General features: G+C 42.4%; 1 protein-coding gene and 1 long non-coding RNA gene across 4 annotated transcripts in view; both read left to right on the top strand.

Moving 5' to 3' along the window:
• The window catches only part of DYRK2 (dual specificity tyrosine phosphorylation regulated kinase 2), a 29311-nt gene extending 28957 nt beyond the window's left edge, over window positions 1-354 (top strand). For all 3 annotated transcript variants that reach the window (XM_081211642.1, XM_081211644.1, XM_081211643.1), the window contains one exon: window positions 1-354. This exon is cut by the window's left edge and continues 8080 nt beyond it. The gene's annotated coding sequence lies outside the window, so the exon portion shown is untranslated.
• Window positions 355-32835: 32481 nt separating this feature from the next.
• LOC308596692 lies at window positions 32836-60424 on the top strand. Its single transcript, XR_014012659.1, has 3 exons — window positions 32836-32953; window positions 52750-52878; window positions 59028-60424. It is a non-coding gene; the product is annotated as an uncharacterized lncRNA (long non-coding RNA).
• Window positions 60425-72089: the final 11665 nt, after the last annotated feature.

Here is a 72089-nt window from a genome sequence, read left to right as displayed (position 1 = left end):
ACTGCTACAAGTATGTCTAAGGTGTACATTGGATTTCTTTTTCTTGAAAAATAAAGAGCAACAACTTAGACACGTGACTGTAATATGCTGCAACTGTGTGTACTGAAAACATGTGAAAAAAAATGACTGAATGTGGATTGTGTATATATGTATGTAAAAATTTGTGTGAGATGCTGCTGCTGTCGACAGCCACTTCACATTAAATATGTTGTAGTGGGTTTTAATTCTAGTGGCCAGTTTTATAATACTTACGTATTGTATAGCTGATGACAGGAGTTAAGACTGTTTTAGTGAATGTTTGTTACATTTATTGTTGTGGCCAGAGATCATTTCAGAATAAAAAATTATGTCCTACATGACTCTCTTTCTGTTTTAAAACTAGGTTTGTTTGTTTGTTTGTTTGTTATCAGATGTGCTAGTGGACCTAGAAAAAATAATAATGTTATTATCAGTTATAACTGATAATTTTTATTTTGTGTTAATCATACCAAGAGTGGCAAGGAAAAAAGACATTTTTAATGCATAAATTGGCAGCTTCTCTCAACCATAGGTTTGGAGAAGCAGACAAGCAAGAAGTGTACTCTCCTGAGTTTGAGAACTATGTACAATGGACCAAGCTGGTGCTGGTTCCGTTTTGTCAGTGGAAACCCAGAGTAAATTGCTCCAATTAATGTAGCTCAATTCAGGTCAGGTCAAATTTTGATTGTTCGTAGCAAAAGAAAGCCACAACAAAATTTCAGATGAACTCAAGAAATCAAATTTTCAAGTAGAAATATTGCAAATATTATGTATATGAAACACAGCAAGTAAAAGGCAGAATCAAGGATAAAGAAGCAATACAACGAAGGATAAAATAGCTATAAAGTAAATAATAAAGCTAGGAAATAAGGGCATTATCATAACCATTGATATCTTTAGAAGCACGTATGGAGGACTCTTTGCAGCAGCCAGTTAAAAGAGACCCCCAAAAAGTCAGTATCTGACAATAGGTAAAATATCTTTTCTTGTCAATTAATACATTTGTGGAATGTGCGAATATCCTGGCATCTTTTCTATCTAATCTGCCCAAACTCAAGCACCATTAGATCCCATTGCTTTTAATGGGTGAGATGAACATCTGTTTAATTCTACCATTAAAATGAGTGGGGATTATGAATACCTATTAACTTTTACCTGTGTAAATTTACAGTTTAAGAAAAAAGGGGAAGCAACTTCCCCAGTTCATTGAAACTGGATGCCCATTTCACACAATGAATTTTGCGGTGAAATCTGCAGTAGCCACAGATCTTAATTTTGCTTACTCTCAAGTAAGTGTGTTAATGACTGGAGTCCAAGAGACATTTTGTGTTTAGTGGCAGTGCTTTTTTTCAGGAGCTACTCATGGGTAAGCAGTACCTGCACCACTTTTTTTGTTGTTGTTAAAAAGTGTGGCACTTTTTTTAAAAAAGGAGACTTGAAAATCCGCCATTTTCTCTTCCAGCAGCTCATATCTTTTGATGCCAAACCCAATATTGCTGTGTTTTGTTTATTTTTAAGGCTTCCCTTTGCAGGTTCCCCTTTGTTCATTTTCTGCATCTTGCACAGCCTTCTTTTCTGCAGACAACTCCGTTGCCTCTTTCTTCTCCTGCTCCCTCATTAGCACATATCAGAATGTGTTAAGTAGCATTTTCAATACAAACAAGAACAACAACCCCACACATACAAAAAAGGCAGGAAGAGGAGGGGAGAAGAACAATTAAATGTCATTCCTGCTGTTATTTTTGTCTGAACCAGAACCCTTGCCAAGATGCTTTCTAAATTATTTCCCACATTTTGTTTTCTTAGGTGTGGTGGATGGTGGAGGGGTAGTGAATGTTGTTCTAAGAGGGGCCTCCTCATGCCCCTTTGCAAAAGCCCAAATGTTCAGCAACGCAAAGAAAACAATAATCAGTGTATCCCAGAGAGAATGGGCCTGGAAGTTGCCTCAGGGCTTTGCATGGCTTTGGCCAATGTGGAGGGAGAGAAGGGGCAGATTCCAGATTCTTACTAACAATGAGTAGTTGGGATCTTTTAATAAGCACCCTTGTAGAGGGTGAGGTGTGTGTAGTTTTAAAATCGACCGATACAACAATACAGAATTACAGAAATAATACCAAACTAGCAGGTAAGTCACACAATCACCTTGGGGAAGGTGTTAATACTTTCTGTTTCTCTACTGAGACCCAACCTGAACTCTTCTGAGGGGGGAGACAAAAATCTATGCAGTGCTTTATATTCTGGGAATATTATTATTATTATTATTATTATTATTATTATTATTATTATTATTATTATTATTATTACATTGCCTCTTGTTTGACTGGACTCAAGGCAACTTACAGATAAAAACAAGGAATGCTAAAAACTTAGAAAAAAATATCATTAAATAAAATTAAACATTGATAGAATTAATACTGTATACATACAGTTAGCATTTCATCCCTCTGATATGCCTATAATGTAGTGATTACTATTATTATTCCCAATTTAAAAATAGTGAACTGAGGCTGAGAACTGAAATATAAGTTACCTTCTAAACCCATCATTCTTATCTGCCTAAATATGCTGGGGATATTATTTTACACAATATTTTTCACAACTTCCCTTTATACCTTTCAAGAGTTGTTTGGCTCCACTAAATCCACTGTGGTACCTAAATACTGTGGTACTAAATACAGTGGTACCTCAGGTTACAGACGCTTCAGGTTACAGACTCCGCTAACCCAGAAATAGTACCTCGGGTTAAGAACTTTGCTTCAGGATGAGAACAGAAATCGTGCGGCGGTGGCACACCAGCAGCAGGAGGCCCCATTAGCTAAAGTGGTGCTTCAGCTTAAGAACAGTTTCAGGTTAAGAAGAAACCTCCAGAACGAATTACCATAAGTTCTTAACCCGAGGTACCACTGTAGATGGGATACGATTCAACAGTTTTATGGTGGAAATGTATCTGTATGGGGAGAGTGTTGGCCACACAAAGATGCTTGATAATAGTATGCCTTTATGGGGGAAAACAACGGACCCACTGCACCCACTGCTGATCCACAAAATATTTCCCAAGTTGCGGTAATGCATTTACTCTGAGGAATTGTGAGCCCACTTCTAAGCAGTGGCTTAAAGTATTTAAGGCTGCAATCTTGCCTGGGAGTAAATCCCATTGAATTCTATTTGGTTTAATTTTGGTAATAGTACTGGTGAGGGTGGGAATTTGGCAGATTATTGTGGTGTGTGGTAGATATGTATAGGATTGCACTCTTTGTAAGGAAAGTGAAAAAATCTTTTAGGGTTACTGCTGCCTCCTTTTAGTGAGATACAGGTTGACTATGAAGAAAAGGCACCTCATTGAAAACTCAAGGAATGACAGAAGATTAAAGGCTGAAATGTTGCAATGCTAAAATGTTTCAAGTAGAGAAATGTTGTCAGCATTGGTGAACTGTCATTTTACAGCCCACGCTAATAATTAGTTGGTAGTTATAAAATTTGTCTATGTGTTGGGTGGAATTATAGTACATTTCTCATTTTGCTGCTAAATTATAATTGTCTTTCAGATAATTATACTGTTAGCATATTGGATGCAATACTTTAAAGGAGGCTGCTGGATGAATATGAAACTTACATTGGTTTAATCGACACTGTGTGATGAGAACACAGTTTTTTTTAAGGTTTAGATTTCCGTTTTTAGGTATAGATTTCCTACCAAAAACAAGGCTCAACAGGGCTCACAAATTGGAGAGAGATAAGTCAACAAAAATCAGAATAAAGGCATATAAATAAACATTTCAATTCCCAAATATTTCAGTTTTAAACAAAATCAATGTGACAGTCTTTTCAAACAGTAAAAATTAATGGGGGCTGTTTATCAAGTGCAAGGAGGGGTATTAGACATCTTTGGTGTAACACTGCAGAATTAACTAAGGCAATTCAGTTGTTATTTTGAGTATGTTTATCTGGTTGTAATTGTTGCATGTGCCTCAAAATACAGTTTCAGGAAGGAACTACTATGTTCCTTATCTTGGAAGTACTTTTGTATTAACCCCCCCACACACACACACACAAAAAAAAACCCCTCTGGAAATAGTTTGCGTTCAGATCCAGCTTTTAAGTCCAATATCTAGAGCAGTGGTTCCCACGATTTCCTCACAGACCTCTTGAAAATCACTGAGGTGGACCACTTAATTATTTTTCTGCCTGTTGCAGCAATTGTTATGCACTGTGCTAGATGCTGTATGATTTTTAATTGCATTTATATCTATAGAATTCAGATTGGTAATAGAATTTAAAAAGACGCAATTAAAATTTTACAATTAAAGATAATTGTGAATATTTAATATAGACATTCTGTGGATTACCTGAATGAAGCCTGTGTGCCACAGTTTGAGCATCCCTGCTCTAGAGCCATTAGTCACCTGATTCCTTCCAGGGTGTTCTGAAGAAGTTAAGTACCAGTTGATGTGAGGCACTGAGGCTATGTGCCCAAAAGGTCCAAAGAGCATGACAGCTACATTTACACGAAAAACTTGAAAACTATATAGTGGTCATTCTGGATGTTTTGTGTCTCTCAGAAGTCTAACAAACCTCTCTCATAAGGCCAAATATGAATTGAGACCTCCTGACTAGGCTTTTTGTGTGTGGCGGTGGGGAGATACTTGGGGATTGACGGCCATGTCATCATCTTCCATTGAAGGGCTATCAAGTCTGATGACTTGATCTGCACATTCCAGGCAGGACCACCTTCTTCACATCTCTGCTATAAAACGTGCAGCCTGACTCCTACAACATAAACATATTCTATTAAATTACTGTCATAGGGATTAATTGTGGCTATCCGAGGGCATCAAAGCTCAATGCTCAAAATCTCCAAAGTGCCTGCTTCCTGCCAGAGTCCTCAATATCCTGATATCTCCTGGACTAAAATTATGAAATTGCTTTAAAAAATAAATAAATGGGAAGAATGAGATACTTTTAGGAAATTTAATAAGCAACCATGGTGCTTTAGCACAGTCATTAATCAAAACAGGTGACTGTTTTGTTTCAGTTTGGTTTGTAGAGAGATGTTAAACCAGTTTTGGACTTGACAAGCAACCAGCTGAAGAAATCAGGAAGTCTCCACTAGAGGAAGGAAATGGGTGTGGGAGAAGGACCACTTGAGCTTGTCACTCAACTGCGCTCAAATAAACCATGGTTTGTGGGAACAGCCCCACTGCATATGAACTGGACCGTTGAGCTTGGTTTTGACAATGGTATTTGCCTCTCTAGATGACAAAGTGAGTGTCTATTTTTTAAAATCTTTAAGGCTATATTTGCAGGAGGCAACAACATATTTTCAAATTCAACATCAGGGAGAAGCTTACAGATCTGCTTGATCACATAAAATGCTGGATGTGCATACAGTACTTCTTTGAGTGTGGTCTGAAGGCACACAAGGCTGAAGCTGAGCAAATCTGGGTCTAGTCAACGCCTCGGTGGGTGGCTGCTTGGTCACTGTGTGACCATCGCCTTGCGTTCCATGACAGAAGATGGGTGGGATATAAAGACAGCGGGATAAAATTGTTGGCTGTTTCAAAGCAAGTAAGTTACCAAAGAGATGTGTGTCAAATCCTGTCAGCAGCTGTGCTGCTGGTGAAACTCAGTAATAATCTGTGAGCAATAGAAACTCTAGGAAATACAAGTAGCAAATCCCCAGGGTGATGAATACATACATTTGAATCCATTGTATTTGATGGATCAGAAACAAAAGAACTCTGAGAGGTAACACTGATTTTTCTTGGCTGCATTGACACAGCATCAATGCGTATTCTAAAATATACAAGTTGAGTAAATGATACTTTTACCTTTAAAGAAAGAAACTTCTAACTGGGCAAAGGAAATGAAGAAGGTCTAGGTTGAAAAACTACTTTGAAATAATCTTTTAAGAATGGACATGACAATGGGCTGGTCAATATGTGAAACCCTTCCCCCCTCCTTTATAATGTGCCCTGTCTTCCTTGCTTTTTAAGACACCTTCTACAAGTGATGACCAATGTGATGGTGTCATGATATGGGATAAGTTATAGGGGTTACAAGTTTGTTTTTGTTTGTTTTGCTGGTGGGGGAATCAGTATTCAACACAGGGGACCCCTTTTTGGCCATGGCCTCATGTCAATTGAAAATGTGTAGATTCACCCTGATAAGAGTCGGGGGGGGGGGTTACAGTGGGATTTTTTTTCCCTTATGCAAAACATGGTTAACCATATCTTGACAAGTTTATTTTCCTCACTTATTGAAGGTGGAAGCACATGGAAGAAATTAACTATAGCCGCCACTATCTGATCCTTTAATTAAAACTTCAAAAAACCCAGCTCTACTTCTAATGCCTCATCTTCATGTATGATATATACAAACAATGTCTTTCAGTTTCCCGCACAGGAAGCAAGACAGGCAGCACATTTCTGTTTCTATAAAGAAATGTGTATTGCTGGAATGAAAGAGATCTGAAGTAAGCACTTTGGTCTGGAGGCCAGATAAAGCACTTATCTCATAGGGGCCAGAGCTTCCAAAAATAATCTCCCTGGCTGTCTACTGAAAATATTTCACCGAGAATGTAGTTCAGCGGAAAGCTGATAAATCCTTTTAACACATGCAGTTCATTTTGCTTTGCACATTATGCAAGGTTCAGATCATCCATACAATACGGGTTTTTTGATAAGAGTCAAGATAAAATATTAATTTAGATTTCCATGTGCAACAGTCATGACTGTCAGTGATTTGATCATTTTTATATCAGCATCTTCCATATAACTACTGCTTGGCTTCTCTTATACATTCCACTATCTATGAATTTGAAAATTGACCTAGTGCCACATAAGAATACAGATATTTGTACTTTCTCAGCTACAGTCCCTCTGTAGCACTAGTGCCTAAGCTGTGGCCCCTCAGATGTTATTGGACTACAACTATCCACAACGACAACCAGGGGCCAGGGAAGATGGGAGTTGTAGTTTAGCACCATCTGAAGTGCCACAAGTTCACCACCCCATCTGAAAGCTGAACTCTGCACTGGGATTCCGTGCTCTTCCCCCCCCCCCCCAAAAAAAAAATGTTTAAGGGTACTCTCATTTTGACTCAAGAAAATCACCATTTTATAGTTCAAATCAGCAAAAATAAACACAGTAAATGGACAAAAGTACAAAGATTCACAAAATATTTAGGGGTATGCATACCCCTGCGTCCCCCCCCCCAGAAAGAAAACACTGCTCCTAAGACTCAAACTGAAATGGGATTACTTTTAGCTTAATGAAAGTAAGGGATTTTAAAAGACTGCAATGGTTCTTGTCTTTAAACTGTGATCTCTCACATCTTTCTGCCCGTATAGATAATGAGAACCAACTTCAGTTTGAAGCCTTTCTCACTTGCTCAGTTGTAATGAATGGTTTAATTTACAAAGGTTCTCAAATTGATCCCATTAAATGTGTGTGCCGTTTGAGAGATCAATGCTAAATAGCTAGCCTTTCCTTTGTAATAATTTCACCAAACCAAAAAGTCCCTTGTTAAATGAACCCTTTGCCCTCATGGGGGATGTAAATGCAGCGCTGTTTTAACTGTCAAGGAAAATTGGAATAATAGGAAAATTATCTGAGAAACTGCAAGTTCAGCCATGATGTGCCTCTGTGCAACTCTCTTGCAAGACACCTGCCATTTCTGAAATAGCTCATTAATATAGGTCAGATTCTCTCTTTCTTATGCATGTTTATTTCAAATGATGTACTGTATTTTAGATACCCAAAACAATTAATAATGATGATAGTTATAATCATATTTTTTATATTTAGTTATCGTTTAAATGGACGTGGGTGGCGCTGTGGGCTAAACCACAGAGCCTAGGACTTGCCGTGACGGGGTGAGCTCCCGTTGCTCGGTCCCTGCTCCTGCCAACCTAGCAGTTCAAAAGCATGTCAAAGTACAAGTGGATAAATAGGTACCGCTCCGGCGGGCAGGTAAACGGCATTTCCGTGTGCTGCTCTGGTTCGCCAGAAAGGGCTTAGTCATGCTGGCCACATGACCCGGAAGCTGTACGTCGGCTCCCTCGGCCAATAAAGCGAGATGAGCGCCGCAACCCCAGAGTCGGCCACGACTGGACCTAATGGTCAGGGGTCCCTTTACCTTTACCTGTACTGTTTAAATAGCTGATTATAGATTCTGGACATGGCTGGCATCTTTCTGGTAATCCAGCAATATGCAATTTTGCAGCCTAGCCATCAGTGCCAAGTTTACTGAGAGTTGTCTCTGCGAACTGGTAGGATCTAGCTCCTTATGTATTATTTATTTATTTATCATGTATTAAGTCGTACAATTTATATACCGCTTGATTAAAAACACCTCAAAGCAATTTCCAAAACAGAATAATAAAGAGAGAGAAAATGTGAGAAGGGGAACACACTAAAGAATACATATATCTGTACTTTCTCAGCTACAGTCCCTCTGTAGAGAGGAAGAAAACAACATGAACTGAGGATACAAGTCAAACATGTTCTCAGAATGACAATTTAAGCACTGGCTTAAGGCTTATATCAGAAGTCTGAAAGCTATGAATAGGCCAGTCTTATACATATTTCCCCTTCGCAAAATGTTTGAATACAGATCTCTCTGGGGCAATGTATTCGGTACCGAGACTGAATCATTATTTAAGTTTTAAGAAAACAGCACATACACAACAATGATTCCAGAGTTGGCAGAGAGGGTACTTTCCTCAACAGAGTTATGTTGCTTGGTGCAGGAACAGCAGTGACATGGGAAAGTCGGTCTCCATATAGCCTGTAGGAATTATTTTTGTTCAGCAAGAGCAGGCACAGCTGCAAATCTGAAAGCCTGCAGAGAAAGTGTTCTTAATGATTCAGCTGCTCCACCAACGTTAAAAATATCAAAGTCACACATTGCAAGAGATGCCCACATCCAAAATGGGTTCTAGATTAGTCTAAAGAAGGGTTGTCTAGTTTCATGATCTATGCAATCACTAATTGCAGGACTATGTGATAGCTCATGAAAATGGGGGTGAGGAGGAATATGGATGGCTAGACTCAAGGACTGAGCTGAAGTCATGAATAATTGGAAATTATTGATGTCCCCTCTCTCCACCACTCCCTGCTCTAAGAATAGATGTGAGTAGACAGCATAATTAATCTTATCTGACTTTTCAGTTTCTCATCTGGCTTTTTGACTCAGGTTTGACCTCTATTAAGAGAGTTTGGGCATTTCAATGTACATATTAAGGTAGCAGAAACATACCCTCCATCATTCCTCAGATGAAAACAAGGACATTATCAGCTGCACTGACACCTCTGCCCCAGCCATCCCCTCTCCCAGTTGCACTGGGACTCCCCTTCACCCAAATGCACAAAATGGGCAGACTAATCCGATTTTAAAAGTTGCCTCTGATTCAGCGCAGGAGAGAGATCAATGCCCTTTTCCTGCCCACCTAAGAAAAAAGGCAGGAAGTGGCTTTGGAGGGTGGCATTTTTGCTCCGAAGGACCCCTCCCCAAATCTCCTTCCTCTAGGAATCTAGTCTTTCATTTTAGTCATAGAGGGAGCCAAGCTGCAGGATTTGATCTCTGCATCTCCCACAAAGCAGGAGCCAAAGTGGAAATGACCGCTATACACAGGCAGTGACGACTCAGTGATATTTCAGGTTCTCAAATGAAACTGGCAATGAAAGGTGAGGCAGCAATGCGAAGGAGAAGAAGAGGAGGAGGAGGAGGAGTTTGGACTTGATACCCCACCTTTCATTCCCCTTAAGGTGTCTCAATGCGGCTAACATTCTCCTTTCCCTTCCTCCCCCACAACAAACACTCTGTGAGGTGAGTGAGGCTGAGAGACTTCAGAGAAGTGTGACTGGCCCAAGGTCACCCAGCAGCTGCATGTGGAGGAGCGGAGACGTGAACCCGGTTCAGCAGATTACGAGTCCACCCCTCTTAACCACTACACCACACTGGGCAGGGACCTAAGAGGTTTGGATGCAGAGCAGATCCTTCTCATTGTGCGTGCTGTTTTTGAGCAGCTCATAAGAGCAAGCAAATGAGAACCCAAAGTAGATTGCTGCTTCTCTCTTTCCCTGGCCAGAAGATGGAAGGAGCAATGAATGAAAAGGTGGGGAAAGATTTGAGTTTCTCTTGGGGGGTGGGGTGGGGGGAAGGCTTGCATTTGGGAATTTGGGATTCTGCATGACAAAGTGAGAAGCAGTGATGGTTTAGGGGTTTTTGTGACAGTCTCAGCATTTTCGGGGCAATTGGAGAAGGTGCAAATGAAGATGTAAAAGTCTCCAGACTATTTAGTAGTCAGAAGAGGAGGAGGAGGAAATGTTCCACTTTAAAAAATACAAAAACAAATTGTAAGTACATGAACAAAAAAGACAATAAAAATATATCACATAAAGCAGGCTTTCAGTCAGTTTCCAGGTCCAATTAAAGGTGCTCCTGTTGGTAGCTAGAGCTGAACTATATGCAGCAACTTAGGCCTATACCATCTGAAAGAATATCTCCTTCCCTACAGACCCTCTTGGGCGTTAAGATTGGCAGAGGGTGTTCTCTGTGGAATTCCCTCCCCACAAAGGTACATATTTTTTGTGGTATACTGAAGATACACATCTTTAGCCTGGCCTTTGACACCTGAGGTATATATTTTAGAACTCTTGCAATCTGTTTTAACTGTTTTCTGGTACTATTTTTTTTTAATAGTCGTAAGCTGTCCTTGAAGGGTAAAAATAATAATATTTAAGAATAATGATAATTCTAATAAAAAACATAGCAGGATTAAAACAAAGGAAGACAGCAAAAAAGTAGGAGAAACAGATCCTAAAATGCTTGATGAAATTAAAAGGGCTTTCTAAAGCACACACCCAGAAGCAGAGAGGGAGCTTACAAGGAAGACACAGTAAAAAGGTAATTCTGCCCCGCATGCATCTTTCCCCAGAAGCCACCTCTCTTTCCTCTTTTAACTGAACCCTTAAGAGCAAATTAGAAAGTCATTAGAATCAGCATCGACTCCCTCATAATTAGATACATGATGTGTATAAAGTGCCGGCAAGCAATATGCCCCATTGTCATGCCTGGCACCCCAACACAGCATGGTCAAGCAAATCCTATTGCTTGCTGACCCTGGGTGCCCTGCCATGGTTGATGTTGGCATCCCTTAATTATTATTATTCTTCTTTCACTTATGATGCACAGATGTTGCAATATGTAGATATGATGATGATGGATGTGGTAAATCACTCCGGACTCCACATCCTCCCATCACTGAGGCAAGACTTTGGAGCACAGTTGCAGCATGCTTTCTTGAATCTAAATATGGCAAGCCCCAGTTCTGACTGTGTGAAATTGCCTGCTGACTTCCTTTTGACATACTTTTACCATGTCATTTTTGTATTGGCAATGTGCTGACATGACATATTGCACTTTTGTCAGATGACAAATTGGAAAAAAACCTCCCCTCCATTATTTTATTTTATTATCCAAGTAGCACTCAGCAGGTTCAGAATTCACATAATATCCCTTGCCCCCTTTCTTTGATTAGAGGGTGAGTTCCCTAAATTATTATTCTCATGGTGCTAAAATGCTTCCTTTTCTCTGTCTGTGTTATTAAAATGTACAGTGCTGTATAGTTATGGTTAGCCTAATATTTTTATTGAATTTTGGCATATTACAGTTGACTGCACTTGGGTATTACTCATTCTTATAACTGTAACGAACTCCTAAAATTAATGCAGCTTCATTTTGTATTAAAAAAATGTAATAAGCCTTTGAGTCAGTCTCTGAAAGGTTAACTTCTTATTAAATTCAATACATTAAATAGGGGAGCTTTGATTTAAAAATATACTCCTGCAGCATAAATTGTAGTAATTCCCCTTAATTATTGTAGCATTTTTGTAATATGTACACTAGAGTTCTGTGGTAAAAATCTGAATCTAAAGCCATTATCTGTAGGCTTTCATTAACGCTTGATAATAAGCTCTAGGGTCACACTAAATTTTCACGATTTTCTATTTCTGTGTTGGAATTAATCCTTTTTTGTTGGGTTTGGATTCTTCACCCAACTATCAGACAAATGATCTCACAAAACTCTTTTATACCCTGCATTTCACTATAGTTGCCTTTAAGTTCTGTTGTTTAATTAGACATCACACGAGACCAGGTCACACCAAAGAATGCCTGTCAAAAATGAACCCTCATCAAAAGTAAAGCCATCACTATTAATTTTCTGTTGCTCACATTCAGGGTGTCCACCACCACTGGAACCAAACCCATGAGACCATCTGTTAGGGACCGTGCTGAGGAGGGCTGCATTGATGAAGAATGGTGGAAGTCTCTGCCTCCCCCTGCTCCTGTTCAGGATCCTAAATCTTCCCAGGAGCAGTAGGACAGTATAGATTTGGAACAGTGGTTCACAGAGGGACATAGTTCAGAAGACAGAAGTTGGGAAGAACTGGGTGGTGAACAGCTAGGAGAAGAAGAACTGGGAAAGAGATACTTAACAGACTCCCTTTCACTGAAAAGTGTCTATCCACTCAGCCCAAGGTCAAGGAGGGCAGATAAGGTGGCTGCACAGAAAGCTCAGTGGTTGCGAGATCAGGTTGCAAGATGCGGAAGTGACTCGGGTAACTCGGGGGGAAGTGGGTGGAACCCTTAATTGGGAGCACCTTCATTCCTAGAAATGGATTATTTGTTCTTTTTCCATGATCATTAAAATCTTTAACTGGTAAGAGCCTCCTTTTTTGTTGTTCCGCTTATCTACGGCCAAAGGGGGGCAGGGGTGGGAGGAAGCCATGTCCCAGAAGCCTGACACCATCCCTCCAGAAATATCTGCCCGTGACCGATGGATCTATGTGGCTGTGAGGGTTACTTACTCTAAACCACCACCCTTGGCCACACTCGCCCCTGTGCACGTGCACACACAGTTTTAGACATGTCACAGTACTTTTGAGATGAGCTTGCGTGAGGGTGGGTGGAAGCTTGGAGTGCATGAACATTACAATATGCCAACCATTATTATATATATATATTTGAAGACAAGTGGGACCTGCAACAAAAAGCTCTGATAGTGAAAGAGGCAAAGCAATACGAAAGACAATGTGGAGAGTTTGCCTATGGAAGCATTAATGGGACATCGGCAGAAGCGAATTTTAGAAGGAAGGATTTTGAGCTTCCTTGAGAAATAATGCAGCATAAGCTGACCTGACACTGAACTTGTGAAGAACTAATGAGATTGTCTTGCACCTGTTACCTGCACATTCCAATCTTCCCTTTTCTGAAATATGTTCACATTCTCCCCCATCCTATTAGACTAGTCCTGACCATTAAAGGCGGATGACTTATATTTCATTGTCAAGATAGGTGCAAAATATGTTGAGAGGGCACTGAAATGCTGTACTAACATGTAGCTGAACACATAACAGACTGTGCATGAATGAATGATTGATTGGCACACATGGTTCTGAATTTGAGGTAGCTGCTCATAAAAAGAATTGTAAGTAGGGCAATCTCTGCCCATTTTCCTATATGTAAGGCAAACCAGCCACTATGTTTTCTTCATATGTTATCAACTGCATATGTTGCACTCTGGATGCTTCCAGACACATATTTCTTGTGAAATTGATGCTATACAGGCTTTCTTTCTTTCTTTCTTTCTTTCTTTCTTTCTTTCTTTCTTTCTTTCTTTCTTTCTTTCTTTCTTTCCAAGGATCTAACTGATGCTATCAGCATCCAAATGCTAGTCTGTATTTCCCCCGTTTAACCAGAAGCTACCCTTTTCATGCAAAATCTCCTAAGTCATAAACCAAACAAACCTGATGCCAACTTTCTGCTTGTCCTATCTAAATAACCCTTTTTGTATTATTCAGCCTCTGGCTGGTAGGTCCTTCAGTACGGTGCATCTGCTGTGATCCTGTGCAGGATATTGAATGAGGAATGAGCTGCTTGTGCTATTTTCATGCTAAAATTAGCTGATGGAGATGTATCCTGAGAAAGCACAAGGAAATGTGTTTGGGATGCTAGATTAATGCTGCAATTCTAACCCCACCACCACCAGCCGGCAGGGCTTTGTTGAGTGGTGGCATTTGGGATGGTAAGATGATCAAGCCCAGTTCCTGCACCAGCTCCAGGCTGGCACAGCAATCAGGTCCAGATCAGCCCCAAGAGTGACCAGCAATGGTTGTCAGACCAGCTCAGGATCCAGCAGGATCCACCTACTTCTCAGCCTCAGAATGCCCTGTTTTGGATTTTCCACTTAGCTCCACTGGTGGGAATACTGCTAGCAGGACTCCTGCCTACCCATACATTTTTGTGTTTTTATTTTGTAAACCACCTTGTGACCCTCAAATGACAGGTGGTATAGAAATTTAACACATAATAATACTAATTTTCTAAAGTCATTCCATTTATTGATCTGTCCGAAGGCAGAGCTACAATTTCATCTTTAACAGGCTGTGTTAAGGATTCTGTTCATCATTCCTGGAAGGGATAAAGAATGTTCCATCTAGCAACAGTCTTTCCAAGTTCTTTATAAATCACAGGGAAAACGAGAATTGCTCAGTGCAGCTACTCCTTTCTGATGTGGAAGAAAAGTAGCCATCATGTGTCCATGTGTCATATAAACAATTCCTAAGGCTGGAAACCTCTTTTGGTAAAAAATGGACAAAGGACAGAAACTCAAATTGGAAAAAAAGCATGAATAAGCTCTTGACTTAAGGAACAATATAAAGCCTGATCTTTAGTAAATGAAGGAACGTGACTATAAGCCTTCATTATCTTGTATTGTTTATTGATTGCACACAAGGATGGCTGTTGCTGACTAGAGGTCAGATGAGGGCACAGACTGTATGCAATCAAATGAGGGCTGAGACTACTGAGTGGAACTGCCAGCAGCAGGGCTAGTCTGTGGTTTTCATATGTTATTTAAAGCAAAAGTTTGCATTCACAGACCTGCTGTCAGCTGAGCAAAGGATCCACAAGAACATATTGCAAACCAAGCATCCAATCAGCTTAAGAATAAAATGCATTGTCTTGGGCAAACCCAGTATTTTCATCTGTGCACCCAAAGTGCACATAGAAAAATGAGTGATTTCAATGATTTAGTGCATGTACAGTGACTGGCCTTTTGTAGTTTCCAGCTGGTCACTCTGGTTGCCTAGACAGCGCTTGCTCTTCAATTCATCACTTAGTACCAAAATCTGAGTACTGTTTTGGAAAGATAGGCTCTGATTTCAGACAGAAGCTGATTTCAGATAGAAAATACCAATGCTGGAAAATACAGTAACTGATTCATTATGATCTATTTGCGGCTTGCCTAAACTTCTAAGGAAGTTCAAGTAGGTGAATCAATAGTGACATGACTATTGCTAAGCATGAAGCTTCATGACTGAACAAAGATCTTAATTGGAGTCTTCCTTAATCAAATTCTGCACCCAAGTCACAACACCAGGGCTGTTTTTCAGCTGGAACTCAGTTCTGGCACCTCTCAGGTTGGTGCCATTGCCATTATAAAAGTACAAGGGAGGCGTTCATGGTGAGTCCCAGCACCTCTTTTTCTAGAAAAAATAGCACTGCACAGCACTGTGTTGTTTCTGAGCAAGGGCAACTTCACACATTACATTAGGTGTATATCTTTGTTACAGTCTAAAATGGATTGCTGTAGGTGATAGGCAGAGACTGCATGTGCATGTCAAGGTATCTACCACAACCATTAGTATAGGAGCTTAGCAAAAAGAACTGTGCACTTTGTGATGGCAGGACGTCACAACACAAGGAACCATATCCTAATTTTATGACTTATCATGGGGCTCGAGGGTTTGGTAGTTATCTTAGGTAGCTGATTTCCAGCCTAAGTCCAGGGGAGAAGTTTGATTCAATTTGCACGTGAAGGTGAACTTTTCAAAATAATAATACAGCCACCCTTCAAAATTCACACCTGACTAAACTCCACAGTGCAGGTTTCCAGCCAAATTACATGCACAAAGATACATATACTACGGTAAAGTATACATCAAACGCATATATTAGTGGGAAAAAAACAAAACAAAACATTAACATGCATTATATTATATAGTGCAAAATGTATGCAAGCATGTATATGAGGAGAAATTTGATGAATTCTTATGAGGGCTTATAACAGATACGGAAATACAGACAACTGAATACAGGGAACTGGTGCTTAAGTTTTTATTCAGTGACTGTTTTGTACACAAGATCAATTCTCCTGCAAAGAAAAAGCACCTTGGGGGTGGAGGTGGGGGGTTTACCAGAAAAAATATGTTTGGGGGAAGTATTAAATACAGGGCTGGGCTGATTGTGGCTTCCTGCTGGTTGTACATGTATGTCTGCTGCAGTGTAATGTATGAAATAGCTCTTATTTTAGCCTTGTTTCCTTCCTGAGATTTGCCAACACTTCTAGTTGTGTGTGTGTGTGTGTGTGTGTGTGTGTGTGTGTGTGTAATATTTTTTTCCAGCATTGTGTTTACTAGTGAGAGCCATCGCCTCAAGCAAAAACTGAACAGATTTGACAGCAGCTGTGTGGAGAACACAGCTCACAGTTCCATGATGGGGGAGGATCTGCAGCTAGATAAACAGTCCTAGAAATCCAGTCACCCACAGTGGAAGCAAATATGAAATGTCAGCAGGAAAATATGAACAATGAGCAATTTTTAGATGCTGCTGGTTGAGGCTGTTGTGCCTTGCACCATTATGAGTGAGACACATAAAAACTGACCACGAATCTTCTGTTGAGCGTTGGCTTTTGGGGAATATCTGTCGAGAAGCCTGGGGACTGTTGGTGCTATTAAGATAATTTGATTCCAGGAGGGGTGAAAGGTAGGCAATGAGTTCTCCGACTTTCAGACTTGCTAATGCCAGTAGGCAGGAACCACCTTATTTTTAAGACTGCAGAACTGAAGCTGACATGTTCATCTCAAAGGAAGACATCAGCAGTCCAGTGATTTAATATTTAACCTTACCTCTGGCAGGTTGGCTCTGCTGTAGATTCCCCTGCCTTAGCTGGTTAACAAGATGTACCTTCAGGGTGTAATGGAAAAACACAGGAAACCACCTCTTGTGAAATGAAAAGAGGCGTGTGTGTGTGTTTGTACACTTCCAGGTAAAGCATCACCCCCAGGGGCGAAACTAGGCTTTATTTCACCCAGGTCAAAGATCCAGTTTGGCACCACACCACTCCCAGTTTGCGTAGACACACACAGGCTGGGAGCCTCAATGGTGCCTCTCTGGAGGCTTTATCTGGGGCAAAAAAAAAACCCCGACTAGCCCCCTCCCCCCCAGCTATGGCACTGAGCATCCCCATCATGATTTTAGTGCCACTCTTTATGCTGTTCAGGGCAGTTTGCTTACCTAGGCTTGATTGTGCACCTTGGAAATCATTTGGGATAAGGAGGGTCGCATGAGGTTAACTTTATGTTGACTCAGGAGATTATCACACAATTCGCAGTAGGGTCAGAAAATTCAAAGGACTTGAGAATCAGTCCCCTTGTTAGTCCTGATTGGTGCCTGGGTTTTACAGAGAGTAAGTAATTAAGTCTTTAATTTAAATTCATAGCCTTCCGCATCCAAGAGGTTTAGATAATAATTTGAAACATAAAGTCTCAGCCAGACAGATGTTACTCTGACCTGTGGCCTCCAGAAAGACAGACAATCATCGTGACTCCAGCATAAGCCGCCCAGAATGGCTGGGGCAATCCAGTCAGATGGGTAGGGTACAAATAATAAAATTATTATTATTATTATTATTATTATTATTATTATTATTATTATTATTATTATTATTTTCAGCTGCCATGTTCATGTGAATTTTTCACATGGTTTTTGTTGAATATATATATTGTGTTGTAAACCACTTTGATTTTTCTTATGACTTTATTTATATTTATATCTACCTGATTTCCATGAAAAGCTGAATTGTGCAGCTGTTGTTGAACTCCAGTCCCCATCAGCCTCTGCCAGAATGGTCAGGGATGATACAAGATAGAGTCCAACAACATCTGGAGGGCCACAGGCAACACAAGGGAAAATGATGGACCATAGAGTTTACATTTATCTTGGAAACAACAGCAGTCATTCGGCAACTGGGATCAGGTTATAAATAGCTGCAGTATTTCATGGCCTCAGTGTCATTTGTTAAAATCAAGCTGTGGAAAAGATGAATCTAATTTGAATGGATACAATGCCATAGGGACAATAGGTTTCTTTCTCTTATGGGTTCTCTTCTAGGTCCATTGCAAGCTGTTTAAGAGTGCAATGGAGCATAATGGTGCTAATTTGATGGTATAATTTTGTAATGTTCTGACACAGTGCCAGGTGTGCCTGCCACACACAACCACCCAGATGCTTTTTAAAAAAGAAGGGAATGTATATTTCATTTTCATAAACAAAGGTATTTTCATAAATACCACATTCAGCTGCTTCTCATAGTTTCGAATCCCTGCTGTACAATCCAGCATTTTTGACACCTTCACTTATCTTGACAATTTACTGCTCCCAAAGAGAGAGAAAAAGATTACTGCCCCTCTCAGTATTTTTATTCTTTTATCCTTGACTCTGACTACCAAATAATTGGCTCTTGCTTTCACTTAAGCTTCATTTTGTTGTAGCTTAGATGATGCCTTACGGCTGAAATCGTCTTTCTAATCTTCTGTCATTTTCTGGACCAGCCATCAACAAATTGCCCGCTTTCATTTGCAGAGAGCATCTTCAGAAACTCCCTATCTACATTGTTCACCACCACCACCTTTCGCTAGATCTGGCAGCAGAGTGATGTATAAAAAGATGTCACTAGGGAGGCACTCAGCTTTGAAATGCTGAAGCTAAGGCTGATTAGCTTGGCTCTTCAGGGTTGCTGGTCCTTTCTAATCATTTTAACAGCTGTCTTGCAGAATTGGTAGGTGCTTTAATGTCCCTGGATGTCATATTTAAGACAAACACCCATCTTCAAAGCTCCCAATCTGACAATAACACCCCCAAGGGTAAGCACTCAACAATGTGACATTATGGAGCTTTGCGCACCATAGCATACGGCGTGTTATGACAAACGCCCTGCGTTCAATTTGCCGGATGCTTTTATTTGTTGTGTTTCAACTTTTGATTTTCCCGCTCTGATTTTTCCCACTCTGCTTAACCTCAGTGCTATGCAATGATGAAAATTAAAATACAACTACAATTCAGTAAATTAAGAAACTCCATGCACATATACATAGGAACATGGAGTTTCTAGGAGAAGCACTAGTGCCAAGAAGATAGATGATAGATAGATAGATAAATGATAGATAGATGATAGATAGATAGATAGATGATAGATAGATAGATGATAGATAGATAGATGATAGATAGATAGATAGATAGATAGATAGATAGATAGATAGATAGATGATAGATAGATGATAGATAGATAGATAGATAGATAGATAGATAGATAGATAGATAGAGATAGATAGATAGATAGATAGATGATAGATAGATGATCGATAGATAGATAGATAGATAGATAGATAGATAGATAGATAGATTATCTATCTATCTATCATCTATCTATCTATCATCTATCTATCTATCTGTCTATCTATATCTATCTATCTATCTATCATCTATCTATCATCTATCTATCTATCATCTATCTATCTATCATCTATATCTATCTATCTATCTATCTATCTATCTATCTATCATCTATCTATCTATCTATCTATCTATCTATCTATCTATCTATCTATCTATCTATGATAGATGATAGATAGATGATAGATAGATAGATAGATAGATAGATAGATGATAGATAGATAGATAGATAGATAGATAGATAGATAGATAGATAGATGATAGACAGATGATAGATAGATAGATGCTACAATACTTCTAACATTAGTCGAGACCAACTTAAGTCCTATTGCTTTCAATGGGCAATAATCATGGGTAACTTTAGCTAGACTGGCTCCTCTGTATACAGATATACAATGCAGGCATACATCCCACATCAATGACCTCTTGTAGGAACATATATTCTGATGCAAATAATGAGCTTCTCGGGTCACAGAATGTTCACCATTCTTCAGTAGAGGGCAACAGTAGCGTTGTGCCCTTTGCTGGTACCCAGAGCTCACGCACACCAGGCGGGACCAGGGGCTGGGAGCAGCGGGTGAACAAAACCCACCGCACCAGCCCAACCCTTGTGGATAGGCCCCACCCCCTTCACTCCCCCACTCACCACTTTCATTATTGGAGACTTCATGAGAGGGAAATCCTAAACATGTCTGACTAAAGGGCTGGGAAAAGGCGAGAAACTTTCTTAGGGGCATTCAAGTGACCTGGATCTTGTTTTCATAAAAACAGCCTAGGACTTGCCATTCAGAAGGTCGGCAGTTCGAATCCCCACGACGGGATGAGCTCCCGTTGCTCGGTCCCTGCTCCTGCCAACCTAGCAGTTCGAAAGCACGTCAAAGTGCAAGTAGATAAATAGGTACCACTTCGGAGGGAAGGTAAACGGCATTTCTGTATGCTGCTCTGGTTCGTCATACTGACTGCATGGCCCGGAGGCTGTACGCCGGCTCCCTTGACCAATAGAGTGAGATGAGCGCCGCAACCCCGGAGTCGGCCACAACTGGACCTAATGGTCAGGGGTCCCTTTACCTTTACCTAAGGGGGGGGGCAATAGATCTAATGAAATGCATTCACGGATCTGAACTTCCTGCAACATGCTGAAACACTGTATTGAAAGGAAGGCCCTTGGGAATTCAGGACTTTGCATGATGTGAGAAACGCTGATGGCTTAAGAGTTTTCATTGCAATCCTGGTATTTGGGGGGCAGTTGGGGGTATGGAACAGGGGTCTCCTAACAACTCTCAGCTCCCTTTACAGACTACAGTTCCCAGGATTCTTTGGTGAAAGCTGTGACTGTTTAAAGTAGCATGATGATGCTTTAAATTTATAATGCAGATGGGCTTCGGATGTAAATGTGCGCGCGCACGCAATTATGAATTATAAATAGCTTTCTTTTTAAGACCTGTGTGAGATTCTGAAAACCATTACTACTCCAGTTGCACAGTACTGAGGTAAATGGGGAAATGGTCTGATGTGGTATATGGCAGCTGTCCTTATGTTCTATGTATAGGCAATATTGCCTGATGCTTTTATTAAATCCCGGAGTAAAATGTATGGAGACACTGTAAACTCATCAAGCTGTCTTATAACAAGGGTCATTCTTCCCCTTGGTCCCACATTCAGTGCATAAGTTAATGAATAGCTGTTGCCAAGCCAAAACAAACATTGTCCTTCCCAGATACTGACTTAGGAACCACTGTTTGTATTTCTTAACATTCCCGACTAAGTTGCTTCTGTGTCATTGATGCGAGTAGTCCTGTAATGCTTCTGAAATAAACCTCATTTGAAAATATTCATATTTTTAAATACATTGTTCAAAACATTCCCAAAGGATGTATTCTTTGTTTGTTTATTCACATGTGCGCACACACGGCTCAATTCCTTCCCTAAGCAGTGTACAAGTAACTCCAAACAATGAAAATAAAAATCAGTTAAAGCTTATTTTAAAATGAAAGTCTTCTAGCAGATTTTGCTGTTGTTTCAATTATATGGCTAATTTGTTGGGTTGTATAAGCACAGAACACACAGGAACATTATATTTACTGGAAAGAAAATAAGCACAGATACCAAAAATGGAGACTAGACTGATAAATAGAGTAATACACACTGGAAGCCAGTTATGCAGAACAGCTAAAGAATGGAGGCTGTAATCTTGCTCATTAAAATCAATCACATTGACTTCAATGGAAGGGGGATTACACCCTGTGTCCATCAAGGAGTGGAAACTAGTAATTTTCATCTAATTCAACTGAGGCTCCGCCATTAATAAACCTGCATTGGCCTTTCCCCCCTATGTTTCATGTCCGATTCCAAGCATATATAATACTTTCCCACCCTAAGAAAGACCAAAGGGATAAAACAGTTGTTACTTTAGGTTTCATCTTCCATTTCTTATTAAAGGGAGATAAATTTTGTGCATTTAAAAATTAAAACAAAGGTAAATGGCCAGGAAACAGCTATCTGTTAATTTACGCATTGACTAAGACATTTATGAGCAACTTGCTTGAAGGGAAACAGATTAAACCCTGAATTTCTCTGTCTGTTTGAAATAAGCTGCCTTTGTCAGCAGTCTAAAAAATATTAATTATAGCCCTAGCTTGGCCAGTTGTTAGCAGTTATGTTCAAGATGGTGCACAACAGTTATGCCTGTCCTGTTCATTGATACATTTTCGATCTTCTAAGATGGCTTTTCCAAAGGATGAATAATTTGTTCAAAAGACCATGAACTGCATGTGGATTTTTTAATTTTTTAAAAAAAGATCTGCTCCAAATAGATGAATAATCAGGAGCTTGCTTTCACTCAGATGTCCTCTGGTAAACTGTAGGTACAATTTTTGGATTTGTAAATAATTATTTGGCCAACAGATGGCATACCTAGAGGGAGGCACTGAGACGCAATCTGTGTGAGTAAGCTGTCTTGCGGTGATAATTAGCAAGGTAAATTACTAAGTGTTACCACTTATGGCCACAGTAGTTTGTTCCTATCAAACTACTTATGGTAGGTCTAGTTGCTGCCCAAACTAACCTCAACTCTCTCTCCTGCGACCATATCTATTGGACCCATGCTGACGCCATTATGTGTCAACCTCTTGCTTCCACAACACACATGGCCACTGAGGGAACAATCAAGAATGAAGACAGAAAAATACAGAGGCTGAAATTCAGTTAAAAATAAAACACTTGAGAGGGGACAAAACATAGCTATAATAATAAATAAATAGCCTAGTGCAACAGTAATGATACATAGTGTGTACATTTCAGATGTTGTGTTTATAGGCTTGTGTCATGTAAAGCGCAAGGTAGAAAGATTTGTGGTTGCAGCCTTAATATGCATCTGTGAATCAGTTGGAGGAGCACGATGTTCATGGACAGCCTGAATATCTATGACAGGGGTGGGCAACCTTTCTTTTCTGTACAGGGACATTCCCTCAAGGGGAAACTTGTGGAGACCATGGATTTGGTAGTGAGTGGTGTTAGATCCAATGGTGTGTGGGACCACCAACTTCTCTCTCTCTCTCTCTCTCTCTGATCCTCCTTTTCATCTCTCTTTCTGCCATTCCCCTGCTTTCTCTCTCTCTCTCTCTGCTGCCTCATCACTCTCCCCAGTTTCTCAACTTCTTCACCCACATTTAATTATGCTGAGGTCTAGGGCATCTCATCCCTGCCCACCCCTTGGTCTCTGTGATAATAAGGACATTCTTCAAAAGCTGTCCACTTGTGAAATTGGAAAATATTGTAAACAGTACATAACCATGCCTAATACTCAACAAAACTAAGTACAATATTATGTTTCACACCCATGTTTTTAAAACTGAAATGTGAAACAGCATAAACATCTAAACTTTGTTCATATTACTCATACCCCTCAACTGTCCCACTTTCAGTAGGACACCCCGGGGAATTACAGAAGTCATCCAAGCTTCTGACTGGATCTGGGGATGTCCTGTTTTGGCTCCCGCGAGAGTGCAGCCCTGAAAGATGCACATCCCAATTTTCCTCTGTGGCTTGTTGGAAGATATGATTACTTAGATGTTGCTAAACTACAGTTCCCATCATCCCTGGCCATTGGCCATGCTTGGTGAAGCCAATAGGCAGTGTAGTTCAGCAACATATGGCAGGCCAAAGCTTCTTCAATTCAGAGGTAAAGAAAATATCTGTGAGCTGCTAGGGTGGAAGAAATACCCCTCAGGTTATTTATAAAATGGGTTTTCACTTTCCAGGAATAGTTTGGAGCCATATAGAATTAGATGTTGTGGAACAGCTTTCACTAAGGATTAGAGTTTATCGAGTGAAATTTGTTTCTGTGTAGGAAGTGACTCAAATCAGGAATCTATACGTTCAAGCAGAGCCCATGCCCATCCCATTCTGTATGAAATGAAATGCTTCCTTCTTTCCTTGTTCAAAAGCAAATGGAAATACTACTTTAATGGGTTGTAATGGCTTCCTGCGGTGCTCCTTTCATAGACTTCAAAAGCGGGGGAGACAGCAAAAGCAGAGAAAAGATGTCAGTAGGGGAGAGGAGTGTGGGATCATTGCTGTAAAAGTCAAACAGATACAAGCAAATTCCCTTCAAAAGCAATTTTCTTTACAGATTTCTCTTGCTGTCTCAGAAAGATGTGAGGGGTTGGGTGGGGAGGGGGGCATTTGATCATTGCTCCTGACCCGTGTGAAGTCACATGGCACCTTGACATCATCCCACAATGGTTCCCTGTGTGTTGACATTACAGAAGGGAAGTCGCAGCTGGAACCAGCATGGGGTGATACCACCCAAGGTGCAATGCTGAGTTGCTTTGCTTTCTTCCCAGCAATGTTAAGCCTACTTTTTGCAAAGCTTCCTGTGTGTCTTGTTTTGCATTGAATCACCAACAGAACATGTCACCCAGATGTTCCACCAAGAGACTCCAGGCTGGCACCTCAGAACTGGTAAAGGGCTCACCCTCATGCCCTTGTCCAGCCCTTATTCCATTTCACCTGGGCCATAAGTTAGAAATTCAGCGCTTGTCAATGCCCTCCCTCCTGTTTATGCTTGCATAATGTACATGTTGCAGGGTGAGACAACCCAGAGACAACCTGGTAATGATGACGATGATTTTATATGCCGCCCATCTGACTGGGTTTCTCCAGCCGCTCTAGGCAGCTTGCAACAAATTAAAACACGATACACCATCAAACATTAAAAGCTTCACTGAACAGGGCTGCCTTCAGATGTCTTCTAAAAGTCAGAGAGTTGTTTATTTCCTTGATATATGGTGGGAGGGTATTCCACAGGGCGGGCACCACTACTGAGAAGGCCTCCTGCCTGGTTCCCTGTAATCTCGCAGTGAGGGAACTGCCAGAAGGCCCTCAGAGCTGGACCTCAGTTTCCGGGCTGAATGAATAGAATCATAGGAGCCAACTCCTAGGGACCACGGGAGCTTTGGCTCCCACAATAAAATATTTGAGGGGGCCAGGCCCCTACAAAGTTGGTGGGCATTCCCATTCAAATGGTGTGTGTGCATTGCATCATGTGATTGATTATGCAGGGCAGGGCTTACCTGGGCCCCAACAATATTTTATTCAAGTTGGCACCCCTGATGGGAATGGGGACGCCAAAGTCATTTAGGTGCTTTAAAGGTCAGCACCAACACTTTGAATTGTGCCCGGAAACATACTTGGAGCCAATCTAGATGCTAACCCATGCTACAATCACAGAGGAAACTGGGTCTTTCTAAGGTGCAAACTGTGTGGGTCTCATCTGTGTACAATGTGCTACCAGAACTGTGCTCATTGCACGCTGATTGCACATAGGGTTGCCATATGCCCAGATCATAGCTGTCAACTTTTCCCCTTTCTTGCGAGGAATCCTATTCGGAATAAGGGAATTCCTATTTAAAAAAGGGAAACGTTGACAGCTATGGCCCAGATTTTTCCAGACGTATCTGGAATATTGCAGTCAGCAGCAGTGTCCGGGCAGAAATTGGGGAAATGTCCGGGGGGGGGGATCTTTTCTGTCCAGATTTTCGCTGTTTGAAATATGGCAACCCTAATTGCAGGTCACCATACGACATCAGATCTGCAGCTGACCCGTGGACTCGACTCAGCTGGAATTGCAGCCATCTGGGGCTTCCACAGTCCAACCAGTTCATACGTTTGTGAGAGAATGCTGCTTCCTGCATTAAGATGAGCTGGTGGCCCAACAAAATCAGGTTAATGCAGCCACGGAGGCAGAGAGCCTTTTGTTACAGCTGCTGCTGAGCTTCCTGTGGAGTGGTTAATCTGGAAGCTGGGGGGGAAGGGGTGATACAGAGCAGCAAACCCACTTCGCCTGCTAGGGTAATCACCCGGCACCTGATTGGCTGCCGCTCTCTACCATATTAGGAGTGTGAGAAGCATAGATTAGGAGCCCAGTCCAGGCAGCAGCAACTCTCCTGCCAATCTGATCTATATTTAGCAACAACACACAGGGAATAGCAGTTATAATGTGGGCAGGGCTGGCCAGAAAGCAAGAAATGCATGAAAATATCCCAGACGTGAGATAATGCAAGCCAGAAAGGCAATAAATTTGTATCGTTTACGGCAAATTCTTCCCAAGGGTTTTTGTGTACAGATTCATTTTCATTACATATAACACAGAATATCTTTCAGCTTTGATAACAAGCAAGAAAGAATGAAAGATGTTTTGGAAATGGAGAGTACTGATTATAAGCACTTTGGTGAAGTTTTCCACGTGGATTTCTCAAGGATATAGAAGCTTATGATGCTTTCCCATCTAATCACTTTAGATTCGGGAAAGGAAATACCCTTTCCATTATTATTATTATTGTTGGTATTATCATTATTAATTGTTTGGAGTGGGTTTTTTCTGTCAACAAAGCTCCCTGCTCTTTTCAGGCATTGTATCTAGGGCAGAGGCAGGGGGTCGTGCAAGACAGACTCACTCATCACCCCACTCGGACCTTCCTGCATGGACTGGTCTGAAGGGGGCGATTGAAAACATGTTCAACTGAACACGTTTGCAATCTTCCCCATGACCAGCAATCCTGCACAATCAGGATTCCTGATTGTAAGTACATCCAACCACATGGAACCAACCCCATTAGTGGCCTTCCTGGTCAATGCAGAAAAGCTGAGGTAGAAGAGGTAAGGCTACCTCACACAGTCTTGCACCCATTCCATGGACACAAAGTATACACAACATTTAAAGCACATAATACAGACCCTGTCCAAATCCTGGGAGCTGTAGTTTGTTAAGAGTGTCAGGAACTGTAGTTCTGTGAGGTGTAATCCTAGTTGCAGTTGGGTCAAGCTATGGGGCGGACCCAATTCATATCCCCTTTCCTTCAATCAGTTTCCCTTGCAGTGACCCCAGGATTTAAGCTTTCCAGTCAGGATTCTACCATTGTGCGTGGGTGCATTTGTGTGAGGGCTCTTCCGAGCTGCCCTAGCCACCTGCCTGAATCTAAGAGAAAAAGAGAGGTGGGGTGTATTTATTTGACCTGCACCAGAACCAGGAGAAATCACCAAACCAGCTAGGAAGACAGCTGGCCCTAGTTTTTAGCACCTCCATGGGCAGTGAATGTGAAACTGGCATTTTTTCAGGGCTGCCCCGAGTCATGTGGCAACTTACTGTAACAACTTGATGGTGAGTTCCAGCACCTATTTTTCTTGGGAGAAAGCACTGTTTACACATAACTGTTAATACATTTCTCTTCACATACAAGCACTAGAAAGAAGTATTGCCAAAATGAAACAGCAATAAATTTTAGATGACACAGTCTTATATCCAAACGTTCTACATTTCCTTATATTGATGCCAAAAGGTCAAAGAATATTCAAAGATGTCTGTACACAACCCATAGGTACACACATGCTGCACAGGGATTCCTGTGGAGCTTGTGTGTCTGTGTTTCACCCAGTTTTTTTCCAGCTAGTCTGCTTTGTAGGTTAAAAGATTGTTCCAAGGTCAGCTACAAATAGCATCTGGGATTCCCTTGTCTTCTACTCATTCACAACCACAAACCACATAAGCTGCTGTGAAAATGATTCCCTCTGATCTTTTACATCCAGGTGGATAGACTTGAGATGAGACATTTTTTCTAATGCATTGTTGTTGTTCAAAGCAACCCATTGGGACAAGGCCAGAGAATATTCCAGGCGTGGTGTGAGAGGTGTAGAGACTGGTTTCTCCCTTGAAATGAATGCATACGATCTGCATCCACATGAACTCTTTTTGTGAGATGTAGCAAGTGTAACCAAGGAAAAGGATTGGCGATGGCATATTATAGCAAGTTCCCTGAAAACATTTGGAATCTTCAGCTGCTGCAAAATGCAGGATTTCTACCTGGAACCAAATATTTAGAGCATGTTACTCCTGAGTTATACGGTCTGCGCTGGATTGCCGTGCATTTTCCGAGCACAGTTCAAGGTGCTTGTTCTCGTCTATACAGTCTTAAACAGATTAGGACTTGGATTAGGGACGTGGGTGGCGCTGTGGGTTAAACCACAGAGCCTAGGACTTGCCAATCAGAAGGTCGGTGGTTCGAATCCCCGCGACGGGGTGAGCTCCCGTTGTTCGGTCCCAGCTCCTGCCCCCCTAGCAGTTCGAAAGCACGTCAAAGTGCAAGTAGATAAATAGGAACCACTCCGGCAGGAAGGTAAACACCATTTCCGTGCGCTGCTCTGGTTCACCAGAAGTGGCTTAGTCATGCTGGCCAAATGACCCGGAAGCTGTACGCTGGCTCCCTCAGCCAATAAAGCGAGATGAGCGCCCAACCCCAGAGTCGGTCATGACTGGACCTAATGGTCAGGGGTTCTTTTACCATTACCTTACTTGACATCTTTATTATTAACCCATCCAACAGAAATCAGTGCCGCGTTGCTTGGCATTTGAACCTTCACAGAAGCAATGCAGCAGGTCGCTTGGCACTGCTGAACCCACCCCATGCTGAGCTCCTCACTGCCTTGCCCCCTCCCTCTTTGAAACTAGCAGCAACATGTGGAGTTGGGAAGCCAGGGCAGCAATGCAGCCCCAAGGCTAAAAACCCCAACCGCGCTGCTCCACGCTGCTGCTCTCAAGTAGAAATGGTGAATCTGCCCATTCAAGCCTTTGAGCTACAGTATATAAATAGTCAGCTCCCGATTTGTCTATGCAGTTGTCACATAAGGGCACACATCTATGTATTTCAAGACAGATGCAGTCAAAATATAGCTGACATTATTAGGTTCTCCAAAGGTTTCAAAATATGGGGCAACAAAGGGTGGTTGAAACCATGTCTCCTCTTATGCAAAAGTCTTCTGCACCACGATACACTATAGATTAACGTGGCTATTTATAGTCAGTTGAAATAAGTGGACATGAATGTGGAAACTGAAAGTATGGTTCTCCAGCATATTTAGATACTATTGATTTCAGTGGGAAAGAGTGGAGACCCAGCTGTGAACATGGAACCCAGCCCAATCACAGAATTCAAGTGCAGAAGCTTGCATGACTTTCTCATGCTGGGTCAGAGCTATTGTCATTTAGGCTGTCGTCGTACTGTGCTATATCTGCATGCAGAAAAGAATTAGAGGCATCTCTTTAAGTTTCAAGGGCCACTTAGGAATTTATAACCAACTTGCCTGTTCAGCAGCTCATCCATCTCTACCACTGAATTCAGTAAGAAAGAGGGGGTTGGGTGCTTCATAGCCAGGACAAAACAGGTTGGTGGAGGTGAGGAGTTAAAGAAAGAAGTGACCAAGGTAACAGCAAGGCTGAGCTAAAACCTCATAGAGAGCCTAGGAACAGGAGAGGCTGTGGTTCTGGGGGTTGCTTAGGCACCTTCCTACCCAGATGGTGGCAACTGTCATTGGAAAGGCAGAACAGTGGCTGATGGTGGTTGGTGAGGTTAAGAGCAATCCAAGTCTCTCTGGGACCTACTCTCCTTTCTTTAGAGCAGGGTTGGAGAACTTCAACCCAGGGGCCAGATGCCGCCCTTCTGGCCTTTATGTAGTCCTCAGATCCCTTCCTGGCCACACCTCCTCCCCAGCCCTACCTTGCAGCCTCCTTCAGTGTTTTTGCCTGGCTGGAATGTGTCCTTGAGCTCTGTTAATGCCTCTTGCTTGCTTGCCTGGATGGAAAACAGAGAGGGATGTGCGAGTGTGCACAGACACTAGCTCCCTGTACAGAGGGGAAAGTTACATTGATTGCTCAGCTCACTGCTGCCTCTGACCCCATCCACCGCTGACATGTGGCACCTTGAAGGTTGCCCAGAAGTTAATGTAGTCCTTGGTCTAAAAAAGAAAGATTCCCCCCAGTGCTTTAGATGTCTAACCCATAGGCAGGCTATAATTGTGGCCTTGGGCGTCTAGTTGCCTTTTAATTCATGTATCATCTGCCTCTTGAGCTGTTCTCTTGACATCTGATGATTCTGTTGTGCTGTTGGTTTTTTTGTTTCCTGGATTTTGCAGGGGAAATTCTTTGTGCTAACAGTTATTCATATTTGGTTAATGGACAATCATGTTGGAGTTAATAATCTCCTAAAAGCTGCTGCGTTTCATGTAGCTTGGAAGGAGGCAATTACCTAAATAAAAACATTTTTTCCATCAGGCAATCAGTGTTACCACAAGTATCATACACATGCTCTCCCTTCGCTGTCTGTCACACTCTTCATTGGTTCAATTATAGCACATTTCCCTGTGTTCCCTTAGCAACACCAAACGAGAGAATGCCTGAAAGCATTTTGGTCTGGTTCATGGGACGTGGCCTATTAGACTATTTTTATGGGCTCTGAATACCACTCAGAATAGAGATTCAAAGCTTGGGGCTTGTACAGAAAATGCTCTCTCTTTTGGAGTGCTGGAAGCAACTTCCCCCTCTAGCATTAATGTTTGCACCGGCTTTGATTCTGCAATGGTAGCATTTTCAACTGCACAAATTTGTTTATTTGTGTATTTAAAACCCACACTTTTATTTAAAAAGAAATTCAATGTGAAGTACAACACAGGAAAATAAAATCAGCATAAAAGCAACATTAAAAACATCAATAAATATTGGTTGGTTAAAAAGTCCTGTCTAAGTAGTATAATTTCCAGAAGATATCAGACCCTCCAAGTGTCCCTATTTTCCAGGGACTGTCCCAGATTTACAGAAGCCGTCCCAGTTTCTGATTTGATCCTGGAATGTCCCGCTTTTCCTTAGGATGTCCCTATTTTCATCTGAGAAATGTTGAAGGCTTTGGAGTTATGTGACCCCTGAACCAAGGAGATACAGTCTTTAGAAGACACCTGAAGGCAGCCCTGTATAGGGAAGTCTTTTAAAGTTTCATTATGTTTTTATATATGCTGGAAGCCACCCAGAGTGCCTGGGGAAACCCAGGGAGATGGGTGGGGTATAAATAATAAAAGTATTATTCTTATTATTAAATAGGATGTCCCTATTTTCATCAGAGAAATGTTGGAAGGTGTGAGTCATCTGATTGAAGTGAGAGATGGTTCTTACTGAACATCTGCTGGTGGAGAGTTCCTCAGGGCTGGCCCTGCCACATTAATGACCTGTCCCTGGTCATTAATTCAGGCCTGCTGAATTCAGGAATGCACAGAACTACCATAAAGTGCCCCATCAGAGGACCTGCATATAATGAATAAGGCATCTGGTTCTCTGGCTTTCACCTCCCTGTGAGGGGGTGGCTGCATGCAGCCCTAGAAGGGCAGACACGAGCCGTTGGCTCTGTAGCCAACAAAGGCCTCATGCTGTCTGGGCAATGGGAAGGTAGAGCCTCACTGGATGTTTAAAGCTGGCTGTCCTTTGGTGAATCATCTGAGGACTGACACTCCTGTCCAACAGGTGAACAGCGTGAGTTGAGCTAGCTACCTTTTCGGGGGGCAGGTTGGTATTGTTTCGTACACACACTCATGGTCTGGGGGCACATGTGGATACTTCCATTTGCTTTTGTGTTTTCTCCCAACTTTACATGGCTCTGAGGAGGCACTGTGTTAGAGATGGGGAGCACTTTGGTCAAGTCTTCAGGAAGATTTTTGAGCCCAAGGACCCCATTTCCTCAGGGACAATGTTTTGGGAACCGCAAGCCGGAGACAAAATGGGGGGACCAACAGATAAGACTCTTGCCTTTATACTGTAAGCCACATTCCAGGCACACAAAAGCTAGAGGTTCACACACACACACACACACACACACACACCTCCATCCAGGCAAGGAAGAGACATTATCACAGTTCAAGAAGATATTCCAGCCAGGCAAAATAATCCTCAATTAGCATGTGGGGCAGGGCCAGGCAGCAAGAGGCGTGGTCTGGGGAGAAAGGGGTGTGGCTTGTAGGGTCCAACAACATCTGGAGGGTCCCCAATGACTCAGAGGCGGGCAGGGCTGGCTCAAGACCCTTTGCTGCCTGAGGCAAAGCAGCAAATAGAGGCCCTCGCCACAAGTCAAGGTGGATGGTACCCAAGGCCAGCCAAGTTATTTTGGCACCAGAGGCAGAAAATCCCACAAGTTTCTCCCCCTGCCAACAGTGAAAATAGAACAATGACAATTTCAATAACTATTTGCTGCCCTTTCGTGACAAGGAAAAAACCCCTGCCTGAGGCAGCTGCCTCACTCTGCCTAACAGTAGGTCCGGCACTGGGAAACTTGTTGTTTTTCTGCAGGCCAGCCTTTTTGTTTCCTTCATAGTTTTCCCATTTAAATCTCCCTTAGAGATAGACAGACCGACAGATAGACAGATCAAGGTTATATTGAGTGCTGAGGTCTGGGCAGCAGTGTTTAAATTTGATCCAGGTCAAAGGTGCTGCCAAATATAGATCAATTCTGACAGTCTATTGACTACGAACAAGAGTGGCCAGCTGTTGTCAGCACTGAAGCCATCCGGAATATGTCTGTTGCTTGATGCAGCTTGCATTTCCCCACCGCTCTGCACAAGTAAGTGACAGCTGTAGACAAATCTGTGGATGGGCTGAATGCGCCTTTCTCCATTTCCAAAAACAGAACTGGCCTTCACTTGTACATTCTGAGAGCCACATTGATTTAGATGCAGAATGCTACGGCCCAAAAACTTTTTTTGGTCCCAGACAGTGCATAATGAGATACAAGATTAGACTTGATACCCTATACATTTTAATTGCCTCTTTGCACTGCAGCACATGTCGCAAATATATTTAGGTTGCAACCCTACACCCACTTACCTGGCAGAAAGCGCCATTGACTTCGGTGGGACTTACTTTTGAGTTGACAGGCATAGGAATTGTATGCTAAGTTGCTTCTTCCCCATCCTGGCCAGCTGATGGGTAAAAGTTGGCTTTTATACTGGGGGTAAGGAAGAAGCAACACTTACCTTTTGGGATATGGAGGTAAGTTGTCCCTTATTAGGATATTACTTGGTATCGCTAATGTTAATACATATCAGTTTTAATACACCACTCTCGCAGCTGCTGTAGTTTAGAAAACTTTTTAATGAACAATTAAGCATGCTGTTTTCCTCCAAAATGTTCTCTTTGGCTCTATTGAAACTCACATCCCTGAAAAACAGAAAGAGTCCTAAGGTTTCTTATGATCACCAAACTGGAATTTCTGTTCATTGAATAGGTTCCTGCCACCTAAACTGATCCTATTTCATTTTTTGTTTTTCCTTCTCCAATTGTTTTCAAATAACAGATATTGCGGTTGAAATAATGATGAGTGTAACAGAGTAATCCATATTTATAGAATTCATGTGCCTTTGTTTACAAACAGAAAATGAATCTGGATTTCAGGGACCTCTTGTACTTGATATTTTGTGTAAAGGGTTATTTAGTGATATCAGTTATTTAGTTATTGTGAATTTAGTTTGCTGCATGGCTTCTGATTCATTCTGAACTTGCAAGACTGTTGAAGATCCAAGACTTGTTGAAGAATGTGAAGCAGGATCTGTTTCTCTGCATTTCTGATGAACAGAACAGGGGGAGAGCCTGTGATGTAAACACAGAGTAACCTAATTATTATGTGGCCATTGCCCTGAAACATAGAATTATTGGAACAGCAGCAAAAAGGAAGTAGAAGGGGAAACTCTAAGACTGGGATGAGGACCTTGCTGGGCTTTGTCCTACAGTTTCTATAATTCCTTACCATTGGGCCATGCTAGCTTGGACTGATGGAAGTTATGGCCCAACAGCTTCAGGGGACTCAGCTACATAGGTAAAGAGAATGCTTTATATGCATTGTAACACTGTAACACCAGATGGCGCTGCGGAGTCCCGTCTTTCGCCAACTGGATTTCCCTTTATGAAATTTACAACGCCTTTAACTGAATCATTTTTTTGATGTGTCTAGATCCAGCCAGGGTCTTTTAACAGCACTTTAAAGACTTTTTGTACTGTAAGCTTCCATAAGCTACACTCCAAAGTAGGCTTGAAGTGGACTCTAGTTCACAAAAGCTTGTGCAACAACAAATCTGCATAGGAGGCGCACGATGGAGGGTGGCGGCGCCATCCAAGCTGCAGCACAGCACTCACAAAGACAGTGACATGATGGTAAGGCATGTTGTGGGAGCTTCTTTTTGGCAGAGCTTCCCCAACCTCACCTCGCTCAACCTCCACGCTGGCAAACACAGTCCTACCACCAAGAGGAAGCCACTTCTACTTCACCCTCTCTCACCTGCCACTGCTGGTTAGCCGAAGTTAGATCCCAGTGACTTAGGTGTCATTGATTTCTGTGGGAACTATGTTCAACAACTAAGCCCAGATCCAACATTTTAAGATGCCACAAGACTCTGTTGTTTTTCTACAACCATTTCACTCAACTTTCATGCTCATGATGCTTTGCGCCACCACTCACTTTAATCACCTATGGCACTAAAAGTTCTTTGTCAAAGTTAGTGGATGGAAAGGAGGATTTTGGATTTTGGCAAACACAGGGTGGAACCCTTCTGTATATTACTGAAATGCCCCTTGCTAATAAAGGTAAATGGTAAAGGACCCCTGGACAGTTAAGTCCAGTCAAAGGCGACTATGGGGTTGCGGCGCTCAACTCGCTTTCAGGTCGAGGAAGCCGGCGTTTGCCCACAGACAGCTTTCCAGGTCATGTGGCCAGCATAACTACACCGCTTCTGGCACAACAGGCCACCGTGACGGAAGCCAGAGTGCACAGAAACGCTGTTTACCTTCATGGTACCTATTTATCTACTTGCACTGGTGTGCTTTTGAACTGCTAGGTTGGCAGGAGCTGGGACAGAGCAACGGGAGCTCGCCCCATCTTGGGGATTTGAACCGCCGACCTTCTGATTGGCAAGCCCAAGAGGCTCAGTGGTTTAGACCACAGAACTATCCGCATCCCTTGCTAATAAAGATGCTTGGTACCCTCCATGTAGTAACCCATATGTGGTTTTCCCCTAAACCCTCTCAGCGTGTTGAAGTGGCCACACACTTTACAAGTATTTCTATCATCCACCGCAGATCTCCTTTGCTATTCCTGTGAGCTGCAATTAATAAGTCGGAAACCAGAGCTCTTTCAAACTGTCCCTAGCCCTTCTCCTTCCTTGGGTAGGCTATATTAGAGCAGTACAGTACCAGGAAACAGGGAGTGGTTCAAGGCCTGAATGCTATTTTTAAAGCTTAAACTTCTTCCAGATACTATAAAAGAACCAAGGGCACCGTTAGATGTGTTTCAAGAAGCTCTTCTTGAAATTATTACATATATTTCAGTCTGGGGTCAGGACCTTGAGTAGCTGGTATTCTCACGAAAAGGTCAGTCCCCAGAATGGATTAATCCCTGAATGCAATATTGCTACAAATGTCTAGCAATATTAATGAGAAGGTGGAATGCTATTGTCCACCTTTGCTTATTCTGCAAAGGGTGCTTTCCAGAAGTAGCAGGGGAGGTAGAGTAGGCAAGGAAGAGTTGTGGTTTGTTATTGATTTTGATTCTGCAACTCAAGTGCTTTGTTGGATTGTCTTACTGATTATAGGCAGTAACAAGCAGATGATTTGAGCATATTATTGTTTTAAAGAATAATTCATTTTTTCCCTACATGGCTCCCTCTATAGTCAGTGCTGGATTTATGTATAGGCTAAGAAGGCTGAAGCCTAGGGCTTCTAAATCTAGTGGGCCTTGCCAGGCCTCCTACTCCCCAGTGGGCAGTCTCCCCTCTCCCAAAATTGCAAACCCAAGACTTCATGTGAGGGCAGGACAACTTGGGCCTCTAAATCTAGGGGGCCTCACCAGTCTGCCCTCTCCCCAGGGCCACAGTCTCCCCTCTCCCAAAATTGTAAACCCAAGACTTCATGCTAGGGCAGGGCAACTCAGGCCCCGCAACTATGAGACTCGGGGCTAGCCAGTGGGGCCCAATTTGAAGCAAGCTTGGGCTTCACTCAGTTTTGTTTATAACACTCTTCCATTTTCTTCTAGTTGTGAGGGTGGGGGATGGGGAGGGGCTCACAAGTGGAGTAGCCATGGGCCTTTCTTCATCTAAATCCGGCCCTGGCAGCATGTCCCTGTGCTTGTTTATATTGTTGACATCCACCTGTCTTGAGAGACAATGGAGTGTGCCTCCAGGGGTGAAGTCAAGCCACTGCACTTGGCAGTGCTGAAGTGATCTCCCCAGAGTGCAAGCCTGGGCAGTGTGTATGGAGGTCCTGGGATGCCCAGGCGACAAGACCCCACCCTTGGCCTCACTAAGGCGGACCAAAGGAAAGCAGAGCAATCCAGCTTGGCTGCAGGAGTTGCCAGAAGGAGGCAAACAAGGCACCATGGTTGTCTTAGGAAACCCATTCCAGATTTGTGTAGAGTTTACGACGTAGCCTTTTCTTCTTCCAAGGATATCCCGCTGTACATATATGCCTGTAAATATATGACATTTTGCAGCACATTCAATATGGGTACACACTAAAGTAAGAAGCAGTCCAGAGTTCTGCGTAACTCAGAACTGAAATGAGCTTGCAAGCTGTCATAGTAACAGCTGCTGGTGCAATAAAAAAAATATCACCTTACCAATTCTATGCTCTTTATTTTCGGGGGCCAACAGTGGTATCGAACAACTGTTTGCTAAACCTCCTATCAAGTCACAGCTGTTTGATCTATTGGAAGCTCGTAATGAAAGATCCTGTTACCTGAATTGATTATATGCTGTCATACTCTAATCTAGCCTTGGTTGTTTGTATGTAAACTCAGATTCAATTTAGTAGACTAAATTCAAGGCAAAGTCTATGAAAGCTGAACAGAAGTTAGTCCAGTAAAAGATATCACCTTACCGTCTCTGGCTGTGATTTTGAAAACACCCTGCTAGAATAAATTGCATTGCATTCAACAGCTTTCAGTCCTTCTCTCTCCCCCCACTCCTTTCTCTTCGCACCCACAAAAACACACAGACTAACAACAACACGACATCATGCGTGGTCATGTGAAACTACAAGCATCTAATTTTTAGGCAGTATTTGAAAGTCAACCCAAAATGATACGGAATTTTATGCACTCAGAATGAAGTTCCACTGTATCCAATAGAACTTACAGTACTCCAAAGCAAGTTTGCATGGATAGGATTGCATCATCAATTCACAGAACTCTGGGCTATTTTGTACCTTCTTCTGCTATCAATTTTTATTCTTTCTTTTTTTTAATGTGAGCATTGTGACTGAGTTCTGCTGAATTTCAATACTCACTCTGTTTACATTATAAAAAATGCTACCTTGAGGATTATGATGGAAAGGAAGGGCAGAGATCTTTGGACTGATATAGAAATAAATACCGGTAATAATAAACAGAATATTAAAGAGAGGAAAGGCCCTGGCCATTTGCCTCTTGTGTGTTGTGCCCTCTTCATAAGATAAGAGGAGGATATAATTGAAGGTGTACTTTACAGCTTTGCTCAATGGCCCTGTTTATGAAGAGGGAGAAGACATGAATTTGGAACAGCTTCACTCTAACATTGTTCACTGGTCAAGCCAACCCCCCCAAAAAAAAAAAAATTATGCTGGCAAAAAGAATTAGACAAATATACATTGGCTGAGCAGAAAGTTCAGGCATCAAAAATGTATTGAGGAGATGTTTGACATGGAGGATTAGTTTGATGATAAATGATAGGGCGGGAGCTGAATCTTCAAACAGTTGCGAATTTGACTTGTATTTGGGAGGGAAGGTATGGGGGAGGTGAAAGGCAGGAGGAAACTGCCTCGCCTCTTGAATTTTTGAAGTAGGACTGCGTGTGATCTGTTTAGCTGGTGACCACCCTTGCCCATCTCTGAGGCTGGGATGACAAGAAGCAATCTGGGAAGGATAATATTCTGACTGGAGTTCCAGTGAGTCAGCCCATGAAAACTGTACAATCCCACACATGAAAATAGCTCCCACTTAATTTTGGAACCTGTGCGTGGAGCTGTAAAATTGGAGGAGGCTTCTCTGCAACATTTCTGCATTTTATAACTCTTTTGCAACCAATGATCTAAACCAATTCCCAATTAGCTAATTACTGAGGACCCCCTATCTTTCAAAAGCCAAGCCACAGAATTCCAACTTTTGATAATTTTGATAACTCTATGGTAGTTACCTCTGCAAAGACATTTTTTGAACAAAATGTGGGGTAGCCCCTAATTTGCAAAGGATGTTAGGTATACTATAATAAAAAAAAACACCAAACCACAGACTAGCACTGAGTGATATCTGGTTTTCAACATTGTGATGTATCAGTAGCTAAACATCACAATATTCTGATATATCACAATGTCTGAAATTGGAGATCATGCGTGGGGATGAGGGAAGGAACAGTCATGGAGATTGGATGGGTGGGGTTCGTGCAGATCGGGTGTGGGGATTAGGGCTGGGCGATGTCAGGTTTTCAACATCACGGTGTATCACCAGCCAAACATTACGGTTTGGCGGTATACCACAATGTTGAAATAAGCTGCATTGGCTCCAGCCCATGAGCTGATGCACTTTCAACCCAGCGCCTCATAGGCTGGGGCCAATGCAGCTGGCCCTGGCCTGCTGCTCAGTGGGGGTGAGGGAAGACCCCTGCCCTCCAGCTGAGCGAGCCCCAATATCCCTACATGATTGTGTCAGGCATATCAGGGCTACTTTCTGAGTCACAGTGCTAAAACAGACCATAAAACTTGTGATATTACCATGCAAAAAAAATAGTTGGGAGGGAGAGGGATGGCGTCGTGGACCCCCTGAGTGCGTTCTGCAGACCCCCAGGGGTCCCCGGACCCTTAATTGGGAACCACCAATCTAAACAAATAAGCTTCTACATCTTATGTGCTTACATAAGAGAAAGATGAGATAAAGATTACTGCTGCTTCCTCTTGTGATCCTTTACAAGCATGGGGTTTGGGGTGCACTACGCACTACAAGTCTTCAATGGAAGCAGTGGCGTAGCGTGGGGGGTGCAGGGGGGGCCGGCCGCACCGGGCGCAACATCTGGGGGTTAGGGTTAGGGGGCACAAATCCACAGGTTAGGGGGCGCAAATCCACGGGTTAGGGGGCGCAAATTACTTGCCTTGCCCCGGGTGCTGACAACCCACGCTACACCACTGAATGGAAGGGGCAGCCTCCACTTGCACTCCTCTTCCTTGTACTGAGCAGGAAGAACCAGGCAAAGCTTATTTACACAGAATCGCCCCTTCCTAACAAGGCATTTCTGTACTGAGCTATATCAATATTTCAAATACTGTTATATACCACCTAATCAAAAGCATGAAAGTGTTCCTGATCTGTTAAGAATGGTTCAAGTGGTTATTGTGAGAAAAGTTGCAGTCTGTCTCAATAGCCATTCCCATTTTGTCAGTGAAGTGTTAGAATATTTGGCATTTTCTTATTGTTAGTAAGTGTCATTTTCATTCTTTGCCTTATGGCTTTGTTTAGCCTTAACAGAGAATTCTCTGAAATGCATTTCATCTTTCTAATGTCTATAGTAAGTTCAAAGGAAAAACATTTCTGCAAGTCAAACAGAATATACCATCTTGGAAAAGTTCAGCCCAGTTTATTTATTTTCAGCAATTTTGTCTGAGGAAACTCCTCTAAAAAAACACACACACAAACTAAAAAAAACCCCAAAAAACCACTTTCCAAGAAACAAAAGCAATGTAACATTTTCCCATGCTGAGGGCTAAGAGGTATGGAACTCCTGAAATAATAGTTAGGAATTAAGATGAATTAATCTAAAGATTCACTAGACAGGAAGAACACATTCTCTAAGCACGTCTACTTAGAAGTAAATGTCATTGACTTCAGTTAGGCTTATTCCCACGGTAAATGATTGCAGCCTGAATCTAAATTCATTGAGTCCATGGATTATTAAATCATTATAGTATTTTCTAATGCTTTCCAGTGACATTATGAGAGTTTCTGTGGCCACACTTTCCCATTATAGAACTGGCAGGGGAGCCAACTTGAATAAAATATTGGGGGGGGGGGGTAAACCCCACCCTGCATAACCGATCACAACACCATCTGAATCACAATGACCATCAACTTTGTGGGGAACAGCCCCCTCAAATATTTTATTGGTGGGCTGAAAAGACCTCAACCTCTAGCTCTCGGCTCCTATGACTGGCATACATACAGAATACATAATAATTTGGAATTAATGCATAGCCTCTTCTAGGAAACCAGATGTTAAATGGTGAAAGCATATTTCCATGACATAATTGTTTGGAATTCCCTTTTTCCTCAGTGAAGAAGAAGCAGAAGAAAGTGCAATTCTTCTTAGCGTGTTTAGAGCTATAACTTGAAGTACAGTGTGTCATCAGAGTCTTTTGAAAGGACAAAGAGCAGGGATGGGGAGCTTGTGGTCTTCCAGATGTTGCTGGACTCCAACTCCCATCAGCCTTTGCTCTATCTGACCAATTCATTGTCAGGGCTGATGGGAGATGTAGTCTAGCAACACGTGTAGGGTCACAGTTTCCCTACCCCTGCTTCAGGCCCGCTTCTGCAGGCACCCAGTCATCATGTCCAGCAGCTTCTTCCCCCTTTCCACCCGCTATCAAGCATTTCAGAAAGAAAGAGGCAGGAAAGAGAGAGATAAATTGGCTTCTGACAGCTGGTTTGTGCTCCAGGGAGCAGCGATCAATGAATCTTTCGTCCCTTACTGAGCATGAGAGATGCCTGGCCAGGGTGTGTGTAAATCATTAATTGCGGCTTCCGTTGGGCTCAGCATTTTCTTGAATGCTCCTGCTAGGAGACATATTTATATGGCAACTTCTTTAGATTCCTAGAAGGAACTGGAAGGATATTGGTGATGTTTATAAGCGAAGTTAAAAGGTGGTGATTTAACTGTAGAAACACTTTGATAATTAAGCGCACTTTTTCGCACAGTTGCGTGGCTCATATCTCTCTTATTGGTTGCTTTTTACACCAGTTGTCTCACAGCAACTTATGTATTAAAAAAATAGAAATAAGAAAAAGCATTAAAAGCAAATATAAAGCAAGTGCTCATCCAAATTTATAGGGCCAGATTCAGCTAAATAGCTCCCACTACTGCAATACGTTCTGCTAGTACGACTGGACTTTCCCCTACTTCCTTCCCCTGTGAGCTCACTATGTGCCCCCACATGTCTGTGGGATCAGGAGATCCCCCCCTCCCAGAACAGCCTGCAGTGGGGAGAGGAAGGATCATTCCCTCTGGAAAGCTAAAATGCTTGTGCTGGTATAATGATTCTAATAGCAGAACATTCAATTGCACCCATATTATTTATACTCAGTCTGTTGGGGAACTCCATGGCACCCTTTTATACTATAGGTCAGGGGTTGGCAAACTGTGTCCCTCGGGTTGATGGACTCCGACTCCCATCAGGCTCAGCCTGCATTGTCTGGGTTGATGAGAACTGCCCATCACTGCCGTAGGTTACATTTTGTTTATTTACTTTGGCTGTGCTCTTGGGAAAATGCTCAACAGAAATGAATTGGGCTTACGTTCACAGAAATCAGCTTAGGAACAAATGCCAGCAAATTGTGTCAATAGGATACATGCTGCTGTCCATTAAAGGAAGATCTGTAATGCAACTGTAGTCCATTTTATTTACCTTGGAATAAACTGAAGTGTGCCCAATATGTGATAAACGATTATCTGCGAAAGTGCTATATCAAGTTGCAAAAGAAGAACCCAGCCTAAAAGAACAGCTTTGTTGAGCTTGGATGTTCTGTTTGGTGGAGGTTCTCCATGCCTGTTCTACTAAACCAAAAACATCTAGAGGTTAATAGTGTGCTGCTAAATAGTGCACTGCTAAATATCTGCCCAGCAGGTGTCTGCAGACATCAGTGATGGGAACTGCTTCTAAAGATGCCTTGGAATTCACAGGGTTAGCTGGCGCTGTGAAATAAATGCCCTGCCTCCCAGGAATGCTGTGAAAGTGAAACTTAACTTGAATACTTAGGTTCACGGCCCTTGCTTGGATCAGCTCTTAGGAAGGCCCTTACACCAGGCAAACATTCATAGTGGAAATAGGAAACATGCCTGTAGATTTCCTGTTGGATGAAGGCTTTATTTGGTTGTGCTGTGCAGAGTGAATTGGTTTTTGCTCAATAGCTGCAATGGAAAAGGAGTACTTTTTTCAACACTTCTTACCATTAACTGCTTGTCATATACTCCTGTTCCTTGCCTGATTTCCTGTGTTTGATGGGGCTTGCTATTTCTGCACTTTCCAGAGGAGTCAGCATGGCCTGCTAAATCAAACTGAGATTGCAGATAGATACTCAGTCTCTGTTTTCTTTGGTTTGAATGAAGATTGTAGTGCTTCGAATGTGTGTGTGAGTAACCCCTATGAATTATGCAGTCCCAATAAATTATTCACTTGCATCGTTTCTCTGGTTTGCTGTTGGCTTGGCATAGCTCCCAACCACCACTGTAGAATTATCGGGTCTTCTTCTTCCTGGGAATCGTTAGATGGACAATCCCAGCTAACTAGGGATCCCAGAATAAACTAGATGATGTCATGAATCTATGTTACCAATCAGACTTGGGCGTGTGACAACATTTGCTCCGGATACATGGAGCCAATTCAGAGTGGGGGCATTGCATTACCTGAGCAGTAGCCAGGACTCTAGTACAGAGGGATAGAACCAGCGAGATCAGGAACACAAGCAGCACAAGACACAGATATTCCAGGACCAGACACAGCTGCAGCCAGTCAGCCAGGACCTGCCTCAAACTGTTAGGCGACTCTTTGCCCTTCGGAAATGGGGAGGAGCCTGGGAAGGATAGTTTAGCCCAGGGGGAAGTACCTCCTTGCAGCTCAGCCCTAATGTGCAGAACTTGGAGAGAGCAGGAGCCGGGATTCCTAGTATATAATCTGTACCCATGTTATATACTGTAAGTTATGATAGAAACTGTTTTGCAAAACTATTTAAAATTTGTGTGAAATAATAAAAGCCACCAGCGTATACAGATTGGCATCTTCTTGTTCCTTAAGCCTACAGGGATGACTTAAAACAGATTTATAAAACCCATGAATGTAGCGGGATTGTACACATTCAGCAGATTCCTTTTAATGCAAGGCGCTTTCATCTTCTACTTTTGAAAGCTGGAGGGTAAACTAAGAATAACTGGTTCCCCTTGCTAGCATCGCTTTAAAGTGAATGTATGGCTGATATCTTCTGCCACCTTTGTAAAAAAATCAGCATATATGCTGAGCTCATAATATTGTAATGAGCATTTGTGAATCAGTGTAATTGGCTACCTTACTGACACACACTCCCCCACCTCCGGTAAATATTGCAACGAAGTAGTTCCCTCACCCCACACGGTATGTAATATTCTTAGCAAGTAATGTATACAGAAAAATGCATATATGAAGGCAAAGTGCACGGAAAATGTTTATATCGTTAAAAATTACATACAAGAGTGCATTATATTGGGGAAAGTAGAAATATTAGGGGAAATACGTTTATATTAGGAAAAAGTTTGCACTAAAATGTTGATGACTTTGCTTGAGGGGAAAAACACACAAACTGATATGGAAAGGTAAAGAGAAAGAGAAAAATGAGAAGCCAGAATAAACAGATTTGGCCATCTTTGGAGGTGATACAGTGGTAGTGTTGTTCTGGAGATAATAAGTGAAGTTTCCAATAAATAAACAAATTTTTGCCCATTGTATGAATGTAGCAAGCTCTCTGATGCTGACTGGCTGTGGCTCTTCAGGTATGGGACCTTCCCGCCCCCACCTGGAAAAACTGCATGTGGAACCTGGAATCTTCTAACACACAGCAGATGCGTCACCACTAAACTATTATCCTTCTCCCAAATATCAGAGATGGCAAGCATTACTACTGTGACCCACACGTCAGGCCCACACAAAGATTTTAAAATATATTTAAACTGACTGTTGGGCTGCCGTCGGTTGCTAAGCAACAAGTGCTTTGTTTATAAGTCCCCAAAAGATAACAAGTCTTGCAAATTCTGTAAGTGCCAGACTTTGGAAATGGCTCCGTCAATCTAAGCAGGGCTCCTCCGCCAGCACAAATATATTTCTGATGTGACCCTCAGTTCTGACACTCCCACTTAATGGCTGCAGCTGACTTATGTGGGACTCTGCCTCTTGTTAGGTAGTCAGTCAACTGCTTTCAAGAGAATTGAGTGGGATTTGCAAGAGATGTTGCTTCTCAGGGTGTACGTGCATGATCACTTTTGTGCTGCTGTTTGCCTTTGCTCAGACATGATGGGCAGGCTTTGTAAACCATGCATGCAACCAAGGAAGGGCAAGAGTGCACAACAGGAGGACTGACGTATTTAATTATCGGGGTGAGGGGAAGCAGTGCCCATTTCCAGTTGCATTTGCTGTATCTTACCTCTGTGAGAATTATGTTTTTCTATGCACCCTTTACCTTAGTACAGTCGTACCTTGGAAGCCGGAAGCCTTGGCACTCGTACGTTTTGGCTCCCGAACACCGCAATCCGGAAGTGAGTGTTCCGGTTTGCAAACGTTCTGTGGAACCCAAATGTCCAATGGGACTTCCACGGCTTCCGATTGGCTGCAGGTGCTTCCTGCTATCAAACGGAAGCCGCACCTTGGTTTGCGAATGTTTTGGAAGTCGAATGGACTTCCAGAACAGATTCCATTTGACTTCCGAGGTACAACTTCCGGCCTGCCCATCTTCGAGCTTCCAAGAGGCCCAAAGTTTAACCTCAGAGGCTGCTGAGCCATGGTTAAATGCCATCAAGGCTAAACTTGATTCCTTAGAGAGGAACAAGACATGGGAACTAGTTCCAGGCCTCCCCAGGCCACAAAAGATTTACAAAGTTCAGTTATTGCAAAAAAAATTCAGTATTAATTTTATGCATTTTTTAAAATCACCATGGTATTTAACAATAATATCTTATGTCCTTTAGAGGAGAAATTGTAAATTGTAGAATTTTAAATACCCGTCATCATCCTTCTCTTCACTCAATTTTGTTTATAACACTCTTCCATTTTCTTCAAGTTGTGAGGGTGGTGGATGGGGAGGGGCCTCACGTGGAGTAGCCTGGGGCCTTTCTTCATCTAAATTCGGCCCTGAGGATGCCAGATTACTCCTTGGTCCCCATTTTGTTTTTTAAACTGAATTTGAAAATGCAGTTTTGTTTAAGAAGAAGAATGTGTATATATGAATGAATAAAAAATATTCAAAGTATAAGCCCAGATGCAAAACCTTGCACTCACACAGAGATTTGTTTGTTTGTTTAGATTTTAGCACAAATTCCAGGTTCTGGGAAGGCTCTGGAATAAGTTTCTAAAACAGGGCATATTAGAGAAGCAGGCTGCTAGAATTCTTATGTATTGGAAAGCAAAGGACTTGCAAATATTCTACATGAGAAAGGAAATCTGGTAACTGATTTGCCTTTTGGGAACTAGCTGTCACGACTGTATGCTATAAAGCAATGTAAAAGATGCCTACAGAGAAAAATATATCAGTACCGAACATGTGTTTAAAATTGACTCTTCATTTAAATGTGTCTGGAGATTAACTACTCTCAGTGTAGTGGAAAATCATCTCCACTTTCAGATACTTTAATGAGGGAATTTGCTCACCTAGTCGATCAGGCAAAAATTTAAATTCACATGCTGTCTTCGAATGCCCAACATATCCTAGTAAGAGATTTGATCGTAAGACCTCTCTTTTTCAAACTGAGATGCATGATAGGCAGGTATCCTCTGGTTTATTTCCACTGAATAGCTTGAAGACAGCTTAATTGAACTCATTAGCAAACCTAGTTTCTAATTTTATGCTTTCTGCTGCAATAAAAAATCATTGCAAAGACTGGGTGAAATTCTGTCTGCAGAATGGCATTTGTTTCATCAGAAGCATATGCTAATTAACATTAGCATGTTAGAAATGAAGGGTTTTTAAATTATTATCCTCTATCTCCTCGGCACGGGTGGCGCTGTGGGTTAAACCACCGAGTCTAGGACGTGCCGATCAGAAGGTCGGCAGTTCGAATCCCTGCGACAGGGTGAGCTCCCGTTGCTTGGTCCCTGCTCCTGCCAACCTAGCAGTTCAAAAGCACATCAAAGTGCAAGTAGATAAATAGGGAAGGTAAACGGCATTTCCATGCGCTGCTCTGGTTCGCCAGAAGCGGCTTAGTCATGCTGGCCACATGACCCGGAAGCTGTACGCCGGCTCCCTTGGCCAATAAAGCGAGATGAGCGCCGCAACCCCAGAGTCGGCCACGACTGGACCTAATGGTCAGGGGTCCCTTTACCTTTACCTTTATCTCCTCGGCAGCCCCCTAGTGCCATGCTCCTTACTTTTCTGGAGGTTCCTCCAGTCTTCTGGAACTGATTTTCAGGGGATGCAGGGGAAAGGGGAACTGGTGAAAACTGCCTCTCCCTCCCTTACATTCCTGGGCACTAGGGATGGTGTTGAATTTTGCAGTAATTGAGCTTGCACTCAAGCGGAGCTCTGTTCAAGAGCTTTGTGAGCCAATCAGGTTTCATGTGAGTAATAGCAATATTTAGAGATACAAATCTCTTCAGTCATGAAAAAATAAGGACCCAAAATAAGCTTATCAAACCAGGCCATTATAACTGTGCACCTGTACAACTGTGTGTTCCCTTCAACTGTGCTTAATTGAGGATGTGACTGTAGTCAATAACTGTAATGGTTACATTTCTAATCCTGTCTCCTACCTTGACTGTGTGTAGAGTGGGGAGTAATGTTTATATTAGGACATGCTGAATTTTTCAACTTTCAAGTTCCAAAAAGGATGAGTGCTAAAAATTTGTAACATGACTTGGGAATTCAAAAGATATTTTGGTTAAATTAATATAATTTAGTTTTCCTTGGTAAGTAAAATTTGTGTAAAATTGCATAGAAATCATTTAAAATGATTGCTAAGTACTTGTAGTTATGTATTATTATTATTATTAAGCATTACCTGACATTTTCAGAAGATAAAATTAAAATTCTTGGATTTTCTGAAAGCAGTTTATGTGTTTATTCATTAAACGTAGACTTATCAGGCCAAATGTTGTCTGATAACAGGAATAATAGCAGATTTTGAATTCCCCACACCCAAAAACATATTTTTAAGACCCCTCACTGAATAAATTTTCAAAAAATAAGTTTCACTCCCGAAAATGACATGCCCTATTATTGTATTGGACGCGGGTGGCGCTGTGGACGCGGGTGGCATTGTGGGTTAAACCACAGAGCCTAGGACTTGCCGATCAGAAGGTTGGCGGTTCGAATCCCCACAACGGGGTGAGCTCCTCTTGCTCGGTCCCTGCTCCTGCCAACCTAGAAGTTTGAAAGCATGTCAAAGTGCAAGTAGATAAATAGGTACCGCTTCCACGGGAAGGTAAACGGCGTTTCCGTGCGCTGCTCTGGTTCGCCAGAAGCGGCTTAGTCATGCTGGCCACATGACCCGGAAGCTGTACGCCGGCTCCCTCGGCCAATAAAGCGAGATGAGCGCCGCAACCCCAGAGTCGCACACAACTGGACCTAATGGTCAGATGTCCCTTTACCTTTATTATTGTATTATTATCCATGGTTCATTAGATCAAACCTTTGGTGCAACCTGCAAATCACTGGTGCCGTTTGACCCTATTCATTGAGAAGGGAGTTATATAGCTTCACTGAATATCCTATGTTGGAATTAATGGAGATCACACAGCAGCAGTCCATACCTCCCTTTTACGCCCTACTATTTATTCAACAAAAAGAACTATTAACTTTCTTTTTGGCAGAGTGCCAGTGAACAGTGATTCCTCCTGTGAGCAGCCTTAGATGCCAAAAGATGATTTGAAATTACTGAACCAAATCACGTAAGCCACGCACCTGGGGCATCCCAAGGTAATAGCAGCCATTCAGAAAGGATCAGATCTTGAAATAATATTCCTCAAGTAGCCCTTCCTAGACACTCACTCTCTCTCTCTCTCTCTCTCTCTCTCTCTCTCTCTCTCTCTCTCTCTCTCTGTGTGTGTGTGTACATGTGCCAGAGACTTGTGGTGTAATTGCTGCTATGAGTTTAATAAATGCTTTCACTTCGGTAAATATACCAGAGATTTAGGGTTACCATTACATCTTGCGCACTGTGATGATGTGCTGCAGAGCCAAATGTAGCGCACTCTGCATCGACAAAGGATCTTGTGGCATTTTAAAGACAAACATATTTTGGTCTGCATTTAAGCTTTGCTTTTGTAGGCAAGGGAGCGCACTTCATCCGATTCACAAAGTGAGGCCGAAAGGTCAAGCAATGCAAAAAGGCACCAGTACGCAGGACTACGCCAAGCACAAAAGTGAATTCAGAGACCAATCAAATGGATGCATTGTCCAGTCTGCTTAGGAGCAACCCATTCCCCACTACTGGTGATAAATAGATGTAGCCAGATAAATAGTATAGAGAGGAGCAATTAGGTTCTGCAGCCAGCTAGTCATTCGTAGAGGCCAAATTCCACAGGGTCAAATTTGCTAATCCCAATCCAGTGACTTCACCCTGGAGTCTTCCTTTGACACTTCTCTGTCGGTGCCTTGTGTGCCTTTAAGGTCTGCTTCGGAATATTCTGGGAGACTGAGGGCCAAGCTAGGTGGTAATATATCTGTACAAGCACAGGCTTGTTTTTTCAAACTCAAATTGTTTTTTCAAACTCAAATTGTCAGTGTGGATGGGGCTGGCCCAAGGGATTTTTCTGCCTGAGGTGAAGGTCTAGATGGTGCCCCCACCTTCATTCCAGACACAGAAACCTGTTGGACTGGCAGTTGAATCTTATGTCAACACTGGCAATGTGTTTGTGTCCTCCATGCACCTGAGGGTAGCCGGCTAGTTGTGGGAGTCCAAGACAGGTCACGTGGTACATAAGCGCATAAGAGCACAACTTCGTTCTCTAACAGAAGGGAGCATTCAGGAGACCTAGCTGTCATTGCTGACTCCCAGGCGTCTGCTGCCCAAGGTGGTTGTCTCACTTTGCTGGTTGTTATGTACTGAGTTGAATAGGATCCAAAATGCAGCAGTCTGATTGGTCCAAGAACAATAGGATTCAGAATGCAGCAGTCTGATTGGTCCTAGAACAATGCAGCAGTATGATTGGTCTGCAGGAGCCACCCAATCCAGCTCCAGGTGGAAGGGAATCCACAACCTGATTGGCCTACAGGGGAATCCCAGAATTAGCCAATCATGTGCAGCCCATTGTGTAAATAATGTATATAAAGCAGATGTTGTGGGGGAACTTTGATTCCTCCTCACCACTATGAGCTGAATAAAGAGCATGAAATCCACTCTCGACTCCGAGTATATTTCACTGGTCCTGAGTGCAGAGGGTCTGACTCAGGGAAGTAGAGGGGCATTAACCCTTTTCACTCAGTATGGTCTCAATTTTTATAGGGATTCCTTCCTGATACTGACATTTACATAGGGATGGGAACACTCACTTGCATTGCAATCCCTGTTGTTGTCATGCCCTCCTCCCAATCCAAATCAAGATCATAGCAGGGGAGAAAGGACTGAAGCCCTCTGCCCCTCATGCTAGGGACACAATCAAGATCAGGCCACCCGATGCTAGCAATTTGGATTGTTGTTGTTTTGAAAAACAGCAACCCTGCCTCAAAGGGCACAGGCGTTGTCTAGTTTGTCCCCAAAGTGCTATCCCCTGGGCTTTGGCATGCTATCCCAGCTATCCCTAACTGGTGCCTAACTCCAGGTGTTTTGGAATCCAACTCCCATCAGCCCCAGCCAGCATGTGGAAAGCTGGCAAAAGCTGTCCTAAGTTTTTAGTGGTAATGCTGAGTATAGTGTCTTCAGAAGAGCTATTGCTCAAAGTTTATATGTGCTGTTTCTATGTAACAGAAGTTTCTATGCAATTTGTTATCAAGCAGCCATGCTCCCATAGGTGGGATTAGACACATTCTGGATAATTTTTATGCCCCAGAACTTGCAGTAACTGGGAAATAATACGCTTACAAACAAATCAAACGAGGCAAGTAAAAATGATGTCAGCAGCTGTAATTTCTAATAGCCGCCATTTCTTTCTCACACACGTTTTTAAAACATCAACATTTTCCAGATCGTACAAGACATTTGACAAGAGCCATTAACCGAATCCAAAATGTAGCCGAGCAGCCCGTGTTTTAAGCCTGTCCTCCTGTGTGCTGCAAGTATTGCCTGTCCACTGGAATAGAGACCTGTCAGTTGAGATGAGAACAGCTGCATCATAAATCACATGGCACAGCCTTAGCAGGGACCGGTGTTAACAGGCCTCTGTCACAGAACTAGCCTTTCTTGCCTTGCAAATAATCTTCCCGGTGTAGCTTTGATGTTCATTTTGAGAAAATACTTGGCTTTACATTACTGCTTCTCTGACAGTTGATTGCCTGGCAGCTATGATGAGTCTTGCTGAGGGCTCTGCTGCCACCACGAGAGTTTCAAACCACTTATTTTGACGGATCTGTTAAACTGCACAGTGGACTGAGTTTATCAGAGCTCGTGATGTGCTTGAGTTCAAGAGACTTTTGCATCCATAGTTCCTGGCTGGAATCCAAAGAGTGGCTGTGGCGCACGCTAGGGCTGAGCATGATCTGCGGTATTTTTGGACTTCTCTTTCTTTAAACAGAGGATCCAATGCCATATCACAAACTGCTTCTGAAAGTCTCCTCAGGTTCAAAAGTAGTTTGCCATGTGGTAGCGCTGGGAGGAGAGGGGTAGCAGCTGCTGGAGAAATGGAAGCCTAGAGCCTCCTTGGACATATGGAACAATTTGAGGACTACTTTGGATCCCAGTCAATCTAGGAGATGAAACTAAGACCCCCAGCTAAATATTACATTATTCAGACTCCTTCAGGATTTAGAGATGAGCGACTGACGAAACGAACTACGAAATGTTTCAGCAGTGCTGATTTACTTACTCAATTGTTGTTTCATTAAATGGAAGTTGGCACTGAGCTTATTTATCTGTTTGACCCATTTTTGGCCCATTGTTCAGCCAAAAAAGCTCCCAGAGATCAATAACAGGGCTTTGTTTACCTCAGGTTTACAGTCCACAAGATTCAGAAGGAAATTGGACTGTGCGAGGAAGGAGAGGGAAAAACTAAGGCGAGGAGGAGGAGACAAATTGGGCTGGTCTCTCCACTAAGCCAGTGCAATGGTTCTGCTTACCTTCTCAACTCCTTTGCTGCAGTCTTGTGGAATGGCTGCTGCCACATGGCAACTGAGGGAAGACCTGTGTGGAGCTGGTTTCTCAGCTGAACCAACAGAATGGCCCTGCTTCCCATCTCTTCCTCTGGTGCAGCTTCATGGAATGGCTGCTTCCAGGTGACATTCAGGCCTTCCAAAAGGACCACCTGAGTCCCTCCTCAGTTGGTTCAAGTATGGCCTCCCTCTCCCATTGGTGAAGTCTTACCTGGGCCTACTAGAAAAAGTCCCAGCTTATTTTCCACCTAACAAATGGAGGGACTTTGGCCATCCCTAAGAATGTGTTGTTGTTGTTTTGTAACTTGTGTTGCTGATGGAGCCTTGTAGATACATGTATTCAAGTTGGTGGACTTGGGGAGAGATTTATTGTCATATAAAACCTCCTGAGTTAGCGATGCAGGAGAAGTTTGATTCAGGTCACATCTAAGTGCAAAACTATGTAAATAAAACTTTTTGAAACAATAGGCAAACCTAAACGCAGCCATCCTTTGACATTCACACTTCTACGAATTTTGCAATGCAGTTGTCCAACCAAGTCGTGTGCAAGCAAATGCATACACTGGGATAAAGCATGCATAAAAATTTCTACAACATTAGGGGAAATGGTTTTGCAAAAATGTTTTGTGAAAATGGTAAATTAGGAGAAATTGCTATTGAATTTTCATGAGGACTTTCTTTTTTTAAAAAAAAACACAAACTGATGTGGAAATGCAGAGAACAGAATTTAAGATTGTGTTGTGTTTTAATCCGCTTTTAGTCTATCATTGGTTTTAATTATTTTTGAATGTATTAAATAGTGCTTTTTAACTGCTTTTACTGGTAATGATATTGTTTTATTCTTTTTTAAAACTGATCTAAGGTTTGTTCGTGGGGTTTTTTACTTCTAAGCAGTATACAAATTTTATGAAATTGATAAATTAAATTAATATGGGGGGAAATGAGACGCTGAGAGATTTGCCCACCTCTCACTCTGGTGATGTGCTTGCAACTGTTTTATTGTTGAACACAACCAAGTTGCATCTTTTCCCTTTAGTTCCCAGTTACGCAGTCCCATCAACCCACTTAAACTGATGTCTCAGCTTCCAGTGGCAGCTGAACAGTATTTCTTGGGTTCATTGGGTGGGGCTTCATAATTCTACGTGATGTAATGAATTATGCAAAATGAGGAAGAAATTTGTGTTAAACTTGTGTAATTTATTTTCACAGCAGAATCCTTTATTTATTTATTTGTGCAGAATACTGATTGACTTGGCGCAGCTTTTGTGTTGTATTTTTAATGCAAACTAAATGCTTCTCTGTCTATCCCTTTGCTCCTTAAACATTCTCTTTACTTCTGCTCTTAGATGGGATTATTTTGTGCACAGACGGTCTCTTGCTGCATCTGTGAAATTTCCCAAAACACATCCTGCCACTCTCCTTTCTTTAGCTAAATGACATTAGGCCTGCAAATGTGCTTACTGCTCTTCCACACAGGAATCTACTGCATGCCGATAAGATGGAAGACCAGGAGGACACTTTAAAAGCCTTAAGATGTTCTAAGCACTGAAAATAACTCATCAAAGCTTTGCCACTTATATATTAATAGGATTGGAGAAGTGCAGAGGAGGGTGAGCTGCAGATAGAAACCTGGATGCCTGCTTTTGGAAGGAAAAATACAAGCAACAGAAACTACTAAAAAATAAAATAAAACCCCATACGTTTCATAAGACAGAAGGTACATGTGATAAGTTACATGTGTTGTTAATTTTTAAGTGATCTGAGGAGTGGGGTGGCGTTGATTCATTTGTTTGCCATGAGCTCAGCAAAGGAAGGCCAGTCGGGGGGGGGGGGATTGCAGCCAATTTTTTAGGATTTTATTTCACTGCAGCAACGTAACGTTTAATTTTTATTGTTTTGACTGCAGCATGAACTGAGATGATGGATTAGACTAGGATGTGCTGGATATACTTTTGCATATACGAATACACAAGGGAGACCAAAACTCATCAATAATATAATATAATATAATATAATATAATATAATATAATAATATAAATTATTGAGGCATCAGGGGCAGAAAAATGCTTGAAGTGTACAACTCTTCATGGCTTCCATGAGATACTTTGGGATCCTTATGGCAATGTGAACATTTCCATGAAATCGCCTCCTGCTCCTATGTGACCTGCTCAGTTCAGACACAGGGCTGTAGCTCAGTGGCAGATCAGCTCCTTTGCAAGCAGAAGGTCCCATGTTCAGATTCCAGCATCTTTGGGTCAGGCTGGGAGACACCCCTGTCCAAATCTTAACAGTCAGTGAAGCCCCTCCACCTGTTTTGAGACTACAGTTCCCATCATCCCTGACCACTGGTTCTGCTAGCTAGGGATGATGGGAGTTGTAGTCTAAAAACAGCTGGAGACCCAAGTTTGGGAACCCCTGGTGTAGACAATACTGAATTAGATGGTCTAAATTTGATGGACTCTGTATAAGACAGCTTTCTGTGTTTGTTTGTTCATAAGATTTGTTACTTGCCCTTCAGCTTACGGTTCTAGGGCAGCTTACAACAATATGGTGCCCAAAAACAGACAAACCACTTAGAATTACAAAAAGAAGTAAAATCCTTCCAGCTAGAAAAGTGTAAATTCAGCAAAGAGGTGGGTCCCACAAAACAAAATACTTAACTGTCAATGGCCAGGGTAAAGGGTAAAAAGCTATTTCTTAGGTCACCATTCCCTGCACTTCTGAGGGCTGTGGCAAAGGGGCACCCTTTGCCAATCTTAATACCTGAGAACATCAGGAGGGATGGAGACACTAACATGACCACCTTGAATTGAACCTGGAAACCAAATGGAAACCTGCACAGTTGTTTTAAAACAGGGATTTTATGAACCTCAACCAGTCATATATATGCATATCCTCCAACATTTCTCCGATGAAAATAGGGATGCCCTATTCCATTATAATATTCATCATAATAATTTTTATATTTATATCCAGCCCATCTGACTGGGTTGCCCCAGCCACTCTGGGAGGCTTCCAACATATATACAAGCATACTAAAACATGAAACATTAAAAAACATCCCCATACAGGGCTGCCTTCAGATGGCTCAGGGGTTGAATGACTCCATAAAGGTAAAAGTAAAGAGACCCCTGACCATTAAGTCCAGACGCAGACAAAAGTTCAGTGGTTTAGACCACAGCGCCACCCGCATCCCTCTTGAATGCTTCCAGCATTTCTCTGATGAAAATAGGGACATCCTAAGAAAACGCGGGACATTCCAAGACCAAATCAGAAACTGGGACAGCTTCTGTAAATCCAGGGCTCTCCCTGGAAAATTGGGAGAATTGGAGGGTCTGTATATGGCTGCTCCAGTTTGGACCAGATGAAGTGTCTGTTGCACTTTCTTCACTTATCTTAATAGTTCTTTTCTTTTTGCTTTTTTGGGAGCAAATTTGGAGCTTACTATCCACACCTTCAGTCAATTGTACATGGGAGAATAAGTATGCTTTTCCCCATCCGCACCAATGACTGGATGTGCCCAGTCTGAGAATAGTTCCATTGGTGTACTCTGTAGATGACCAGTTCAGTTGAACTGGGCTTGAAGCCTTGGGGTGCCATAACTATGCTGTAGAATGGAAGGGGAGAGGCAGGGGCCATCAAATTTTGGTGTCGCACAGGAAGCCAATGAAATTTGAGACCCCAAGGTCTGCCACTGCTGCCAACCAGTAAATGGGCTCATTCCAAGACCCCATTGCATTTCTGGAATTCCACCCCTGCAGATTAGGAGAATGGAAGGAAGGGGCTACATGTGTCTGCCTGAGCTGTGATGAACCTGGTTATTGTGATTAAAATTTATCTGCAGCTAATGATCACTGTCATGGGCAATATGTTGGCAGAATATCAGCATCTGTATGCATGACTGAGAATGAGACAGCGGTTTCTCAGTCTTCTGTCGTGCCTGACAGAAAACATGATTAAAAACCTTCCACAGAGAAGGGGATTGATGCTTAAACAGTTTTCACACAAATGGAAATTTTGAGGATCCATTCCAGATCTGTCACAAATGCTGGATTTATTTTTTTTTTAACAGGGTCATTCAGTTGATATCTATGAATGATTAAAAGCATTTTTGTTTTATCAAAGAGTTGCTGGTGTTGGGAGTTGCTAATATCAGTACAGTCTCCAGCCTACCTTCCCCCCCCCCCACTGATGTTGTTTCATTCTGGGGGTTTTCCTGTTTTATATTATTTTATCTCTCATAAGCCGCAGCGGGAGCTGTGTGACTGATGGAGCAGGTTAGAAATGTCAGGAATAAACAAATAATATGTCAAAATGACTTCAAGTTTGCATTTATTGCAAATTGGCAGGGCATAACGAATATATAATAAAATGGAGCTTGGGCTGTAAGTAATGTTTCATCATCAACAGGATTTTAATTTAATCTCCTGTCATTTTGAGTCAGCTAACTAGTCTGTATATATCTGTGTTTGCGTGTGTATTCCTGAGAAAGCAGTGCTTAGAGACAAATTTGCTGTTGCAAGCAGCGAGAAGGCAAAAGGGCAACAATGCCAAAGGCATGAAAGCTGAAAGTGACTATGTGGGGAAGTGGTTAATTCCAGCCTTGCCTTCAGGAAAGGATGAGTCCCAAAATATCACATTTTAACAAGCAATCTTTGGTAACTATATAAAGCTTCCAGGCACTTTGCCAAGGAGTTTGCTCAGAGGTCAAGTTGCAAGCATTGCATGCCTGATTCGACATAGTTCTGCAGACAGAACAGACACACACACACAATCTCAATGGCTAGAGGTTTTGACACATGCGTGGCCCACCCAATACTTAGGAAAGGGCCATAGCTCAATGGAGAACACATGCAGGTGGTCCCATCGTCAATCGGCTGAGAGATACCCCTGTCTGAAACCCTAAGGAGTTGCAACCAATTAGCATAGGCAAGACTGAGCCAAATGGACCAGTGGTGTGAGGCAGCTTCCTATGTACCTTGCATGCTTATTCGGAAACAAGTCCTACTGAGTTCTTTGGAGTTAATCCCCAGATAAGTGCATATATATGGCTCCAACTTTTAAGGGGGCAGAAAGAGCAGGACTTACTACATCTCACCGCAGAATTGAATACTAGCTATTGCTGCATTAAAAAAAAGAGAACATATGCCATCAAAGTATAATTAGGCATTTACGCATTTCGATGTATCGTTCTGTTTCTTAATCATGGCTGTGCAGAAAACTAGTTTGAATCATTTTCTTTAAAAAATAAAACTGACTTTTTGCAACAGCATATCCTCCAACATTAATGTTACAAAAATAGGGATGTCAATAATAATAATAATAACAACAATAACAATAATAATATCCCACCCATCTGACTGGGTTGCCTCAGCTACTCTGGGCGGCTTCCAATGTATATAAAAACATAATTAAATTATACAGGACTGCCTTCAGATGTCTTCTAAAGGTTGTATAGTTACTTGTCTCCTTGGCTTGGGGGTTGCATAACTCCACACCCTCCAAAATTTATCCAATGAAAATAGCGACGTTCTGAGGAAAAGCGGGTCATATCAGGATCAAATCAGAAACCAGGACAGCTTCTTTCTGTAAATCTGGGAATGTCCCTCGAAAATAGAGACAACTGGAGTAGGAGTTTCTCCATAAATGTGAGCATACGTTTTCAGACATTGAGTGCTGTTACTGCACCACAGAGATGCACTTGGCCATAATAAATTATACAGCTGGATTGGGAACACTTGTACCTTAACTAGGCCATGGAGCTTTTATCTGACTATTTAGCTGCCTGGGTGCAGTGAAACAGTGACCCTCATGTGGCCTTGGGAGACTCTGTATGGTTGCCTTCTTCTGCCACTCTGCTGGAAATAATAGGCCATGCATAATAGTTCCGCAGACGTATGACATCCAGGAATCGACAGCCTGTTCTCTTTCTGCTCTGCTGCTGCATGAGTTCAAAGCAATAAAAGAAAATTAGCTGTAGTGAATACTCTTGTGTGAATGTTAAGCTGGAAACCGAATACTAGCTTAAGATCCACAGTTTTAATTCCTGTACTGTTGCCTGTTGCTTGACAAAATGGTAAGACCTCCTCATAAGGAATAGCTGGATATCAGCCACGAAACATGTGAACCATTTTTAGAATATGACATTGTACTAAAATAAAAAATAATTAGATGACAGCTGGCAGAATGGTGAAAGACTCTATGCAGCTAACAGTTCTGTAAATAAAAATGCTGAGTTGGGCCATTACTTCCCTCGATAGCAAGGTTTTGGGAAAGGGGAGCTAGGGCCTTTTTAACAACAAATGTGCAACCATAAAAAATCTTTTCACTGATATTGTGGAGGTAACGTGATGCTTTTGATGCACAGCCTTCCTGTTTGAAGCAGCTGCCGTTCAAGCAGAGAGCAAAGGCAGGCAGAATGACCCCAAGTCATGAACAATGACTAGCAAAGAGTGGGCTGGAACAATTCAAACAGTCTGCAGCAAGAAGGTTATTAGCTGAGACTGTAATTTTATTGCTGCGTGGCATCATCGCTTGCTTCCTGCTGCATGCATTTCTTCCTCTCTCTTCCAGTCAGGTCACTTGTCTGGATAACTCAAAGCTGAATTAAGTGCACCAACCCAAAGTCCGATTGCATATTGGATAGGCAACCCATTATGTGCCAGCTGCAGCAGATCCAGTGGGCAATTACCTTGCAATCTGCATTGCAGGTGAGAGCGATCGCAGAGATGCTCAAGGTACTAGTGTTTGCACTGTGTCAGGAAAGAGCATCAGCCCTGGGTTACCCCTTCACCACACCCGTCTTCTTTTAAAAGGTATGTTCAACTGAGGCCCATTTATTTTGCGGTCCTTCCAGCTCAACCGAAGAGACAGATGGAGACTCTGAAAATGCGCCTTCTATCAAGTTTGAGCAAAGCAGTGTTTCCAAGGCTGCTGGCAGGTGTGACATGCTCCCCCACCCTCCAAGCCCATTAAAACAGAGAGACAACACACACACACAAACACACACACACACACATATATGGAACTCCAATTGTACATGTATTGCTCCCAGCGTACCTTAGGCTGAGAGAAAATTATAGGCCCAAAGTCAGGCAGTGAGCTTTACGGCTGAGTGTGAATTTGAACTTACCACTCAATTAGGAGAGCACACCAAGTCATTCTTGGGTTGGATAACTAATGGAAGAGCCATAGCTTAGCTGCTGTCATAGACCATTTCCAGGTTCAATCCCTGATATCTCCATGAGAGCTTAGGATGTCCTCTCTCTGAAATCCTGGAGAGCTAGTCAATAAACACAGTATTGAGTTAGAAGATGGACCAAAGCTTTGACTGAGCAATTTCCTGTGTCCTCCTGAGGTGGAAAGTAGGATACTTAACAAGCCACCTGCACATGATACACTTTGGAAATGAGGAGGGAACCACACGAGGACTCAGCACATCACAAGGTTAGTGTGCCACCCTTTCTCAAGCTGGTGTCCTCCAGATGTTTTGGATGTCAGCTCCCGTTATTCCTGACCATTGACCATGCTGACTGGGGCAGATGGGAACTGAAGAAGTTCAGCAGCATCCGGACCATGTCTCATATTTCCTAGATTGTGTAGACCAAGCAAAAATCACAACATGGGATATTTCCCCTATGCAGCATTAATTCCATAGGTTCACTCAATTCAATTAGATGGAAAGCAAGGAGGGGGGGGGAGTAGAGGAGAGACAGCATAGTCAGATGGAAACTAAATAAGAAAGAGATGAAATGAAGCTAAGTTGGATACATTTGTACAGTTAATATTTTAAGTGCTATTTGGATTTCTGTTTGTGGCCTCTTTGAAATATCAAAACTTGTTTTTTTCCCCTGTTTTTTTTACAGCTTCCAGAATGTAACATTATCAGGAAGGGATTCGGTGCCAGCAATTTAGATTTGCCAGTTGCTAAAATATTTCTGGAAGTGCCACAGTCCAAGATAGAGTTACAGGGTAGTTAGGGATATGGCTTGCCCCTTCCAGGAAGATGGTAGCTTGGCTCAACTCGTTGCTCAAAGTCATAAAAGGCACCTGCAATGTTCCCAGTTAGATTCCACTTTTTGGAACTAAAGGCCTCCTTTGAAGTTCAGATCCACTGGTGGAGGGTATCACTCCCTCTTTTCCTGTTATTCAGAGATGGTTGCCATTGCCCATGTAGCCAAAGCAGCACCACCCCAGGCACAAAACAACCCAGCAAAGACTGAGGGTGCTTTGTGTTTACAGGATGTTGAATGACTGCTTGAGACAGGGGCTAAAAACCAGGTAGGAGGAAGGATTGAATGGGGGGAAAGGTTGAGAGAAAAACAATCCCTTTGTCTGGATAGTTCATTTCCTGATTCACACGGAGGAGCTATTTTTAATGTTCCCATGGGGAAAAAAGTCAAGGCTGTTTATAAAAATCAATGGAGAAATCTATTAATGTGTCTGGGATTGAGTACCATATGTACACCTTACACCTGCAAAAAATAAATAAATTCTGAAGAAGTCCAGTGAGTACCGAGTGTGCACTAGACTGCTAACACATTTTTCCAATCTTAAATTTGGTTCCCCACATTCCCACATCATTCTCTTAGAATGCCAACGGCGCCCGGAATGTTTTAAACAGTTTATATAGTGCCCTTTATTGCAAGACCACAGGGCAGTTTATGACATAGAACATAATCAGCAGTATACATCCATACATAGCTTAATATCTATACAATACCCAAAAAATTAAATACAACTATAATCAGTGCTATTTTTTTCTAGAAAAAGAGTTTCTGGAACTCACCACGAACACCTCCTTCGTTCTCTTGGAAAGGCAATGGCACCCTCCTGAGAGATGCCAGGACTGAGTTCTGGAGAGTACCAGCTGAAAAAAAGCCCTGATAACCCTGGGTACCCAGACCTTGTTGTTGGTTCCAAAGGGGCCCACATAACAGTTCAAGCTTCAGGGCCTAAAAAATGTAGGTCCTCTACTCTGCTAAGGTAGGCAAAATGCCACTATCCACCCCCAAAAGGGAAGTACCAGAACCAAGGTTTGCAGAAGCACAATAATCTTTATCATTTAAAAGGAGAAGAAGAGAAGCTGGGAGGACCCCTCCTCCAAAAAAACAAGCCAATGAGAACTGAGCATGCTCAATGGCATTGGGTTGTTGTCTGTGTTAGGGGCAGGGGAGAAGGACATATTTTGTTGTGTAGTTAAGGGATGTTGGAGGAATCTTCTCAAAATGGATATTCAGCTAGATTTCTTTCAGTACACCCATTCAACCCCAATCGTCACATGGACTCTTGCTGTTAATGATTTTCAGCTAAGTTCTCTACAATGTTTTGCATATTGTATGAGAATGTATACGTAAATTGCTTTGCAATGTGTGTCATTTGCATATTCATTGATGTACAATTGCCACTGTCCTGACAGGTCCCTTATTGCTTTTCTTTTCCCCCTAAAGGGCTATTTATTGACTTGCTAGAAGAAGACCATATGCATGGAGGCTGCAGTCCTAACCATGCCTGTTCCAAGGTAACTCCCACTGAATTCAATGGGGCTTGTTCCCAGGCAAGTGGGGTTAGGATGCCTGGCTTAATCCGTTTCTTACTTTGAATTTTAAAAACCAATAAAATGCATTCCTCGTTGTTGTTCTTTTCATGTGGAAGGATTGTTCTTTTTGCACAGAAATCATCTTGAGCTGTCATGTTTCAGCAGACACCTATACAGGACCATTTTTCGAATAAAACATATGTTTATGAAATAAAATGCAATTTTCAAAAAGGACTTGCATGCAGTTAAATGACAGGAGGAAGTCATCCAGTCCAAGACACAAAGGACAAAATATTGACAAGGAGCTGAGCTGTCACTTCCTGATGCTAGGGGAAGGCTGAGTTCATGGTTAAAAGGCAAGATTTGAACCAATGACTTCTTGGTTCCCATTACACTTAAAGTCACTACACCAAATCTAAAATGAGAGAAACATTTGACAGGTCCCGGTTATGAGTCTGACCATTCCAAATCTAACAAGCCAAGTTATAAATAACAGGTGTCTTCATGTCTATATTTACAGTGAGCATCGCCGCAAATAGACTTTAAGTCATTTACTTTCCCAGAGAAGGGGAACTCTGGGAATTGCAGTTTCATGAGAAGGCTCTGGGGATATCCAAGAGAGAAGTCAATACACTTTTAGCAAACTACAATTCCAATAGCTCTTTGGAAGAAGCCTAAAGTGGCATAAAACCCGTATAGCCTGATAATGTAGTTGGGGTCATAGGATATAGTTAATTGTTCCGTGCTTGTTCACTATTGTAGCCAAGCGAAGGGTCAAGTTACAAAATGTTGATAATTAATATTCAGTCAGATAATTTACATTCTCAGTTAATGAGGCATTCGGGGTGCCTCAGTGTGTGCTAATTAAACACCTAATTGTAATTTGCAGATCAGCATTAATATATCAGTGATAAGCACACATTTCTCTAATTGGAAGAGGTCACATTACCAGTATATTGTGGAACAGTATACAGTCACAAAGTGTGTACATTGATCCCTTTTTTACACCTCTATTTAATCACATCCAGATACAGCAAATAAGGTTTCAAAATGTTGCAGTTTTTGTAAAAGAAGAGTCTTAACAGCCACTAGCAAAATCTGTAGAAATTTTGTCTTTCTCTCATGGAGAATTCTTCATTTCTCAAGAATTTATGACTTCTAGTCTTTCGTAAATTATGGCTATCCCCTTATGCCCTCTGTGCCCATGAGAGTTCTGAATTTAGGGCCAAATGACACATGCCAGGAGAGATCAGTGGCCGAACTTTTTTTTTAAGTAAATGCATAATTTGATTGCAAAAACAGCACTAAGTTAGGGACTAATCTAAGCTTTTCAATATGTGTTGTTTTCCCAGTCTGCTTTACTATTTCAAGCTGTGGAGGAAAAGAAACACAGGCATCTTTATCATGTCTTTATCTCTCTCCCACCCCTTGCAAAGCAATAGAAGATTGGAATAAGGTGACTGTAAATGGAAGATGGCAGGGGAGGTGGATTTCTCTGCACTGCTCCGTAATTATATTAGCAGCCCCTCTCCCCATGTCTGAATTTAAGAAACCAAAAAGATATACAATATGCTGAGATATCAATCATGGTTCACCCAGTATGACATGTAGTTTGGCACTTGCTTGTAAGCTCTTCTTGCCTGGAACCCACAATTTAAAGCACTATATGAGCTGATAGTCCAATATAATTACTAATTTAATTAATTAATAAAATCAACAAGTATCCTTCTCATTTGTTGTAGATGAATCACAGGCATCCTTCTTTTCCTAGAAATTATATTCCCCTGGAATAGACATTGCATGGAATACATGTACTGTACGTGCATCAGATTTTCACCTGGTCTATAATGTGTGAACTGACTCTTTGACTGACTGTGAAGTCTCTTGAAAGGGAATGTGCCACTTCTGTTCAATGTCAAGCACACTTCGCCATAAGTTTTACATAGCAGTACTGGAAGATAAAGCCACAATAGTTCTTGCGCTGCACACACACACTCTCACACAAACACACACAGCTTCAGAATGAACTTATCTCATCTATCCAAGGATTTTTAAAAAGTAATTAATTTTTTCTTGTTCTCCAAAGAAGAAATTTGATCGTAAAACTTATTATTATTATTATTACCTAATTATTTCCGGCTTCAAATTAAGTTCTCCTTTATTTGCATTTTCACAAACTTGAAATGACATTGGCTGATTCATACATCTTTTGTTTCATAATCTAGGGTTGTATCTGGCTATTTCTCAAATAACATTTATTATTTATGTTATGAGCTTTTATCACAGTGATACAACTGTACCCTTGCATTAATCACAATTGCTTTGCATCCACCCCCCAGGCTGTCACTGAACTGTCATCAATCCTCTAATTAAATTGTCCAGTGACACCTAGTGACCAAGAGTGGAATTCAAAACAGCACAGACAATATTGTATTCTCCGAAATTAAATGACATGAGCTTCCTGCAGCCAATCGGAAGCCACACTTTGGTTTCTGAACATTTTGGAAGTCGAATAGACTTCCGGAACGGATTCCATTCGACTTCCAAGGAAGGTACAACAAGAGGCATTATCTTAGCCAGGCCAAAGCACTTGAGGGCTGTGTGGAGCAGGGTCAGTGAGAAGTGTGGCCTTCAGATCAGGGGCTTAGCCTGGGGAGAGTTCCAAGGGCCATAGAGAGGGGGGTGGAGGGCCACATTCACACACCCCAGGCCTGAGGTTCACCGCCCTCTTTTTGGAAAGCTGTTGGGTCCAAGTCTGGTTTTAAAACAAAGAAGCATAAGAAGGTTGAACAGGGAGCATCAAGTTGCCCATCAGCAGATACCACCTGGACAGGAGATGAGCGAACATACAAGTCAACTGGTCTCAGTCTTGCCCACTATGGTGATATGCACTATATTTCCACTTAAACTTAAACTGCAGTAGTCATTTTTAAATTTGCATCTGCGCATATAACTTTTATGCACCTTCTTTTGTCTACTTTTGGTGATGCACATTCCTCTTGAGTGGCCAGCCTCATAAATGGCTACCCTAGCCCATTAGGCTTGCAATCTCAAACCCTACAATGAATTGCACAAAAGAGCAGTCAAAAATTGCCTGTGTCGCTCTAGGCCAGAAACCCTGAGAGCTCTCGCAGGCATGCACACAGACATTTGTTTACTTGAGCAAAGTACTCATTTTTTCAATATATAAAATTTGTACACACACACACACACAGAGAGAGAGAGAGAGAGAGAGAGAGAGAGAGAGAGAGAGAGAGAGAGTTTTGTGCAGGAGCAGTTCTGTGCAAAAGAGCTGCTTTTAAAAATAAAAATACCACAAACAAACACTCAGGAAGCAGGGATGTGACACTGTTCAGAGGGTGCATGACGGGGATCTTGGGGGGGGGCTCCTGGTTTGCACACCCCCAGATTGTGAGCCCAGGGTACCGGGGCCCCTGCCCCCCCCCCCACTACGCCACTGTCAGCAACAACTGGTGGAAAAAGGCAGGTAGATTCCCTTCCTCTGGGCTGATGAAAACAAAATGAAGGTAGGGGGTGTGCAGACGCAAAGAGCTGTAGCAGCGCCCCCCCCCCATTGGCAGCCCAAAACAGTGGTGGAATGGCCCAGGGAGTGCACACATGGGTGGGAAGAATATGCCTACACAAAACAAAACACAGCTCACAGAATGTGCTTCAGCGCATCCACAGTTAGGTAACATGAGATGTCCTTATGATCTTAATGCTCTTATAACAGGATCCACACTTAAAAGCAAGAGCACTGTATATTTGGGGCAGTCTTCAAACTCCTTTCTCTTTCCAAGGTCAAATTCATGGCTAGGAGGAAAGGCAAAGTGAGGAGGCAGGGGTTTGAGAAAGTAAATTAAGAGGGCAGGGGAGATGGTGGCAGCTTGAGGAAAGGGGGAAAGGAAGCCAGAAGGGGCCTATGGGAGCATATTTAAGGTCAGGCTGATCTATTGACAACCACAGGGGACAAAAGGTCCGAGAAGCAGTGGTCGGGGGGGTGACAGCGGCGGAGCAAGCCAATTGGGTGCATGGGGCAGCATGTGTGCCCTGCATCCAGGAGCAGGGGCAGCCGCCTGTGGGGCGGGGCCAGGCGGGGCAGGACACTCCATGGGGCCTCTAAGGAGTCTGCCTGCCTCCTCCCCCTCAGCCGCCCTACAGCTGAGGGGGAGGCGGTGGGCAGACTGTTTGGGCAGCACAGAGCCTGCGTGCATAAGCCACTTCATCTCTCCCAAGAAAGACACGTGGCTTGGGCGTGCTGCAGGCCCTGCAGTGAGTGCCACTTGGCATTTTTTCACCAACCCCCCCCTCAGTAGTGACACCCGGGGTGACTCGCCCCCACCTCACACCCCTTCTTCCGCCCCTGGGTAGTGATTAAACAAGGATTGCATCTTTTATATTAGTTTTAACTAAGCAGACCGTTCTTTTCCTGCAGGCTTTGAGTGGTCTAATGCTCAGCAACAGCCACATCCGTAGCGCAGACTAGAATAAGACATGCATAAAAGAATGTCATAACTTTATTTCACCACCATGGGGCATTGTGTGCAAGCCAGTGAGGCCACGAGAACCAGAAAGTTATCAGCAGTTTTGCACTAGTTGCAAATAAAAATATGAGTCATAATCACCAGATAGTATCTATACAGTTCTTTAGAACTGCAAAGGACTCCGCAGTGATCTCATTGCAGTCCTGTCATTAGAACAACTGTATGTCAGGTGGGTTTGCCTTACTATCCCCAAATCGCCAGCAGTGAGGGGGAGAGCGAATGCACTGATGGAAGGGCTCGCCAAGTGAAAAGGCAACTTGGGGGGAATTGACGGCAGATGTTCAAGTCTACCATTCAGAATTTAGTATGGAAAGGCAGTCTGTCATATATTCTATTTAGTAATTTATGAGAACCTCAAGCTGAACACATCTTGGGCCTCCATATTGACACTTTCCACATTTTAATGCACTGAGAAATGTAGTCCTCTTAAACACAGGCCTAGAAAAAGCAAAAAAGCAAAAAAGCAAAAAAGCAAAAAAGCAAAAAAGCAAAAAAGCAAAAAAGCAAAAAAGCAAAAAAGCAAAAAAAGCAAAAAAGCAGAGACATCACCTTGCCAACAAAGGTCCATATAGTTAAAGCTATGGTTTTCCCAGTAGTGATGTATGGAAGTGAGAGCTGGACCATAAAGAAGGCTGATCACCGAAGAATTGATGCTTTTGAATTATGGTACTGGAGGAGACTCTTGAGAGTCCCATGGACTGCAAGAAGATCAAACCTATCCATTCTGAAGGAAATCAGCCCTGAGTGCTCACTGGAAGGACAGATCCTGAAGCTGAGGCTCCAATACTTTGGCCACCTCATGAGAGGAGAAGACTCCCTGCAAAAGACCCTGATGTTGGGAAAGATGGAGGGCACAAGGAGAAGGGGACGACAGAGGACGAGATGGTTGGATGGTGCTCTCGAAGCTACCAGCATGAGTTTGACCAAACTGCAGGAGGCAGTGGAAGACAGGAGTGCCTGGCGTGCTCTGGTCCATGGGGTCACGAAGAGTCGGACACGACTAAACGACTAAACAACAAAGACATGTCTGTGAATGGCTTAGCTATTCCAGATTTGAATAAGAGAACCGTCCCCAACATCTCTGCTCCTGAAGGGGATTCTTTCACCAGGTAGCATGCCTTCAGAGTCCCAATAAGTTTTAATTTATTTATTTTATTCTTTAGATTTCTATACCGCCCTTTATCACAAGATCTCAGAGCAGTTCAAAAGGTAAAAAATACAAGGTAAAAGCACAGATAAATAGTTCAATACAACAAAACAATAGCCCCCTGCCCTCCCACATAGACATTTAAAAGGCTGTAGGACATGAATCCGCCAAAGCTAATAGACCTGGTTGAAGAGAAACTTTTTCACCTGGTTGTGATGAGGGACTACAATTCACTGTGGGCAATCTATATATAGAATAACATTTCCAGATCCCCCCCTCCCAAGAGTTGAGAGCCACATGTATGGAAATGGTGTTGCACACTTTCCTCCCAACACTGGACCTCTGGATCCAGTATTCACAGCTCTGTGCGCAGTTCTAGCCACTGGACTGGTGGAGTACAAAGTAGCTGGTTTGTGCTATAATCACCAATCACTTGTTTAGAGGAGTTAGGGGGACTGAATCTGGCCCCTTGAGTGTTGTTATGAAGGAGCGTCTCCACCCCCATCGTTCAGCCCAGATACTGAGGTCCAGCTCTGGCGGTTCCCTCACTGCAAGAAGTGAGGTTACAGGGAACCAGGCAGAGGGCCTTCTCGGTAGTGGCACCCGCCCTGTGGAACGTCCTCCCATCAGATGTCAAGGAAATAAACAACTACCTGACTTTTAGAAGACATCTGAAGGCACCCCTGTTTAGGGAAGTTTTTAATGTTTGATGTTTTATTGTGTTTTTCATATTCTGTTGGGAGCTGCCAGAGCAGATAGGCGGGGTATAATATATATTATTATTATTATTATTATTATTATTATTATTATTATTATTATTACTATCATCATCAACAACAACAACAACAACACTGACACTGCCAAATTCCATTTGGTGGGTTTTTGTCCACCACCAAACCTGTTGTTGTTGTTTAGTCGTTTAGTCGTGTCTGACACTTCGTGACTCCATGGACCAGAGCACGCCAGGCAATCCTGTCTTCCACTGCCTCCCGCAGTTTGGTCAAACTCATGCTGGTAGCTTCAAGAACACTGTCCAACCATCTCGTCCTCTGTCGTCCCCTTCTCCTTGTGCCCTCCATCTTTCCCAACATCAGGGTCTTTTCCAGGGAGTCTTCTCTTCTCGTTGAGGTGGCCAAAGTATTGGAGCCTCAGCTTCACTATCTGTCCTTCCAGTGAGCACTCAGGGCTGATTTCCTTAAGAATGGATAAATTTGATCTTCTTGCAGTCCATGGGACTCTCAAGAGTCTCCTCCAACACCATAATTCAAAAGCAACCAAACCTAAGGATCTGCAAATCAGGATTATAATGCTTTAGGAGTCAAAGCAATTTTTTTTTAAAAAAAAGTAATTGTGGTTTCGGGTGGCCATTCTGAAGCACAGACATTTTTGAGAAATTGCACAAATTGCTGCAAAAATCTTGTCGAAAATCAGCACCTTTAAAGGCAAGATCATCTTGGACAACAGCAAAAATGCAGACACTCGTAATCATGTATCGCTTGGGGGAATTTACAAACAGGATTTGACTTTCTTGTTATTTTTTCCATGACAAAAGTCAAATTCTGCGAAGACAAGCGAAAGATGTCTTGACTAAATAATGCCTATAGGCTAACTGTTTTAGGTATGACTGGATAAGGTCTGTTTGTGGTAAATGCGTTAGCAGATGCTGAAGCCTCCAAGCTTATGGGCTGTTCAATAACCTGTGCTGCGTTGTAAAGGTGCCACTTTTGGAAATACCCATCTTTCCTCTTCTTCCCACAGCGATTTTCACTATTACCTGGAGGTGAATATACTGTATTTTTAAAGTTCTACAAGTCTGTGTAAAGTTTTACAAGTCAATGGAGTTTGGCTTGGTTTATCCTTTTCAAATTCCACAAGATAATTACAAAATGGAGCTATGGCATTGCAATGGCCTTTAAGAACTCAGAGCATTTATTAACTCTCATAACACTTTCTGAAGATGTTCAGAAAGGGGAAATAATATGGGCCCCCCCCCAAAAAAAAGCCAACAAGGATGATGTTACTCTTTTCTAGATAAGAAATGGCCAGGTAATAATTGTAGCAGTGCCAGCTCTAGGTTTTGGAAGACCCTTGAGCAAGATACCCTCCCTGGACATCTTTCCCCCAGGAGAGAAGGATAAGCAGATTCATGGGACTATTAGCAACTGGCTTCCTTCTGGAGTGTAAGCCCCTGGCACATGCCTGGTCATGCTGATCTTTGGTGCTTAGATGCCTCTGTTAATGATTATAAAATTGGCAGACTTGCAGTTAAAATGCACAAAAGCAGTGGCTGCTGAAGGCCTAGCCAGTGTGGTGTAGTGGTTAAGAGCGGTAGTCTCGTAATCTGGGGAACCGGGTTCATGTCTCCGCTCCTCCACATGCAGCTGCTGGGTGACCTTGGGCCAGTCACACTTCTCTGAAGTCTCTCAGCCCCACTCACCTCACAGAGTGTTTGTTGTGGGGGAGGAAGGGAAAGGAGAATGTTAGCTGCTTTGAGACTCCTTAGGGTAGTGATAAAGCGGGATATCAAATCCAAATTCTTCTTCTTCTTCTTCTAGCTTTGAAAATTCATGAGATAATAAATTGACTGGTTGCTATACAAGTACACTTTGACTTGTGGGTTGCCACACTGAAAAGGTTGGGAACCACTGACATACAGCACATAGTTTGTATGTCACGGGTTCAATCTCTGGAATCTCCAGTTAAAAGAATCCGTTACCAAGTGATGTGAAAGTCTTTCTGAGATACTACAGAGCCACTGCCAGCCAGAGTAGACCTAGGTGAACAAAGAATTGGCCTGCACAAGGCAGATTTCAATATACTACACTGAGACCTACTATAAGCAGCTATAAAAATACCATAGACCCATAACAGAAAGAATGGGTTAGTGTCTAAAATTTGGAAAGCAAGATTTAATCGTGGCATTTTCTCCCCAGACTATATTACGTATTATTTAAGAAACACTGTGCTGTATGTCATTTCATAAACAGAAGTTATATAACATTTAACTGATAACCTTAAAGGCTGTTATCTCTCAAAACAAAGATCATGCGTGATTTCTGAAGCAACCAGACTGTCTTACAGTGGTTTTCGAAATGCAAATTAATTTCATACCAACAATATTGCAGTGACTGAACCGCAATCCACAATCTAATGAAACTGGGTCAGATTTAATGGCTTTTAAGCCAACCCAAACAGTGATGAGTCACTTCATAATAACTCTCTTCTATTTAAGCGTGAAATGTTGGCCATTATCTCAGAAATGTTGTGCTATGTTCTTGTGCAAATAAATCCTCCATTGTCTTCCAAAGATATTGAATTCGGAAGTGCAACTGGGAAATTTTAGGCTCTTGGCTTCATGGTCTTGTGTGGGGATGGAGAGGCTCTTTAGATGGTAAATAACTTCAAAATATGGCAATCCAAAATATGCTGTGGCCTCTTCTGCTTATTCTACAGTGTGTAGCTCTGGATTTATGCCCTAAAGCCTTCTATGATGGGATTCGGCACTGAATTATTGAAATTCTGAGGAAGGGATGAAGGTAATTCTAGAGCCAATGAGATACCACTAAAAGTTCTTCTCTGGACCACTCAGCCAATGTACTCCTTTGAATGTGTGGAAACCAAACCAATATATAAGCTAGGAACTTTCTCAAGACACCACTGTAACACAATCCCATCTCCTCCACTGCATTCAGTCATGACTGGCTAGATTTGCCACAGCCAAGAGGACCCACAGAAGAGGTCATGAATTAGACCCAGATCTCCTATCCAGCCCATCTTGAGAGGTGCAGTGAGCTTAGCACTGCAAGACTGAGCCTTACAGGGACAGAATCATGAGAGATGGGCTAGCAATGGCAGTTTGAGGACTGTCTGTCTTTTCATGCCAGTGCTAGGATTAATATGACTACTAGTATTTAATTAAAGCTGAATACTGAAATTGTTGTTTAGTAGGTTTGAAATATTGTCCCCCAATATTTTGAGAAGCGTTATCCAACTCTTCTTTCACAAATGCATCAGAAACATTCAGCTCCAAGACTGCAGAAAATGTAGGTGAATGTTTTCATATTTTGCAGTGTTGAGTAATCTGTGTATGTTGATTCTTTCCTATCGCCGCATTTCCTGCAATTTATTCTACATTTTTATTGCTACAATCACCATGATGCAATGTGAAATCTGCAAGGGCAATAACAATGAGTGAGTTCTTTAAAAAGAGGAGTCAAAACTCAAATACGGAACCGATATTTTCTGAAAATGTTGGAAGCCATACACCCCACCCCAAAATCTCAGATGTACAGTAGTAGACCAAGTTTACTCAATAGTAATGGACATGCTCTGTGGATGTGTTCAGAGGAACTCTCATTATGACATCTCCCCTCAAAGAATATGTCCTGATTTTCAGTACAGATCCTGGGGCTGAGCCACCGTAGTCCCTAGCATAAAGTCAGCAATGCATTTCTGCAACGAGCAATCTTGCTCGATGGTTGACAACACTAAAGCGACAGATTCCGGAAGCAGAGGATGATGGTTGGGTAGACAGTATGTCACAGCATAATGGCAAAAGCTGCATGGTGTCAGTGGGCAATGTGGTCGCAACATCTGACTAATTACAGTAACCATAAGAAGCAGACAGATAAAGCTTGGTTATTTTTCCTTTGGAGGGCTGTTCCAGGAAACAGTGTGTTTCGACTCTGAGCCCTCACAAAGTGCTGTGGTGCAGGCTAGTATGGTGTTTTATTTCTTATGAAGAAGAATTGGGGAGGGAGCATCAAGCAGGCCCGTACAATGTGCAACCCACCACAGTGGACGCAGCCCACCAACCACGTATCTCTACTCATTAGGGGCTCCATCCTCCACCTGTTATCACTGCTGTGATCTCCCGGCAGGCCACAAGGGTGGTGGGCTAAGTCCTGCTTGTGTTTGGATGGATGGACCTTCTTATGAAGGCCTAACACTGGTGGTCATCCTACTGCTTTCGCTATACAATGGCTTCCACGGCAAGAGCTCCTATGGGAAAGAAAGGAAAGCATGGCATGTCAATCCAAATCTTTAAGAACATAAGAAGAGGCTGTTGGATCAGACCAAAGGCCCATCTAGTCTAGCATTCTGTTCCATAGCTGTCACCTTTCAGATTCGAAAATAAGGGATCAGCAGCCTTGAAAATAAGGTATCAGCAGCCTCACCTGTCTCGGGGACAGTCTACGGGATATCTAACCATCTGGGATAGCAGCGGGAAGCAGCGGGAACCGGCGCTGGAATAAGGGAATTTCCCGCAAAAAAGGAGAAGGTTGACAGCTATGTCCTGTTCTCGCAGTGGCCAACGTGGTGCCACCTGGTTCTCAGAAGCACTGCAGCCTCCAGCCGTGGAAGCAGAGCATAGCCATCATGGCTAGTGGACAATGATAGCCCTCTCCTCCATGAATTTGTCTAATCCTGCTTTAAAGCCATGCAAGCTAGTAGCCAGCACTGCCTCTTGGAGGAACAAGTTCCAGGCTTTGACTCTTCTGCATGAAGAAGAGCTTTTCTGCATGAAGAAGAGCTTTCTTTTATCTGTCCTAAATCTTCAGCTTCGCTGGACGTCCACAAGTTCCAGTATTAGGAGAAAGGGAGAAAACCTTTTCCCTATCTGCTTTCCCCATGTCATGCCTGTTCTGCCCCCACAGGGGTCAGTTATTTAGCGGTAGCAAATCTGTGTAGTTGTACC

This window comes from Podarcis bocagei (genome assembly GCF_964188305.1).
Source record: "Podarcis bocagei genome assembly, chromosome: 10".
In the NCBI taxonomy this organism is placed as follows: domain Eukaryota; kingdom Metazoa; phylum Chordata; class Lepidosauria; order Squamata; family Lacertidae; genus Podarcis; species Podarcis bocagei.
The sequence above is the reverse complement of the archived record's forward strand: the minus strand, read 5'-3'. Positions and strand labels throughout refer to the sequence as shown.